The sequence below is a fragment of the Magnolia sinica genome, chromosome 1 (genome assembly GCF_029962835.1).
Source record: "Magnolia sinica isolate HGM2019 chromosome 1, MsV1, whole genome shotgun sequence".
Classification (NCBI taxonomy): Eukaryota; Viridiplantae; Streptophyta; class Magnoliopsida; order Magnoliales; family Magnoliaceae; genus Magnolia; species Magnolia sinica.
This window is the reverse complement of record NC_080573.1, coordinates 117,521,934-117,594,022: the sequence shown is the minus strand read 5'-3', so window position 1 is coordinate 117,594,022 and position 72,089 is coordinate 117,521,934. Positions and strand designations below refer to the sequence as shown.

The following is a 72,089-nucleotide window of genomic DNA, read 5'->3' as shown; positions in this document are numbered from 1 at the left end:
TAATGTAAAAACCGCTCGACAACCACAACGTAGACTAAATTTAAACATGAAGGAAGTGGTTAAGGCCGAGGTTCTTAAACTATTGGACGTGGGTATCATATACCCTATATCTGATAGTCAATGGGTGAGTCCAACTCAAGTGGTCCCTAAGAAGTCCAGAATCACCATCGTAGCCAATGTTAATAATGAACTCGTGCCAACTAGAGTCACTACTAGTTGGAGAATGTGCATTGACTACAGGAAGTTGAATACCGTCACGAGAAAAGACCACTTTCCTTTACCATTCATTGATCAGATCCTGGAAAGGTTAACTGGTCATTCCTATTACTGTTTCCTTGACGGGTATTCGGGCTACAACCAGATAGAGATAGCCCCTGAAGACCAGAAAAAGACCACATTTATATGCCCCTACGGCACCTTTACCTACCGAAGGATGCCATTCGGACTATGTAATGCCCTTGCCACCTTTCAGCGATGTATGCTGAGTATCTTTTCTGATATGGTGGGGCAATATCTGGAGGTCTTCATGGACGATTTCTCTGTTTACGGTCCATCTTTCAGTAAGTGCTTGGAAAGTCTTAAATGTGTGTTGAAAAGATGTGAAGAAAAGAACTTGGTACTTAATTGGGAGAAGTGTCATTTCATGGTTCATAAGGGAATTGTCCTTGGACATATTATCTCGTCCAAAGAAATCGAGGTAGATAAGGCAAAAATCAATCTTATCTCTAACCTACCTCCGCCCAAGAACATCAGAAATGTGCAATCCTTCTTAGGACACAAGATTTTATAGACGAGTCATAAAGGACTTTAGTCTCCTCTCTCGTCCCTTATGTAACCTTTTGCAAAAGGATGCACCATACGAGTAGACTGAGCAATGCCAGGAAGCTTTCACCAAGCTTAAGGGCATGTTAACCACTGCACCCATCATGCAACCACCCGATTGGAACCTTCCTTTTGAGCTTATGTGCGATGCTTCTGATTATGCTCTTAGGGCGGTTTTAGGCCAGAGAAAATATAAGAGGCCCTACGTCATTCATTACGTAAGTAGAACTTTAAATTCTACCCAAGTGAACTACTCGACTACTGAAAAGGAACTCCTAGCCGTAGTGTTTGCTTTGGATAAATTTAGGTCTTACTTGATTGGATCCAAAATCATTATCTACACAGATCATGCGACACTTAAGTATCTTCTTTCTAAGAATGATTCTAAGCCCTGCCTGATACGATGGATCCTTCTACTTCAAGAATTTGATTTGAAAATTAAAGATAAAAAGGGAGTAGAGAACGTAGTGGCCGATCATCTGTCTCGCCTTAATACCTCTGATTCCCTTGAGGCGACTCATATCAATGATATGTTCCCTGATGAACAACTGTTCAGAGTCTCCCATTCACCTTGGTTCGCTGATATTGCTAATTATCTTGCCACAGGTTCCATACCGACACATTGGACTGCGCAAGATAAGAAGAAATTTTTCACCAAGGTGCGCAACTTTTTCTGGGACGATCCATATTTGTTTAAATATGGCCTAGACCAGATCCTAAGGAGATGTGTGCCAAACGATGAGCATCAGATTGTCATCTCCTTCTGTCACTCATAGGCCTATGGTGGTCACTTTTCTGCTAAAAAGACCACGACCAAGATTTTACAGTGTGGCTTTTATTGGCCCACTATGTTCAGGGACACTCATGAGTTTTACAAGGCTTGTGAGCGTTGTCAGAAATTGGGAGCATTGTCCCGTCAAAATATGATGCCTTTGAATCTCATTCTTATCATAGAAGCATTTGACTGCTAGGGCATTGATTTCATGGGACCATTCCCCCAATCATTTGGAAATTTATATATTTTGCTCGCCGTAGATTATGTCACTAAATGGGTCGAAGCAATTCCGTGCCGAAATAATGACCATCGCACGGTCATTAAATTCTTAAAAGAGAACATCCTTTTGCGGTTCGGGACGCCTCGAGCCATCATTAGTGATGGGGGCTCACACTTTTGTAATAGACCATTCGAGAGCTTAATGAAGAAATACGGTATCTCTCATAAGGTGAGCACCCCATACCATCCACAGATAAGTGGACAAGCTGAGATTTCCAATAGGGAGATCAAACATATCCTGGAGAAAACGGTTAACCCCGATCGTAAGAATTGGTCAATCCGTTTGACCGATGCCTTATGGGCATACCGTACTGCCTTTAAAACCCCTATTGAAATGTCTCCCTTTAGACTTGTCTATGGGAAAGCTTGTCACTTGCTTGTAGAGCTGGAACATAAAGCGTACTGGGCGATCAAAAATCTTAATTTCAATCTGGACAACGCTGGCTCGCTACGCAAACTTCAATTGAATGAACTTAAGGAAATCCGGAATGATGCGTACGATAATTCGAGAATTTACAAGGATAAGATGAAAGTATTTCATGACCAACACATTTTGCGAAAATCATTCACACCTGGTCAGAAGGTCCTTTTGTACAATTCTCGATTACATCTCTTTCCGGGTAAGCTTCGATCTCGTTGGATCGACCCTTACATTGTTGTTACTGTTTTTCTTGATGGGGCCGTGGAAATAAGAGATCTCGACAACGGCTAGGAGTTTAAAGTCAATGGACATCGATTGAAACCATTTGTCGAGAAATTTGATTCAGAAGACATGTCCATGCCCCTAACTGCTCCTGTTTACCAGGATTGATCTCCTAGTCTGATGGAAGTATAGGTAGTTTTATCGCTTTCATAGGACTAGGGTAGTTGCTTTATTTGTCTGGCTGAAGACGGTATACTTAGCGCTCCTGGGAGGCAACTCAGCGCTTCATTTCATTTCATTTTTATCATTAGTTAGTTCAATATTTGTGGGTAACATTACTGCAAACCCTCACGAGACTACAACTCGTCCACTAGGGGCAACCTAGGGGTTTAAAGGCTTGTTGCATACGCTAAATGCAATCGAGAGTACCTACGAAAGTGGTATAGGTAGGATTTTATTTTTGTTATTTTTGTGTTGCCTTCTCTCTCGTGCTGACCGACGCCCATGTTGCGATCTTTTGGAAATTAAGCTTCTTGATTTTTTCGCCCAGGTACTATCTTTCCATCACTCTTATATTTTCGTTGTCCCATGTGCATTGTATGCTTATTTCTTTTACATTGAAGACAATGTAGATTTTAGGTTGGGGGTGGGAGATTAGGTTTACTAATCAGTGTTTCCTTGGTCTTGAGCAAAAATTGTGAAAATTTTTAATTTTTTTTTAATGAATTCCTTTTGAATTTCAAGATAAGTGATGTTGATAATTTATGACTCTTGGATTCAGTATCTTTTAGATTTCAAAATTAAGTTTGAATCGTTAATCCGGAATTAAAAGTTGTAAACCTTGATTGAGTCATGATTTCACAAAATGCATCTCGCTTACACATTAAGATTTCAGTTCGACATTGAAGGGATAACTTGGTGATCATTAAACATGAAAAGAACCAACTTGAGATATTGAAAGGATTGGGCGACTGGTCTTTACCATACGTTTGCTCCCTATATGTGTAGATTCGATTCTCCATGGTTGACATTTGGGGAAAGTTGGGTGACTAGTCTTCACCATGGGTCTGCTCCCTATAGGTGAGGATTCGTTTTCCCTCCTTGGCTTTACTTTAAAAAAAAAAAAAAAAAGTTGACATAGTGTGAAAATCATCAAAAGCTGGAAGAATGAATCAAGTTTCGGTTTAGGTGTTGGTTATCATGAATTCTTTTGTGGTTACCAATGATATCCTGAAATAGAAAAGTGAATTTTAATAGTGTTAAGCCGAGATTACACTATATACTCATGGAACTCAATGTTTAGAATTGTCTAATTAATGGATTAATATTTGAACTTAATTATGAAGTCATCATGTGCTTGAGTCTAGGAGAGAATTATACCCAACATTCATGAATCTTAGAATTCTCACATCTCGACTATTTGTTCACAAGTCACTCGGGTTTACAGGAATTGTCTTTTATTTCTGAAAGTAATTTTCGCATATTTTGCTCGAGACTAGCAAAATGCTGGTTGGGGGTTATGTTGTGGGTCAAATATTGCATATCAGACCCAGTTATTGCATGGATTTACAAGCATGATACCGTTTAATGGCCCGATTTAATCGTGTTTATAATGCAGAGTGTATTTATGAGCATGGACCGAAAAATGATACTAAAAGCAGGAATTTAATACTCAGACATCACCAAGGCATTGGACGGGAACAATATTGAGGTTTTACGCGCCAGAGATCGGAGAATTCCAGCCACTCATCCTAAATGGGCCTGAAAAGTATCCAAATGTCAAGATCACAGGGTTTCCACCATCTATTCAGCTCGAAACTTCATACATGTGATGGGGATCATAACTTAACCGTACATATTAAATTTCAGCCATTGAAGATCTCAGAAAGTGGGCCAACGGATAGATCCGCCCATTAAACTCCAATTTGGGGCCCACTTGATAGCTGGATATACTTCAATTTTTGTCTCAGCCCGCTAAACTGGGTGTCAAATCGAATGGACGAAGCGGATTTCTTGTGAACATCACGAAGGACCCCACATGGGGATCTGAGCGCGTCCATTGCATGTGCATGGGACGTGCACTGGATCGAGAACCAGTCAAAGAACGGATATACCCGATCCTTAGAGATAGTGTTCGCACGTTGTCTCACCAACGAATCACAGTGGGCCACATCCATCGCCCAAACAGACGATCTGAACCATCTATTTTCTCCACAGGGTGGCCAAGACCCTGTCCAATGTCTTCTTCTGTTCCCATGCACGCACACACATGTAACTCATGATCAGATGCAAGACGGACGACTAGAAGATCTGGTACCATGGGTCGCATCAAATTCGAGACAAATCAGCCTGTCCCGAACGGTTTTCCGAGGAGAATGCAATGGACGTGGTGGATTTCTCGTCTGACACGGATTTTGGACCTCACCAACCTCACAGCACGAGTCGCGCAGGCTCTGTCACGCAACAGAGCCTGCGGTCGAATGTTGTGGGCCACCCTCTGCATTGATCAGTCCGATCTGGACCATCCAGTGGACTTCAAAGGGGCCTGTAACCATCGCCTAGGTGGCAGAATTCCAGAAGGCATGGAGAAGACGATTTCCAACCATCCAAATGCCGGTCGGACGGCTGAAGAACAGAGTCAGTGGGCCGCAATATCGGAAGTAAAAATCCTCTCTTTCTGCACCGAGATTTCGTCCTACATTTAATGGACATCTTGGATTTACAAAATAACAACGAAGTAGGCCCCACCATCGAAACAGCGCAAGTGCCATCCGCAATCCCTGTTTTAGCGCCGGACACTGGGCGTTCCTTTTTTGGCCATTGCACGATCATGTCAATAATCGGATAGAAGATCTGATCCGTCCATCATGTAGCTCAGTCAACAACGTCCCAAGGGACGTTGATTTTACGGGCAGAATGCAAGGAAAATGGGAGTTGGGAGGCTCCGAATTTGACTGCGTAAGGTTTATTCACGCCACCGACTTTCCAGTTTGGCGGACTGCTGTGCGTAAAGAGAGCTTCCGCAGCCGACTCGTCTGCGGACTCCAGCCCTCCACCGGCCCTGGATGTATAAAGGAGAGGGACGGCTAGTTGTGGAGGGGAGGAAAAAAAGGAAAAAGAAGGAAGACGGGCGGCTTGGGTGCTTGGCTTGGACGTGAGAAGGAGAGTAATTTTGTTTTGTTTCTTTTCTTTTTATCTTTGTTTTTGTTTAAGGGTTAGCCGCATCATGGCGGGCTATACCTCTTAGCTGGGGCTAAGAAGGGAAGCTTGTGGCGTGATGAGACTGACTCTATGCCTTTGATTTATGCTAGACTGACTGATGTTGATTTTAGTTCAATTAAAAGGAATACTTCCAGTTTTTTTAATGGTTTGTTATGACTGAAATTACAATAGATCTGCGATGGCTTTGAGTATTTCTCCTTCCTTTTGATGTTTATGACGTCAGGAAGCCCTGTTGTTCACCATTGTCTCATGGGCATGGTTGGATGACGGTATCCTTCCTAACCTTCATGCATTGTTGAGTGGTTGGTAACTAGTTTAATTCTGATGTTTGCTTTGCCTCCTGGGCATGGTTTGATGATGGAATCCATTCTATTTCATATACCTTTCATCTCTTTAAAACTATATTAAAAGAAGTTTAGTTTAATTTTCATGGTAATGGCATAAGATCTCCCTGATCTCTACAGGTGGATCCTCTGAATCCCCAGTTTCCCTTCCTCTGAATTCCTTAAGTTTAGATTAATCTCTCACCATTATTCATCAATTTACGTTGGATTTAGATTTCATCTTAGGCTAGTCCTACCTCTACCTAGTTTCAGGTAACATACGGGTATCAGTCCCTTGGGATTCGACCTCGGTCTCACTGAGTTATTACTACATCACAACCCTATACTTGGGGAGTGAACAGTAATGTTTGACAGAATGATTATAACAAGTCCATTGAATTTTATTTTTTTCTGAAAATGAAGAAATTCTAAGTCTCGGATGCTACAAGCATAAGATTACATCCAAGTGACTAACCAATGATTTTTAACCATTGATCTACATGGACAATGTTTGGACAACATAGATCATCGTATTAAAGTAATTATAGTGATACAATTGATAATCTAATTATTTTGGGATATATATCACAATAAATTCATAGCCCAGTGACACATGTTACGCATGTAACTGGCAACTTCTGGAAGGATTGTACATGTAATCCAAGGTTTCACCTTCGATTTCAAACTCCTCTTTGAGGGGATTTGAAACCGCCATTACTATAGTACCAAACAAATAAGGAGTTGTTTAACACTATGGATTTGGGGGGATTTGAGGAAATTTTAAATTTCCAGTTGTTTGGCGCATGGATTTGGAACCCCTGGATTCAGAACTACCCCCAGGATTTGAAATCCTCCCAGTGTTTGGCACCTTGAAGTGTGAGGCAACTTTAATCCAAAAGTAGCTATGCATGGTATATTTATAGAGGTTTGAATTTAATTACTAAATCAACTTTAATATCTCTAATTAGTGAGATATGTAATTTTTGACACAATGGTTGTGATAATCCCAAATATATGGTTTGCTCGAAAATGATGAAATTCCAAGTCTCAGATGAGCCACAAGTACAAGATCATGTCTGAGTGACTAACCAACGATTTTTAATCATTAATTTACATGGACAATGTTTGGATGGTGCTGATCATCATTAGTGGGCCATGTGCCTAATAGAATGACAGTATGTGACACACATGTTACACCTGCAATTATTTAAATGATTTTAGGTGTAATCCAATCTCTCACCGTGGATTTCAAACCCCCTCGAAGAGGGGATTTGAAACCCCCAGTTACTTTATGTTGCCAAACAACCAGGAGATTTAAAACCTTCCTCAAATCCCCTCGAATCCATAGTGCCAAACGATCCCTTAGAATAATTGAGTTCTAGAGGATTTCAAATCCTCTCAAGTTACATCTAAAATCCTTTCAAGAGCAGCATGTGTAACACGTGTGTCACTAGGATATTATTCTATTGGGCACATGACCCACTAATGGTATCCCAAAATAATTAGATTATCAATTGCATCACTATAATAACTTTAATATGATGATCAATGCCATCCAAACATTTTTCATGTAAATCAATGGTTAAAAATTGTTGGTTAGTCACTCGGACATTATCTTAGGGGGCGTTTGGCGCATGAGTTTAAATGGGATTAGGTGGGAGTGGGTTTAAGATATCATTGATCATTGCAATGTCTTGTTTGGGACTCACATAAGTTATGAGTTGTGAAGCCCCTTCTTGGAATCAGCACTGGGGCAAGGGTTTCTTCAATCTTACTTTGGGTTTTGTGTGGCTAGTGGACGGTGCTATGTGGACCCCACCATGATGTATGTGTTTTAACCATGCCGTCCATCCATTTTGAAATATAATTTTAGGGCCTGATCTTAAAAATGAGGTGGATATAAATCTCAGGCGGACCACACCATGGGAAAATAGTACTAATTGAATTACACCATTAAAAACCTCCTAGGGCCAACTGTGCGGTCCATTGAGATTTGGATCAAACTCATTTTTAGGCTCATACCATTAAATTACATGGAAGAATGGGTGGACGGCATGGATGAAACACATACATCATGGTGGGGCCCACAGAGCACCGACCGGTAGTGGCAAGATGAGTAGCCAATTAGTTTCCCAAACAGGAAGTGGGATGGCCTCCAAGCCATGGGATTAGACTACAATCCCTGACACAGTTTAATTATTACATTTTGGTAATTCCGTCCCACCTAAACCCATCTAATCTCATGCTCCAAACACCTCCTCGTGCTTGTTGCACATCATTTTCGGGCAAAGCATATATTTTAGCGGGCTTATTACAACTATTGTGTCAAACATTGCGTAGGTTCACTAATTAGAGATATTAAAGTTAATAATTAAATTCAAACCCAGTAAATATACCATACATAGCTACTTTTGGACTAAGGGCCTGTTTGGACGGACGAATAGGGATCCCATGGGATTAGAAGAGATGGGATGGATTTTAAGGTAATGATGGTGGTGTCAGTGGATTGGTTTAATATCCATGGGTTCTCTATATCCTGGGACAAGTTCACCGAGTCTGTTTGGCATGCCCGGCATATCCCAGGATTTTACCTTCCAATCCCTTCCAATCCGTCCAACCAAACACGCCCCAGGCACGATTGAACGAGATTAAGAGGGATGGGATCAATTTTAAGGTAATGATGGTGATGTCATTGGATTGGTTTAAGACCCATGGCTTTGCTATATCCCAGGACAAGTTCATCGGGTCTGTTTGGCTCATTTGGCATATCCCGGGATTTTACCATCCCATCTCTCCTAATCCCTCTTAATCCGCCCGGCTAAGGGCTTGTTTGGCCGAGCGAATCCAATTGGATTAGGAGGGATGGGATGGGTTTTAAGGTAATTATGGTGGTGTTAATGGATTGGAAAAAGATCCATGGGATAGTTATATCCTGGGACAAGTTCACTGGGTCTGTTTGGCACACCCGGCATATCACGGGATTTTATCTTCCAATCCTTCCAACCAAGGAATGGGATCAATTTTAAGGTAATGATGGTGATGTCAGTGGATTGTTTTAAGATCCATGGGATTACTTATATCCCGGGACAAGTTCACCGAGTCTGTTTGGCTCGTCATGCATATCCCGGGATGTCTCGATCCCATCCCTCCTAATACCGTGGGATCGATCCGGCCAAACAGGCCCTAAAGTTAATTCCCAATCCAGACAACATGGGATTTCAAATATAGAGGGTTCCAAATTGATGCTCCTAAACATGCTTCTATTTGAAATCCCCTCGAATCTCTCTCAAAAGCCCCTCCCAAATTTAGGGTTTGAAATCCCCTCGTGTTCCCCTCCAACCCCCTCCCAAATCCACTAGACCGTATCCACCGAAACTCCATCCCAACTAACCAGGGTTGCAGTCCTTTAATTGAAACTGTCCAACTAGACTCGTGCGTGTGGCATGAGGAGAGGCTGTCTCTTTGTACACGTGCTAATGTGTTCGTGTGTATGAGATCCGATGGATTCATCATGTGGGACCCACCGTACAAATGTCATGTTTTCCGTTTAGTCCGGTCCATGGGACACCAGACGGACCCCACACGTATGATACAAATATGTGGTTAGGAGGATTTGATGATTTGAGACAAGCATTTAGGCCAGTGGATAAGGTGGGTCCACCTGATTTTCAGCCCATGGAATTTTAATGATGGTCTAACCTAATGAACCCTTCAGATCTATTATGTGGTAGGACGACATGAGAGAAGGGAGCCTCCTATCCATTCTACCCGCGCGAATACCGTCTTCTCTCGGTCAATTTTGATCCTGTCTATTAAAATCAACAAAATCAAAGCAAAAGCCACCCTCAACGAATTTAAATACTATCCCTTCTCCCTCCTTCAAACCTATCACCCTTCTCATATCCTCCTTTCAAAAAGCCCTGTTATTGGAAAAAAAAAAAGAAAAAAAACCATCTTCTTTTCCAATCCATAGTTATTTGCATTTCATCTCTCTTGCATTGAGATTTGGAAATCCTTTTTGAGTTTTGGTGGGTTTTTTTTTTAGAGGAAAAACTTATATTTCATTCTGTGTTTTTCAAGCTCTATACATTGTAAATTCAAGTTTCCTATACTCAGGCTTGAAGAATATTTCTGGGTTTTTGCTGGTTTTGTTCGAGAAAAAAAAAAACCCGTCTCTCTTTCTGTGTTTTTCGAGCTCTAGAAATCAGTAGTTGAGGCTCTGCGCATTAGCAATTCTTAGTTTGGTGGGTTTTTGTTGGGAATTTCAATGGACAATACGGCCCTTTATAGAGTGGGAAGTTTGCCGCGGAATGGCTCTTCGATGTGGAAGAATACCATTGTCGATAGTGTTTTCTCGCAGTCTTCTCGTGAGAAAGATGACGAAGAAGCTCTTGATGGGGTTTTCCTCCTTAGGTCAGAGGAGATGTGGTGCGGTTCAGATGCCACAAACAGTGGAATCACTGCACTGCTCGACCAGTCGAGAGCACTGCTAGACTAGTCGAGTGAACAGTGCTCGACTAGTCGAGGGTCACTCGACTCAAAGTTTAGCGAGCTCAGTGAACAATGCTCGACCAGTCGAGGGCCTAGCTCGACCAGTCGAGTGAACAGTCTTGACCAATTGAGGACTCTGCTCGACCAGTCGAGGTTACGTAAATTTGAGTTCGGATCTTACGCGGACTGCGAAAATCTGAGGCCCTTTCGCAAGGGGTGCGAAAGGGAGTTTCCTAAACTATAAATAGGAGTGCCTAGGGCCTTTCTAAAGAATGCAAGAAGGTTTTCTAAAGCTTTGTAAGGGTTTGCTAAAGGGTTTAGGGCTATCAAAGGTGTGAGAGAGAGAGAGAGAAAGAGAGAGGAAGCTTGTGGAAGGGAGGTTATGCTTGTAGAGGTGATTTACTGTGCACTCGATAACTCAGCGCTTCTACGTCGTCGTGATAGGTGAGATCTCTCCGTTTTCTTTTATTCTCTTACTGTTTAACCATTCTTGCATCAGTGAAGAAGGTTGTAACGTTTTACTTTATAGTGGATTGTTGATCTGGACGAGGTCTCATGGTTTTTACCTCTTTAAGAGTTTTCCATGTAAAAATCTCTTATGTGGTGTGGTTTATGCTTTAATTTATTTCATTGCTTTATTTCTCATAATTCTGGTTTGATTTGGGAGGCTAGATCCTAAGGTTTTGTGTAAGGCCCCCAACTAAGTGGTATCAGAGCCAAGTTCAATGAACGGAGTGGGATTGATTTTGAATTATGGAAGGTGGCTTATCAAGGATGACTAGTCTCAATGGTTATAAGTGGACCATATGGAAGGCTAAGATGGAGGACTTTTATTGCAAAGACTTGTATTCTCCAATTCAAGGCATATCAGCAAAGTCAAAGGATATGAAAGATGATGATTGGAAGAAATTGGACTGGCAGGTGGTGGGGTTTATTAGACAATGGTTAGACGATTCCTTATTCCACCATATGTTTACGGAGACCTTAGTCGCTAGCCTATGGCTAAAATTATAAGGGCTGTATGAGAGGAAGACAGCTGGTAATAAGATTTTCTTGATATGATGACTTGTGAATCTCAAGTTTAAAGATGGTAGTTCTGTAGCTGAGCACATGAATGAAGTCAGCAATATAGTGAACCAGCTCTCCGTTATGAAGATGGTCTCAGATGATGAATTACAGGTTTTGTTATTACTTAGCTCATTGCCTGATAGTTGGGAGACATTGGTGGTATCTCTAAGTAACTTTGCGCTAGATGGAAAGGTATCTATGGAACAGGTTACTAGCTGTCTCTTCAATGAGGAGATAAAGAGGAAGTCTCAGGAGTTTACTCAATAAGAGGCCCTTGTGACACATGAACGGGGGAGAGGAAAGAACAGAAAGAGCGGGAAGGCCTAAGATAAATCAAGAGGCAAGTCGAGTACTAGGAAGGAGTTGAATGCTGGAATTGTGGCAAGAAGAGCCATTATAAGCATGAATGTCGTAAGAATAACAACAAGAAGAAAAGAAAAGGAAAGGAGAAGGAAGATGAATCAGATTCTATTGCGGTCGCTTCAGATGGCGACGTTGTAATTATTCTTTCAGTAGATCTTGATGTTTGTCTCACGGCTACGAGTCAGGATATTGACTAGGTGATTGACTCAGGAGCTTCTTTTTATGCGACTCCACGTAATGACTTCTTCATAAGCCACAAGTTAAGTGACTATGAGACCGTGAAGATGAAAAATTCTGGCATATCGAAAATTATAGGGGTCGGTGATATTTGTGTGAAGACCGATGTGGGTTGCACATTAGTTCTCAGGGATATGAGGCATATCCCAAACCTTTGCCTCAACTTGATGTCGACGGGAAGGTTGGATGATGATGGCTATGAAAGTCAGTTTGCTGGTGAGTGCTGGAAGCTCATCAAGGGTTCATTGATTGCTACTAGAGGAAAGAAGTGTTGCACTCTTTACAAGGCAAGTGTCAGTGTGTGCGGGTGGGTTGAACGCAGCGGAAGATTCAACTATTGACATGTAGCACATGCGTCTAGGTTATATGAGTGAAAAGGGGCATCAGCTACTAGCGAGGAAGCGGCTCCTTCCGGACGTGACAGGTATACCTCTCAAAACTTGTATTGATTGTTTATCAGGAAAACAGCATAGAGTTTCATTTATTAAAACTGTTTCTCATGTTAATAAAGTGCATGCATTAGATTTGGTTTATTTTGATGTTTGTGGCCCTATAAGGATAAAAACCTTAGGAAGGACATTGTATTTTGTCACTTTTATAGATGATGCATCTAGGAAGGTTTGCGTTTATGCTTTGAAATCCAAAGACGAGGTATTTGGTGTGTTTAAATTGTTTCATGCTATGGTCGAGAGAGAGACAGGTAGATCATTGAAGTGCATCCGCACTGACAATGGTGGTGAATACATTATCAACTTTCATGAGTATTGTAAGTCCCTAGGATACGACATGAACAGAAGGTTCCCAAGACCCCCCAGCATAATGGTGTGGCTAAGGGAATGAATTACACCATTGTTGAAAGAATCAGATGTATGTTATCCCATGCGAAATTGCTCAAGACCTTCCAGGGAGAAGTAATGCACATGGCTGTGTATCTGATAAACAGGTCTCTATCAGCCCCTTTGAATGGAGAAGTGCTTAAGAAGGTGTGGACTGGACAAGATCTATCGTACAGTCGTCTTAGGGTGTTTGGATGCACGACATCCGTTCACATTCCAAAGGACAAGAAGTCTAAGCTCGATATGAAGATCAGACAGTGTGTGTTCTTGGGGTACAATGATGAAAAGTTTGGTTACAGATTGTGCAATCCGACAGAGAAGAAGCTCATCAGGAGCGGAGATGTAGTGTTCTTTGAAGATCAGTGTGTAGAAGACATTGGTAAGCCAGAGAAGAACCAGCCTAGTTCAGGTGAGCTAGAGGACATAGATCCGATTATTCATCCCGTGGTGCCTGATGATGGAGGAGTACAACAAGGTGTAGAGGACGAGGGAGTTCCTATAGAAGATGGACCGGGGGAGCAGCCCCCACTTAATACACCTGTTGAGCCATAGGTGAGGAGGTCATTTATGGACAAACAACCATCCAAGAGGTGCTCGCCGCATGAGTAGATTATGCTGACTGGGTAGAGAGCCAGAAGATTATTCTGAGGCCATAACCGACGAGCATAAGGGGGAGTGGTTGAAAGCTATGCAAGAGGAGATGAAATCTTTGCATAAGAATCACACCTATGACATGGTGAAACTGCCTAAGGGCAAGAAAGCTCTAAACAATAAGTGGGTGTTCAGAAAGAAGGTTGAGTAGAAGAATTTACAGATGAGGTTCAAGGCCAGACGTGTGGTGAAAGGGTTTGGTCAGAGGAAAGGCATAGACTTCGAGGAGATATTCTCACAAGTGGTTAAGATGACATTCATACGAGTGTTGCTTGGGTTGGTGGCTAGCATGGATCTGGAGATAGAGCAGTTAAATTTAAAAACTTCATTCCTTCATGGTGACCTAGAAGAAGAGATCTACATGCATCAACCAAAGGGGTTCGAAGTCAAGGGCAAAGAGCATATGGTGTGTAAGCCGAGGAAGAGCTTGTATGGGCTGAAACAAGCTCAACGGCAATGGTACAAGAAGTTCGACTCATTTATGTTGAAGCATGGGTATGACAGAATAGAGTCAGACTACTATGTGTTCATGTGTAAGTTTTCAGATGGTGATTTCTTAATTCTGCTGTTATACATTGATGACATGCTCATCATGAGAAAAGATGTTAAGAAGATCGACAGGTTGAAACAAGAGTTGGGTAAATCGTTTGCGATGAAAGACTTAGGCCTAACTAAACAAATCCTAGAAATCAAGATAACCCGTAACAGAAGTAGCAGGAAGCTTTGACTGTCATAAGAGCGGTATATTGAGAAAGTCTTAGAGCGGTTTAATATGAATGCAGCAAAGCCGGATAGTACTCCACTGGATGGTCTGTCACACCCCGAACTCGGAAACCGGGCTCACAAAATTCCCGATCGCCGAATCCAGCGCCGACAGCCTCCGTAGAACCCCGTTCTCGGATCCCGATACCCATTCACCAAGTTCCGATCCTGGGATACTACAAGGAGGGTTTCAAATCATCAGTCTGATTCATAATGAGCATAACAAAAGCATAACCCACAAACAATAACCACAAGAACACCACCACAAAATCCACTATGATCAAAAACTTTTTGTACAATACAACAGAAAGGGAAAATACAATGTAATAAAAGAAACAAAACTCCAGAAGCTCGGCTGCACGCTCCAACTACAGCGAGACTATGGCTGCGACTGCGTCCTGGCGTCACCTGCACGCATCAATCGTGCATAAGCTTATGGAAAGCTTAGAGGATGGTGTAAGTGTGTGCGCAATATAAACGTGCTCAAAATGCAAGGTCAGAGTGATGCGGAATCATGGTGATGAGCACATGAATGCAATCAGCCGTACCAAGGCTATGCGGTGCAAGATATGAATGCTAACGGCCATAACACAGCCATGCGATGCGAGATGCAACTCAAGCATGCCAATCCTCATCATGTATCAGTACAGTTCTTATTCTGGATAATCACCGGGGTTCAATACACTCCAAATGGCACTGTCGCTCTCCTAGCCGCACAGTCCAAGTGAGCGTAAGAAACCTCACTATCCGCCTGGCCAATAGTCTGCCAATACCTATCCGGCACATCGATAGCGGACCCATTCGCGAGCTGGTCAAACTCAGCCTAGTATTGCCCCCTACCCTTGGGCGAGTAAGGCCACACCCCTTTCCAACCGACCACGACACAGTGGGAGACGCGGCCTCCTGGTATTCGGCCCTCGTGCGCTCATATATCCACTCGGTCTCGACATTGGAGTCATCCCCTGGTACCATCGGGTTTAGGAATTTTCACCCAGGGACATCTATGGTGCCCGTATGCTAGAATCAAATATTTTCGGTCTCCAATCCTGCCATCTACGATGTATCTGTGGAGGCTATGGCCCTGATGTCGCTAGGGCATACAGTAACTACAATCACACAAATGCAAGTGCATGAATCATACTATCAGTCATGCAACAGCCCTGTATATACCATGCACTTATATGAGGCAACTCCGCCTATCAGGGAGCCCATAAACAGTCTATCCAAAGGTATATGCTATGATCGGTCATTCCTCACATCAGGCATACATATGGTGCGAATGATCATGAATCATGCATCTATACTAAACATGTAATAAGAGATGGGTTCTAGGTATAATGGAGATGGGCCTAGACGGCCTACTTACCACAAGTTTGGGCCTATCAGTGGGCCTTAGGGAGAGCTATAATGCGGACATTTAACCAACATTATTAATGTGGACGTCAAACCAACATCGCTCCAAAGGAATGGCCTTCCATGAATCACATATTGTATTGGGCTTTTTATACATCTGATTGGGCCTTGACCCAAGGACCCAAATACATCAAATGGGCTACATAACATGAGCCCCATCTCTATATCAAGGTGGGCCTCAATGGGCCTCATAATATGGATCTAATACAAATCAAGGTGGGCCTCAACAAGGACCACTAATGCATGAAGATGGGCCTTAAATTGTCTCCAAAACAGTTGGACAGTGGGATGAAACACATACATTATGATGGAGCCCACACTAATAGAGGGTGTGGTTTACAATACTTACATAAGTGGGGCCCACCAAAATGCTCATTTTCCACCCAGCCTAAAGCCCAATATAATGTTTATTTTCTACCCAACTGTTCATAAAATCACGTGGACCAAGTTAGGGCCCACTGTAATATTTATTTGTCACCCAACCGTTCAAAGGGTCTCATGGACCTGGGGTAGGGCCCACGGGAATGGGGTCCACTGTAATGTTTATTTTCATCTAACCTGTTGAACAGGTTACGTGGGCAGGGAGCCCACTGTAATGTTCATTTAACGTCCAACCTGTTGGTAAGGTCATTGGACCTTGGGAAACTGGGGCCCACGAAATGTGGTTCACAAATCCAGCCCATTCATTGTGTGCGTCCCACAATTTTAAGGGTCCAAATGAAGTTTCATTTGCATCCAAAACTCAGGTAGGCCCCACCAACGATTTTATATGTTTTAGGCATGTCTTCACATGATTTTAGATGGTATGGTCCGCCTGAGTTCCGTTTACGGCTGATTTTTGAGATGGATGGGTGGTACGTGGGGGCCCACCGAATGCATGGCTTTGATGTCCGAAACACATCACGTGGGGCCCACGGCTGGGGCCGTGACCCAAGCCAGTCCGCCCGTCCGCCCGTCCGTGACCAGCGCAGGCAGCGCCTGCGTAGCGCTGACAGCAGCAGCAGCTCTGCTGCTTTCTTTTTTTTTTTTTTTGAATATCCATTTTTCCACGGTTTTTCCCAGGCGGGGCCCGCTTCAGAAAGATCCACACCAGCCATCAGTCCCTGTGGCTCGGTACAAACCCGTAGAGTCCAATATTGGGCTGTTTCAAATGTACCGAAGCATCAGAGAGTAAATCAAAGGTAGGAAACTTGTTTCCTGTGGTATGGCCCGCTAAGGAAGGTGATCAACTTCATTTTTTCGGCTCAACGTCTAAAATGAGATGGGGAACAAAATGGACGGCTTGGATTTTACATATACATCAAGGTGGGGCCTGCACGAGTGGCCCACCACTTCCTCCGTATGCTAGCTCGTTGGTACAGCCCATGCCAGTTTACACATCACTGTTCGCAGACGTCCAGCGTCCAGGGACGCTGGACAGCATGCTTAGACACATTGCTGTGGTGGGTCCCACGTAGATGTGGCCCACCAACATATATGTATATAATATATATATTATATTATATATATAATACATATTATATTATATATATTATCTAAAATATAACATATATACATCTAGTTATATATATATAAATATATTGGGTCCATCCAAACAATGAATGGTGTGGATCATCAACTGCACTAGAGTGGGCCACACCGTCTGATGTAGATGGACGGAGTAGATGTAACACATATTGGTGGGATCCACACCATTACAAAGAAGAGAGAAAGAGAGAGATAGAGAGAGATATACGGTGAGATAAAGGAACCCAGCCACTATGGGCCCTCTTGAATAAATCACATACATCCAAATGGGTCCCACCAACAAGTGGGCCCTAAAACTTAAAATAATGGAAAATCACCCACCTTATCTTCCTTTTCCTTGCTCCCTTGGACTCCTTAGCTCCTTACCTTCACTTTTAATGGAGGTTGATGAAAGATGAATGGTTAAGATTGGAGATGAGAGGGTGGGCCACACTTGAAGTTGAGAGAGTGTGTTGGATGTGTGAAATTTCTCATGGGATTTGGAAAAATTGCTAGAGAATGAGAGGGAGAGATAGAAATAATGGATGGAGGGATGGGTGGAGTGATGGTTGTAAGAAAGGAGTGATGAGGGGTATGGTTTAGTTTGAAATTGGTGGAGAAGAGAGATGGTTGCGGTTGAAAATGAGAAAAAGAGGAATGGTGAGGTGGAAAGATGGTGGACTTTTGGAAAAAGAGGGAATGGGTGAAGTACTTGATGTATGAGATGCATTTATGGTTAATTGATGGGACTAATTGTGTAGAGATTCCCTCAAAATCCGCAACGCGTGGTGTTTCTTCGGAATAAACGCTGATCGGCATCTTCTTACCTGGGTATCGGTTCGGTGCGCAAGTCACGGCGTTGGAACCGCGGCGATGACGCGGTCGCTATGATACAACTTTCGGATCAAGCCGACGTCGGTGCGCGGGACCTGGCTTAGGATCGTGCGCAAATACCGAATACGGTGCGAAGGTTGCTGGAATTTGACCGGAAGGACCGCGGAAGTTAACGGAATGGTACGGATTAGGACACGGGTCTTACATGGTCACTTTAGATTGAGCAACAGGCAGTGTCCCAAAACAAAGGCAGAGGTGGAAGAGATATAGAAGATACCCTACGCGTCAGCTGTAAGAAGTTTGATGTATGCTATAGTGTGTACACGCCTAGACATAGCATATGTGGTTAGTATTGTCAGCCGGTATCTTGCTAATCCTGGTAAAGAACATAGAGCAGTGGTGAAATGGATATTGCGGTATCTAAGAGGCTCATCTAGGTTGAGCCTATGCTATGGTGATGGAAAACCTGTGTTAGAGGGCTATACAGATGCAGATATGGCAGGCGACATAGACTTCAGGAAGTCTACATCGGAGTTCATGTTCACGTTTGCAGGAAGAACGATTTCTTGGCAGAGCAAGCTACAAAAGGTCGTAGCATTGTTGACAACAAAGACCAAGTATATTGTAGTAACAGAGGCATGAAAAGAGATGCTTTGGATGAAGAGGTTCCTATAGAAACTTAGCCTGAAGTAGGACCACCACGTGGTCTATTGCGATAGTCAAAGTGCTATACACTTAGCAAGAATCCAAGTCAGCACTCCAAGTCAAAGCACATAGAGATTCAGTATCACTGGATCAGGGATACTTTGGAAAAGAAGCTGTTACAGTTTGAGAAGGTCCACACAGACGATAATGGGTCAGACATGATGATCAAGGCTTTGCTCAAGGGCAAGTTTGAGGTTTGTAGAAACCAGGCTAGCTTAAAGAAGGTGAATTCCTCCTGAGTCTGAAAGGGAGAGATTTGATGGGGTTTTCCTCCTCAGGTCAGAGGAGATATAGTGTGGTTAGGATGCCACAAATAGTGGAATCACCGCACTGCTCGACCGGTCGAGTGAACAATGCTCGACCAGTCGAGGGTCACTCGACTCAAAGTCCAGCGAGCTCAGTGAACATTGCTCGACCAGTCGAGGTTAAGTAGATTTGAGTCTGAATCTTGCGCGAACTGCGAAAATCTGAGGCCCTTTCGTAAGGGGTGCAAAAGGGAGTTTCCTAAACTATTGTCACGCCCCAAACCTGGAGATCGGACTCATAAGAATTTTGATTGCCGAATCCGGTGCCGACAGCCTCCGTAGTACCCCATTCTCGAATTCCAACGTTTATATGCCAGTTTTCGATCCTGGGATCCTATAAGGAGGATTTTCAACATGAATTTCTTTGAAGATAAGCATAACCACTAGTTTACCCAAATCACAAAGGCAACATCATCATCATATATCCATTAATATAAACTTCAAATACAATGCTGAAATGAAAATACATATATTAAATAAAATCAAAGCTCCAGAAGACAGTTGCACGCTCCAAGCTCAATGCTGCTGTAACCTAATGCCACTTACACACATCTATCGTGCATAAGCTTATAGAAAGCTTAATGGATGGTGAAAGTGTATGCATAAGGTAAGTGCTAAGTAAGCAATATCAGAGTAATTAGAGTAAGCAGAAATACTGACAAGCCCATATATCATACAATATCAGAATAATGCGAAAACATGCTGATAGGTCCATAAATACCATCAGCCTTACCCAAGTTATGTAATATAAAAATATAATAAACCAATATCATATACTGAGGAAGCAATGTAGATCAGCTATGCAATGTGGAGACAGTAAGTCAAATACCATGTGCTGAGGATGCAATGCAATATGCGATGCAAATGCAATGATCAATATGAAGTCAGGATGATGGTATGTAGAATCGTAGGCTACGGGGTCCACCACAAGGGACTTTTATCTAAACCAGTCTCATACATAAATTTGGATAGTCAGACTCAATGTGGTAAACTCTTGATCTCAGGTTAGTCTAGCGCCCCAACCGAAATCTTGGCCATTACAAAGGTATACGTAACAAATAATTGCGCACTACCAACCCGAGTGGATAGTGAATGAATGAGTATGAAACTCCTGCTCAATAAGTCCACATATCAGTACGGTTCCTCTCTAGGATCACGCCGGGGTCTATTACACTTACGCCAGCTTGCCGCCCTTATCCGAGCACACAATTGGATAAGTGGAAGAGACCTCACTATCCGCCTGCCAATATCGGGCATGGCTCGTTGATAGCGGACCCATTCCTCAAGTTGGTCAAACTCAACCTAGACATTGCCCCCTTACTCAGGCGGGTAAGGTCACACCCCCTCCCAATCGACCACGACAAAGTGAGAGACGTGGCTTACAAGTATACAGCCCTCATGCGCTCATATATATCCACTCGGTCTCGATGTTGGGGCGTTTCCTGGCCACGAAGGTTTAAGAATTTTCACCTAGAGACATCTATGACACCCATATGCTAAAATCAAACATTTTTGCTGTCCCATTTTATCACGCCCCAAACCCAGAAATCGGATTCGCAAGAATCCCGATCACCGAATCCGGTGCCGACAGCCTCCGTAGTACCCCATTCTCGGGTCCTAGCGTCCATACGCCAGATTCCGATCCTGGGATCCTACAAGGAGGATTTTTTTTAGATACAATGTACGTTTAATTTGTAATAAGCATAACCACAAGATTACCCAATTGACAAAGGCAACATCATCATCACATATCCACTAATATAATCATTTGAGTACAATGCTGAAAGGGAAGATACATATATCGAAATCAAAGCTCTAGAATATAACTGCACGCTCCAAGCTCAACGCTGCTGCAATCTAATATCACCTGCACGCATCTATCGTGCATAAGCTTATAGAAAGCTTAGGGGGTGGTGTAAGTGTGTGCACAAGGTAAGTGCCAAGTATTCAATACAATGCCATTATCATACAAACTGGAAGTATTGGTAATCCATAAATCGTACAATATCGGAATAAGCAAAGATACTAGCAAGATCATGAATTATCTGAGTAAGCATAAACACTCACAAGAGCAGGAATTATCAGAGTAAACAGAAATACTCACAAGATAACAGAGTAAGCAGAAATACGAGCAAGTCCATGAGCCAATCAATATCAGAATACGCAATATTTAACAGCTACGCAAACGAGGAGTCATAAAGAGCCAAATATCAAATGCCGAGAATGCAATGGGGTATATAATTCCTTATGTCTTCACAAATACGTCAGCCATATCTAGACCATATAAATGCAGAAGCACAGTAACCCAAGATGTCGTATGCTGCGAATGTAATGCAATATGCGGTGAGAATGGAATGACCATGCTGGAGTGTGAAGTCGGGATGATAGTACGTAGTATCGCAGGCTATGGGATCCATCACAAGGAACTTCTATCCAAACTAGTCCCATACCTAATTTGGATAGTCAGACTCAATGTGGTAAACTCCTGATCTCAGGTTAGTCACGCGCCCCAACCAAAATCCTGGCCATTGCGAAGGCACATGTAACAAATAGTTGCGTACCACCAACCCAAGTGGATAGTGAATGAATGAATGCATGAATGAGTATGCAACTCCTGCTCCCTAAATCCACATATCAGTACAGTTCATCTCTGGGATCATCACCGAGGTTTAATACACTCCAAATGGCACTGCCGCTCTCCTAGCCCCACAGTCCAAGTGAGCGTAAGAAACCTCACTATCCGCCTGGCCAATAGTCTGCCAATACCTATCCGGCACGTCGATAGCGGACCCATTCACGAGCTGGTCAAACTCAGCCTAATATTGCCCCTTACCCTCGGGCGGGTAAGGCCACACCCCCTCCCAATCGACCACGACACAGTGGGAGACGCGGCCTCCTGGTATTCGGCACTCGGGTACTCATGTATCCACTTGGTCTTGACATTGGGGCGTCTCTTGGCCTCAGAGGTTTAGGAATTTTCACCCAGGGACATCTATGGCCCCCGTATGCTAGAACCAAATATTTTCGGTGTCCCATCTGGCCATCCACAATATGCCTGTGGAGACTACGGCCCTGATATCGCTAGGGCACACAATGCAAGATGCATGAGTCATACAATACAGTTATGCATCAATCCTGCGCATACCGTGCACTCATGTGAGATAACCTTCGCCTATCAAGGAGTCTCATAACAATCGGTCCAACGACATATGCAATGGTCAACCACATCTCATAACAAACATGCAGATGATGCGTATGGGCATGTATCATGATGCTATGCTGTCACATACTCATAACCGGTATCCACAACCGGCATTGACAATCGACCTCGACAATGTGGACATTTAACCAACATTGCCCCCAAGGAATGGCCCACATAGAGCCAAACATATAATGGGTCCACGGTCTCACACAAAGGCCCGATATACAACACAGTGGGCCTTACTTAAGGGACATATATACACAACAGGCGAGCCCTGCTCATGGGCCTCACATACATCACATCGAGCTACATACAAGGGCCTCGAATGTATCACAATGGGCCACGCCCACGGAGCTCGAATACACTACAATGGGCCTTGCCCATGAGCCTCAAATACATCACAATGGGCCTCAACTACGGGTCGCATATACACCATATAGGCCTCGATAATCAGCCTCGACAATTGAAATCGGTCAATAATCGGAATCAGCAAATTAGTTACCTCAATCGGAATCAGCAATCGGTCATGATAAACGGCCTGGATTGCTAATCGGCAATCAGTCATGATAAACGGCCTCGATCGCTAATCAGCAATCGGTCAAGATAAACGGCCTCGATCGCTAATCGACAATTAGTTATGATAAACGGCCTCGATCGCTAATCGGCAATCGGTTAAGATAAACGGCCTGGATTGCTAATCAGCAATCGGTCAAGATAAACGGCCTCGATCGCTAATCGGCAATCAATCATGATAAACAGCCTCGATCGCTAATCGGCAATCGGTTAAGATAAACGGCCTGGATTGCTAATCGGCAATCGGTCAAGATAAATGGCCTCAATTGCTAATCGGCAATCGGTCATGATAAACGGCCTCGATGAGAATGGGTCGAACAAGTCCTAAGGGAAGGTCAAAACGTGGACATTAAACCATCATTGCCCATAAATGTGGCCTTTTAACCAACATTGCTCCCAAGGAGTGACCCACATAAGGTCAAATGTACAGTGGGCCCACGGCCTCATACAAGGGTTTAATGTACATCATAATGGGCCGAATACACGGGTCTAATATATATCACCATGGGCCACAACCCATGGTCCTCAAATACATCATAATGGGCTACAACCCATGGGCCTCAATATACATCAAGTGGACCGCATTAATGGGTCTCACATTCACGATAGGTGGGCCCTGCACATAGGCCTCAAATACATAGCATGCGAGCCCTACACATGGGTCTCATATACATCAAATGGGCCACGAACCTGGTGCCTCAAATACATCAAGTGGACCACACATCAAGGGCCTAATACATATCACAATGGCCTTGCCCATAGGCCACGAATACATCATAATGGGCATCAAATCTGTGCCGCATATACATCACTACGGCCTCATAACTGGGCCTAAAATATATCCAGGTGGGCCCTATGGATGGGCCATAAATACATTAAGGTAGGGCCCACCATAGCGTTTATTTTCCATTCAATTTATTCATACAATCACAAAGTCCTGAATCAAGAAGAAAAACAATATCATATTGATCTAGAATTTCTGTGACCCAAAAAGGATTTCAATGGTGGACATTCAATCTCCTACTGCTTATGCAGTATGGTCCTCTTGATAGATGAACGGTGTGGATCACAAATGCATCACGGTGTGCCCCACATAGCCCGTCAGATGGACGACATGGCAAAATAGCACATACATCATGGTGTCCCAGAGAGTAGACTGGCGTCAACCAGCAGCTACGTGACTGCACTGTCCAGATGGACAGTTAGGATATAACACATATCATGGTGGGCCACAGATGAACAGTAGGATGAAACTCATATATCACAGTGGCCCCACATGGATGGGCAGTGAGATATAACACACTCCTCATGATCCAGACCCACAGAACTTGCTGACGTGTACTGCAGCTACCAGTTGCGTGGGTCCCACAAAGCTTGCTAATGTGATGCAACCGCTGAAGTTGCCAGCCCACCATCCTAAAAGATGGACGACTGGGATGAAATACACACAATCAAGGTGGGTCCCATCGCTGGCAAAATAGACGAACGGTGGGGGTATAAGACACTTACATCAAGGTGAGGCCACATAATCTGCTAACGTCTGTACACCAGCCATATAGTTGGTGTGGTGGTAGACCATCCAATCCACCCAGCAGGTGGGTCCCACATGGGGCCTGCCACACACACACACACACACACACACACACACACATATATATATATATATAATATTATCATGTATTATAATATAATAATATATATATATATATCATCAAACCGTCCAGGCTCTGGACGTCTTTGATGGGTGGAGGCCGTGGATATAAAATGCATTCATCAGGTGGGTCCCACCCCCACACGTGTGGGGTCCACTTCCATGACATGTGGTCAGAGTGTATAAAACACATATACATTTGGTAGGGCCCACCGTCCAGATCTGCTGGACGGTGCAGATACAGCAGGTGGGACCCACATGGGTGAAACAATTGCAGCAGGTGGGACCCACGTCCATGTGCTGCAACATGGATGGACAGCTAAAGAAACACATACATTTCAGTGGCCCCCACCGTCTAGACCACTTGACGGTGTGGATTAAATACATCTGCAGGTTCTAATCCAGATGGACGGTGGACAAAACCCATACATCATGAAAGTGGGTCCCACATGCATCTCACGGACAGACGCCGTGGATTGAAGACAAATACATCACTGCTGGGTCCACACGTGGACAGCAGGGATAACACAAATATATTTACGGTGGAAATTTCCACCGTCCTCTCAGAGATGGACAGAGTGCATTTAAGATACATACATCCTGTGGTGTCCACGTGGACAGCACTCCACAGGAGGACTTCCACCTGTCCATAGATGGACGGTGGAGATATAAAACATATACATCTATATATATTATATTATATTATATTATTTATATTACAAAAGTTAACTTCCAGCCGTAGATGTTACTGATGGACGGCCTGGATTTAAACATACCTCATGGTGGGTGTCACGAAACTGCTGACGTGGAGCAGCAGTTGCTGCATGCTGCGTGGGACTCACCACCTGGATGCACGGTGCGAATACAACACATCACGGTGGCCCCCACACAGCACCGTCCAGAAATGGACGGTGTAGATACATATACGTCACAGTGGCCCATAGGTCTGCTGACATCAATCAGCAGTTACAGCTGCTGGGACCCACCGCCTGGATGGATGGTGTGGATGAAATACATTCAACATAGTGGGTCCCACTATACTGATGGTGTAGGTAAGGCCCATAAATCACGGTAGGTTTCCACTGTGCAGAAAATTGGACAGTGTGGATATAAAATATATACATCACGTGGGATCCACACGTACGACAGATGCATCAAGGTGGGATCCACACAGGTGGCCCAAAGGCTTAGGACCAAGCTGATATTTGTATCTTCCTTCATGCAGTCCAGCAGCCTCAGCTGCTGGACGATATGAATACAGTATTGACATCGATGTGGGACCATGTACATGTGGTCCACCAGCCACGCACATCGAGGTGGCCCCACGTATGGATGGCATGGATCTAATACATACATCATGACGGGGTTGCATCAGGGTAGGCCACACATATCAAAAGAGAGAAAGAGAGGGAAAAAAATAGAGAAAAATGGAGAGATCGGAGGAAGTAAGAGGGACCCCGCCACTATGGGCCCCTTTAGCTTACAACCACATACATCAAGATAGGTCCCACCATATGTGGGCCCTCAAATCATAAAGACAATGATAGAAAATTACCTACCTTAGGATCTCCTTCTTCATTCTTCCACCAACGCGTTGTAGAGCTTCAAGGGAACAAGATTCAACGGTTGAGATCAATTTTAGAGGTTGGGATTGGGTGATAGGAAGGTGGGCCACACTGCTCTCTCCCATGGAAGCCATGGACGTGAGTTGCTCCCATGGAGCTTGGGAGAAATGAGAGAGATGTGAAAGAGAGAAATGATGTAAGGGAGTGATGGGAGAGAGGGATGGTGAGGTGATGGGAATTAATGAGTTTGACTTATGGGGAAAAGGAAAGGTAAGGTGGTAGGGTAGGGTGATGTCACCCCTAGGGTGACATCATAGTAATTATGTTTGTAGGAAAGTACAACAACAGGGATAGGTGGGTCCGGCGATCAAGCAATTAATGGCCGCGATAATGCACGGGCCGGATCTCATAATCTGAACGTCGCATTGACGCACGAGACGCATCGTTGGAACCGCGACGATGGTGCGGTTGCAATGATATAGGTCTCGGCTTGAGTCGGCTCGGATTTACAGGGTATGACCCAAGAGCGTGCGCAAATGCTACCTGCGGGTCGTTGAAATTTGACTGGGAGGACCGCGAAAATTTACAGAACAGTACGGGCGAGAATACGAGTCTTACACATTTAGCCATCCACGATATACTTATGGAGGCCACGACCCTGATGTTGCTAAGACGTACAGTACTTACAACATACAATGCAAGATGTATGAGTCATACAATTCAGTCATGTATCAATCCTACACATACCGTGCGCTCATGTGAGTTAATCTCCACCTATCAGGGAGTCTCATAGCAACCTACCCAATGACATATGCAATGGTCAATCACATCTCATAACAAACATACAGATGATACGTATGAGCATGTATCATGATGCTATGCTGTCACATACTCATAATCGGTATCAATAACCGGCATCAATAATCGACCTCGAAAATGTGGACATTTAACCAACATTGCCCCCAAGGAATGACCCACATAGAGCCTAACACATAGTGGACCCATGACCTCGCACAAGAGCCTAATATATAACAACATGTACCTCATTTAAGAGCTTAATACACATCATGATGGACCTCTCACATGGGCCTAATATCCATCACAATGGGCTTTAAACATGGGCTGAATACACATCATAACGGGCCTTAAATACGGGCTCATATACATCACATTAGGCCTTGACACTCGGCCTCGATAATTAGAATCGACAATCGACCACAACAATCGAAATCGACAAATAATCGGAATCGGTAATCGATCATGATAATCAGCCTCGACAATCGGCATCAATGAGAATGGGCCTAACAAGGCCCAAGGGAAGGTCACAATGTGGACATTCAACCATCATCACCTATCAATGTGGACATTTAACCAACATTGCTCCCAAGGAATGGCCCATATAAACATCATTACATACATCATGGCAAAATCACACATCACATCGGGCCTTGAATACACAATAGGTGGGCCCTACACCTGGGCCTCAAATACATCACACGGGCCTCATCACACGAGCCTCAAATACACAATAGGTGGGCCCTGTACCTGGGCCTCAAATACATCACATGGGCCTCAAATACACAACAAGTGGGCCCTACACCTGGGCCTCAAATACATCATATGGGCCTCTCATATACATCATGTCGGGCCTCGCTAAAGGTTACGAACACATCACGGTGGGCCTCCTTACGTGTGCCATATATATACATCAATGTGGGCCTCACCAAATGGGCCTGATACACATCACAATGGGCTGCTCAAATGGGCCTAATACACATGACAGGTGGGCCACACCAATGGGCCTCAATATACAATATAATGGGTCACAAATACATCACAATAGGCCACGTCATATGGGCTATAAATAGACCACGATGGGCCACAACCCATGGGCCTCAATACTTCACAATTAGGCCATAACCCCTGGGCCTCAAATACACAACATGTGGGCCCTATACATGGGCCTCAAATACATAACGGGTGGGCCCCATTACATGGGCCTCAAATATATCACATGGGCCTCGAACACGGGCCGCATAAACATCACAATGGGCCTTACACAAGGGCCTTATATACATCAAGTGGGCCACATAGCACGGGCCTCATAGTCATCACAATGGGCAGTAGATCTATGCCACCTATACATCATCTATAAGCCTCATCGTATGGGCCGCAATTGCATTAAGGTGGGTATATCCGAGTGGGCCCCAAATATACATCACAGGTGGCCTTGCACATGCAGCAAGTACATAGCCGATGTGAGGGTACTCCAGCCCACATATGCATCAAGGCAAGTCCCACCGTCCAAGGACTGGATGGTGGAGGTACATACATCACGTGGGGTCCACGTACATGATAGATATATCAAGGTGGAACCCACACGGATGGATGGTTTTTACAAACATCAAGGTGGGCCCCACCCCTAACACATGTGTAGGGTGGTCCCACACGAGCCATGAGCTCTTCAAATGGTAGAATGGTATGGATATACACACATCTCAAGGTAGGCCTCACCCGTCTGGCATATGGACAGAGTGAATATAGAATAGATACATCAAGGTGGGTCCTGCAAAGGAACGGCCTGCATGAAACACATACATCACAGTGGTGTGCACGCTCTAGATGGGACCCACCAAACCTGCTGACATCCAAGGGGCAGCAGCTACTGCTGCGTGGGACCCACATCAGATGGACAGTTGGGTAACAAATGCATCAAGGGTGGGTCCCACCTGATCTGGACGGCTAGAGAAGATAAAATACTTCATCACGGTAGGCCCCACAGAGTTTGTTGACGTCAACCATCAGCAAAATGGCTGGGTCGCTGGCCCACCGTCCCGATGATGGACGGTTTGGATCAAACCTCATGGGATGGTGGGCCACGTGAATGGGATCCACGGATGGATGAAGGCCATACAGTAAAGGTGAGTCCCACGTGAGGCCACCATGATATACAAGAATATTAAAATATTATATATATATATATATATATATATATATATATATATATATATAAAATATACATACATGTATCAACTCTAGGCCTGCTGGATGGGCTAGACGTGATATAGAATCAAGGTGGGGTCCACGTGCTGGATGCACATGTCTTCAAGGTGGGCCCCACATTCAATGGGCCACATGTGCTGCTGTTATGCAGCATGGAAGAAATACATATGTCATGGTGGCTACTTAAAGCTCCTGTCCGTCCCAGCAAGATGGATGGATGGAAAACATCCATCATGGAGGTCCACATGCTGCACTCAGCATGTCACTAAGGTGGGTCCCACATCCCCTTCAAAACGGATAGACGATGAGGCGTACCCCACATTCGGTGGGTCTTACAGATGATGTGTATAAAACACATACATCACAGCAGCCCTCAGGCATGCTGAAGCAATACAGCAGCTATACAGCTGGTTGAGGTATGCCAGCCAATCTGCTTCCAGGAAAGTGGGTCCCACGTGTGGGGCCCACCAGCTCGAGATGGAGTTGATATTTGTGTTATCTGCGTCCAGGGACGCTGGATGTCTAGGGACGGACGGCCCTGGGTGGGGCGTGCCTTCAAGGTGGGTCCAGCATGATGGCCCACAGAGGATTGGATCAAACTAATATTTATGCTATCCCCTTCACCCAGGCTAGTTGGATCACGTAGGTCACATACCCCACCATCCTTATCACCATACAAATAAGAAAAGAGAGAGAGAGAGAGAGAGAGAGAGAGAGAGAGAGAGAGAGAGAGAGAGAGAGAGAGAGAGAGAGAGAGAGAGAGAGACGGTGTAGATGGAGGGACCCCGCCACTATGGGCCCCTCACTACAATGCATACATCAAGATGGGTCCCACTACAAGTGGGCCCTCAAGTCATAAAATCACCCACAAACAATGAAGATTCACCCATCTATCCTTTTTCTTCCTCCTTAGCCTTCCGATGCTCTAAAAGTGCTTCTTCAATGGTAGAGATGATGATCCAAGGGTGGAGATGGGAGCTAAGGAGGTAGGGAGTGGGCCACACATGGCTCTTCTCATGGAGAGCTTAGACGTTTCCTCCCTTGGAAGTTGCTTGGGAGAGTGAGAAAATGAGAGAGGGAGGAGTGGTGATGGGATGAAAATGGATGGGTTCTCTTGACTTTGGTAAGAAAAGAATGGGCTAAGCATAGGTTGCTTTGACTTTGGGTGAGAGAGGAATGGGTGTGGGATGAATGTGTACTAGTACATTGATTGATTGATGTAAAATGTTGTAGAGATTCTCTTGGAATTCGCAACGCGTGGCATTTTTCTCAAACTGAACACGGGCCCACATCTCTTGTCACGCCCCAAACTCGGAAACCGGGCTCACAAAATTCCCGATCGCCGAATCTGGCGCCGACAGCCTCCGTAGAACCCCATTCTCGGCTCCCAGTGCCCATTCGCCAGGTTCCGATTCTGGGATGCTACAAGGAGGATTTTCAACATCAGTTTAATTCGTAATAAGCATAACCAAAGGCATAACCCACAAACAACAACCAAAAACTCCATTACATTTCCACTATAATAAAAAACTTTACAAGTACAATGAGCATAAAGGGAAATACAAGGATGATGACCAAAAGCTCCAAAAAAGAGATAAGCTACGCGCCCAAGCCTCAGCGCTGCTGCGATCTTACGTCACCTGCATGCAACGGTCGTGCATAAGCTTATGGAAAGCTTAGAGGGTGGTGAAAGTGTATGCTCAAGGTGGTAATGCAGTTATGCAGTATCAGAGTAATGCGGAACATGCTGATGAATGCCAAGAATACCATTAGCCGTACCAAGGCCATGCGGTGCAAAGGATGATGTCGGCCATACCAAGGCCATGTAATGCGAAATGCAACTCAAGCATGCAAATCCTCATCTAAGTCCACATATCAATACAGCTTAAAACCTAGAATATCACCGGGGTCTAGTACACTCCAAGCCAGATTGCCGCCCCATCGCGCGCAATAAGGTGAGTGGAAAAGACCTCACTATCCGCCTGCCAATATCGGGCTCGGCTCGTCAATAGCGGACCCATTCCTCGAGCTGGTCAGACTCAGCCTAGCATTGCCCCCTACTCTCGGGCGGGTAAAGCCGCACCCCCTTCCAACCGACCACGACACAGTGGAAAGCGCAACCGTCTGGTAATCGGCACTCAGCGCTCATGCACCCACTCGGTCTAAATGTTGGAGCAACCTCTTGGTACCATAAGGGTTTAGGGACTTTCACCCAGGGATATCTATCGCACCCCATGTAAAACAGTATTTCCGGTATCCAATCCTGCCAACCACGATACGTCTGTGGAGGCTACGGCCCTGATATCGTTAGGGCGTACAGTAACCATATCACACAATGCGAATGCCTGAATCACACTATCCAGTCATGCGGCAATCCTGCGCATATCGTGCGCTCATGTAGGGCAACACCCCCTGTACGGGAGCCCCTAAACAATCTGGCCGAAGGCATATGCTATGATCAGTCATTTCTCATATCAAACATACGTATGATGTATATGATCATGAATCATGGAACTAAACATGTTATATAGGATGGATGATGATCATAACAAGGATGGGCCTAGACGGTCTACACATTAGACTTACGAGCCTAATAATGGGCCCTAGGGAAAGTCATAATGCGGACATTTAACCACACTATACTTGCAATGTGGACGTCAAACCACCATTGCTCCCAAGGCATAACCCTGACGTAAACATCATCACATAAATCATGTTGGGACTGCACATTGCAATGAACCTTAGGTATATCTCATTGGGCCTTCAATACATCAAATGGGCCATATCATAAGGGCCTCATGTTCATCAAGTGGGCCACGTCAATGGGCCGCACCAATGGGCCTTATGTGCATTGCAATGGGCCATGACCCGTGGGCCTTAGAATGCATCAAATGGTCTTAATCTCATGGGCCTTATGTGTATCAAATGGGTCTCGCCAATTGGGCCCCATATGTACATCAAATGGGCCTAAACCCATAGGCCCCAAAACATTTTTAATGGGCCATGACCCATGGGCCCCTAATACATCTATGGGCCTCGACCCATGGGCCTTACATCTATATCAAGGTGGGCCTCAATCACAGGCCACAAGCAAGCTGAGGTGGGCCTCCCACCAATACTATATTAAATATGATATAATATAATATATATATATATATATATATATATATATACATAATACATATGATATTATATATAATATAATATTATATATATATATATATATAAATATGCACACACGCACACACCACACACGCACGCACACACACACACACGCATGCACACACACACGCATGCACCCACCCACACACGCACGCACACACATCACAGTGGGCTCCACATATCACAGTGGGCTCCACGTCCACCGTCCAGGCGGACGGTGAAACACATACATCATGTGGGCTCCATGTGGGGCCCACCACAATGTTTCTATGCCATCCAACCCGTTGATAAGGCCAAGTGGGCCTAGATGAAGGGTGAAAACAATTTTCACCCTGATCCAAAACTTCTGTGGACCCCAAAAGGATTTCAAAGGTAGAAGTCCAATCCCACTGTTTCCTATGGTGTGGGCCACCTGAGTCTTGGATCAGGCTGATTTTTGGGGTGGGCCCACGTCAGGTACTGGCCCACCCTATGAACGGATTAGATGGTGTATAAACATCAAGGTGGGGCCCACAGCTACAGCCGTGGGTGGCTGCCCAAATGCCGTCCGCCAGGACGCTGGGCGCAGGCAGCGCCTGCTACTGTCCCTGACACAGCAGCAACGCTGCTGTGTTACATTTTTTTTAATTATTTTTGTATTTCTAAGGATTTTAGAGGTGGGGTCCACATCTTACAGATCCACTCCGTCAAATAGCTCCCCATGCCTCACGACAGGCAAAACAAGCCCAATATTGGGCATATTTCAGCATACAAACAATCAAGGAAGATTTCAATGGTGAATACCACCATTTACTATGGTATGGCCCGCCCGAAGGTCTGATTGATCCCATTTTTCGGGTCAACGCCTAAAAGGGACTTGGGAAAGGAATGGATGGTGTGGATTTAATACATACATCAAGGTGGGGCCTACATGAGTGGACCACCCAAGCTTGAACCAAGCTAGTATGTGTCTTCCCATTAAAACGTCCAGCGTCTAGGGACGCTGGACGGTCTGCCATACAAGGTGGGCCTGCTCAGGTGGGCCACCACTGATGGATTGTGTGGGTACTACACATATAAGGTGGGTCCCCACTTATAAATAATTTAGGTAAAATACTTACTTCATGGTGGGGTCCATTCAAGTGGGCCACACAACTTCATTATCAACTCAACAAAATAAAATAAAATAAAATAAATAAAAGGGAGAGAGATAGAGAGTGAGACCGTGTGATGGAGGGACCCCGGCACTATAGGCCCTCGCACTAAATTATACATCAAGTGGGTCCCATTACAAGTGGGTCCATGAAATCGAAATCCAACGGTTGAGATCCCTTCTCCACTTAAAATAAACGGTCTAGATGACCCTAAGCATGTAAGGAAATAAACATCATGATGGGTCCATGGAGAATGGCCCCATCATGGAATGATCATGATGATCCAAGTGGGCCATCGGCCACATCTTAGGGTCCAAAGTGAGATCCAAACCATTGATCGGTTGGCCTCACTTGGCCCATCTTAAAAACATCAAAATCTACCCTATTAAAACACCCACCACTTGATCTTCTTGCTCCCTTGGCTTCCTTAGCTCCTTGTGCTTCTCTTTGATGGAGGAAGATGAGAAATGGATGGTTGAGATGAGAGATGAAGGGGTAGGAAAGGTGGGCCTCACAAATGCAATTTTCTCACCATGGGAGGACTCATACGTATGGATTTTTTTTGCTTAAGGGAGAGTTGAAATGAGAGAGAGACTTGTAAGGGAGAGAGAGAGAAGGAGTGATGGGTGATGGAGTGATGAATGGGAGAGAGGGATGGGAGTGTAAGAACTTTTTGACTTTTTTGGCAAAAGTTGTAAGAGGAGTTATGGGTTGTAAGAAACTTTTTGACTTTTGGGGCTTGCTTGGGAAAGGGTGAAAGTTGATGTGTACTTGACATGATGGGATTGATTGATTGATGTGACACCTTGTAGAGATTCTCTCGGGATTCGCACGCGCGGCGTTTCCTCGCACCGAACGCTGGCCCACAACTCCCGACCAGGGTATCACATCAGCGCGCGAGTCGCGGCATCGGAATCGCGGCGACGATGCGGTCGCTAAGGTATAAGTCCTGGGTTGAGTCGACTCAGGTTGACGGCATGAGAATCCAGGTCATGCGCAAATACCGATTAAGGGTCGAAGGTTACCGAAATTCGACCGGGAAGACCGCGGAAGCCTGTGGAACGGTACGGTCTAGGATACGGGGCTTCCATCTCTTGGCCCAGGCATTGCCTCAGCACGTGAGACGCGGGGTCGGAACCATGGCGACGGTACGGTTGTAAGAGTACAAGTTTCGAGTTAAGCCGACTCTGATATACGGGACACGACTCATGATCACGCGCAAATGTCGATACAAGTTATAGGTTGCCGGAATTCGACCGAGTGGACCGCGGAAGCCTATGGAATGGTACGGGCTAGGATACGGGTCTTACAACTATAAATATGGGTGCCTAGGGCCTTTCTAGGTAATGCAAGAGGGTTTCCTAAAGCTTTGCAAGGGTTTGCTAAAGGATTTAGGGCTATCAAAGGTGAGAGAGAGAGAGAGAGAGAAACATAGAGAGGAAGCTTGTAGAAGGGAAGTTATGCTCGTAGAGGTGATCTACTGTGCACTCAATATCTCAATGCTTCTACATCCTCGTGATCAATGGATCTCTCCATTGTCTTTTATTCTCTTACTATTTATCCACTCTTGCGTGAGTGAAGAAGGTTGTAACGTTCTACTTCTTAGTGGATTGTTGATCTGGACGAGGTCCCATGGTTTTTACCTCTTTGAGGGTTTTCCACGTAAAAAAATCTTGTGTGGTATGGTTTATGCTTTGATTTATTTCATTGCTTTATTATCCCATAATTATGGTCTAATTTGGGAGGCTAGATCCTAAGGTTTTGTGCAAGGCCCCCAACAGCTCTGAAGTGGGCCGCTCTCAAGAAGCTTCTGTAGTACGATCGAATTAGGAAAGGGATACTGAGTGGAGTCGCTGGTGAGGAGCACAAGAAAGTCAACATTCAGCATCTCAGGTTTCAAGACAAGAAGACCATGTTGGAGAGATTGGTTAGAGTGGCTGAGGAGGACAATGAGAAGTTCCTATTGAAGCTGAAGAACCGAATTGATAGGCACTACAGGAAAGTGTAGCTTAGCCAACTGATGGGGCTACCGTTTGCTGGCGGTCCATTCCAAGCATTCCATGTCAAGGAATTCGCCGATGCATTCCAATCATTCCATGTCAGTCGCAAAATAGGGGAAGAATTCAGCACCCCGTTTGACAAGAGCAAGAGTCATCCTGCTGCTTTGACGACGTCTGAATATGGTATCAGCAAGAAGGAATTGGTGAAAGCATGTGTCACAAGGGAATTGTTGCTTATGAAGAGGAACTCATTCATCTACTTCTTCAAAATGATGCAAGTGAGTAATGGTGTTACATTCCTAGTACCGTTCTCGAATTCTATTCCCTTAAAGTCCTATACCTTATTCTGTTTCTGTTCTGATTCCGGTTGTTAGTCATCGCATTCATCGCTATGACGGTCTTCTTCCGTACCAAGATGCACCAAAATTCATTAACCGATGGATCTATATTTATGGGTGCTCTCTTTTTCGCACTCGTAACCCTCATGTTTAATGGGTTCTCAGAGCTCGCCATGACAATCGCAAAGCTTCCTATGATCTACAAGCAAAGAGACCTCCGCTTCTATCCTTCGTGGGCATACTTTCTGCCTACATGGATCCTCAAGATTCCCATTTCGTTTGCAGAGGTCGCTATTTGGATTGCCCTCACTTATTATGTCATCGGCTTCGACCCAAATGCCGGGAGGTGAGATAGAATGAAATTTGAGATCCTCTGCGAGCTTATTTCAAGGCCATGGTTGCATTCATGGTTTAGTCAGCAATAGTAACGGTAGATTGTTCCTGTTTGCAGGATGTTTAAACAGTATCTGCTACTCCTATTGATTAGCCAGATGGCGTCTGGATTGTTTCGGTTAATTGCTGCACTAGGTCGGAACATGATCGTTGCAAACACATTTGGGTCATTTGCACTTCTTGCAATCTTGACACTCGGAGGATTCATTGTATCACGAAGTATAGACTACAATTTCAAATTCAAAATTACAAAAATCTCAGCCTTTGTTGATGAACTTTGGACTCAACTCTTTCTGTTATTTTGCTGCAGAGGATGTGAAGAAATGGTGGATCTGGGGTTACTGGTCCTCGCCTTTGATGTATGCGCAGAATGCAATTGCGACGAATGAATTTCTTGGGCATAGTCGGAAGCATGTAAGAATCTCGTTGTCAAACTGGAGAAAAAAGCATTACTTTGTTTTGGAGAATTATCTCAGCTTTAATTCTGGATTTGCGATGGACGTTGTTTCTGGTTTGACAGAAATGTTAGGGGTCCAAATCTTAGAGTCTCGTGGAATCTTTCCTGAATCAAAATGGTATGGATTGGTGCCGGCGCATTGTTTGGTTACATTCTCCTATTCAATGGCCTTTTCACAGCTGCTCTCACTTATCTCGACCGTGGGTATCTTCATCTCTTACAAGCATTAATTCTCAATGCTTTTGCAGTTTGGAGTTTTGTAGTTCTAATCATCAGATTAAATGGCTGCAGCATATAAGGGCGGTCAAGCAGTTCTATCTGAAGATGCCTTGAAGGAGAAGCACGCAAACAGAACCGGAGAAGTCGAAGAGGTGGAGCTGTCAACCAGGAGAACAAGCTCTTCCGCATGTATTGGTAATAAGATCAGTCGATTAACCATTGTTTTTTATTTATCCCCCCTTGTGGAGCCCATCTAAATCAGTTGGAAAAATTGCAATGACAGGCAATGAAATTAGAATGACTGAAGCCACCGATTGTGCTAGTAAGAGCAATAAGAAGGGCATGGTTCTTCCTTTTGCTCCCCTTTCCATCACCTTTGATAATGTTAGATACTCCGTGGACATGCCACAGGTAAACCCCAAATTTTCAAATAAATGATAGATTCATGTGAGGAAGTCAGAATCTTCCTTCATCTCAGACAATCTATAGTGAAACTGAGAGAGAATGTAAAATCTGTAGGAAATGAAACCTCAAGGTTTTCCAGAAGATCGATTGGAGCTTTTGAAGGGAGTAAGTGGAGCTTTCAGGTCAGCAGAGCTTACAGCACTGACGGGTGTCAGTGGTGCTGGTAAGACTACTCTGACGGACGTGTTGGCTGGAAGGAAGACAGCCAGATACATGGAAGGAAACATCACCATATCTGGCCACCCCAAGAAGCAAGAAACATTAGCTCGGATATCGGGATACTGTGAACAGAACGACATCCACTCTCCTCATGTTACAGTCTACGAATCTCTCATCTACTCTGCGTGTCTTCGGTTACCCACTGAAGTAGATTCCGCAACAAGAAAGTCGGTGGCAGATTTCTCATTCTGTTTTATGGGTTCCTTGATATATGGTTGGGCGTCGGCTGACTGATAAAATCCGATGAGTGCAGATGTTCATCGAGGAGGTCATGGAGCTTGTAGAGCTAACATCGTTGAGGGAATTGCTGGTCAGGATACCCGGCGTGGATGGGCTGTCGACCGAGCAGCGAAAGAGGCTGACTATTGCCATTTGAGCTTGTCGCCAACCCATCTATAATATTCATGGACAATTCAACGTCTGGACTTGATGCCAGGGCAGCAGCTATTGTGATGAGAACCGTGAGGAACACCGTGGACACTGGCAGAACTGTGGTGTGCACAATCCACCAGCCCAGTATCGACATATTCGAAGCTTTCGATGAGGTAAAAGAAAGTTAAAACAAAACAACTTGCAATTTGCTTTGTTAGTTCAATCCATCAATTCATCTGGCATATCTTGATTTCTTTTATCCCCAATTTGCAGCTGTTCCTTATGAAGAAAGGAGGAGAAGAAATATACGTAGGCCCACTGGGCAATCACTCTAGCCATCTTATCAACTACTTTGAGGTGATGCCCGATGAACGATGAACGTAGAGTAAATGCAATCAGTTATTTTCTTTCTTTTTTCTTTTTCTCTGTTTTTTTTTTTTTTTTTTTTAAAAAAAATTTTTTTTTTAAATTTTTTTCAAATATTATTATTATTATTATTATTTTATGGATATGGGTACTGATCCAATCGAGTTTTTTTTTATGAAGGGAATCAATGGAGTCCATAAGATAAAGGACGGTTACAATCCAGCGACGTGGATGTTGGAGGTGTCTAGCATAGCACAGGAGGGGATTTGGGGGGTGAATTTTTCTGAAATATACAAGAATTCAGATCTTTTCAGGTCAGTTTTTCTTTAAAATGCTTCCATAAGCAGCATCTGAATCGACAATGTACTAGTTCTTACCTGATCTACGCTGATCGTTGCAGGAGAAACAAAGCTGTATTTGCAGAAATGAGCTCACCTCCCCCTGGTTCCAATGATCACTACTTCCCATCTCAGTATTCACAGCCCTTCATCACACAATGCATTGCCTGCCTATGGAAACAGCAAATGTCGTACTTGTGGAATCCGCCGTACACCGCTGTCCGGCTTCTCTTCACGACTGTCATCGCCTTGATGTTTGGAACGATATTCTGGGATCTTGGGTCCAAAACGTAAGCTATTAGCTTCAACCATCATTGATTCAATGTCTCAAAGTAAACACTTAAATATCAATTCTGCGTCTGGATTTAGAGCTGATTCAGTTGCATTGCTGTAATGTTCAAAATTTGCAGGACTTAATTCTCAACTGGACCTGTTCAATGCCATGGGTTCCATGTATGCTGCAGTTCTCTTCATCGGAGTGCAAAATGCCTCATCAGTGCAGCCAGTTGTGGCTGTCGAACGTACTATTTTCTATAGAGAGAGGGCTGCCGGGATGTATTCTGCTCTACCATATGCCTTTGCGCAGGTAAGCACATCCATCCCAGTCTCTCAAAACTCTGTTCTACCATGTTTGACCTTAGCCTCACTGAATTTTAATGCATTTCTCAGGTGGTGGTCGAGATTCCATACATGTTGGTTCAGACTCTTGTATATGGGATCATTGTCTACGCCATGATCCAATTCGAATGGACGGCTGCCAAGTTCTTCTGGTATCTCTTCTTCATGTTCTTCACATTGCTCTACTTCACCTTCTACGGAATGATGGCCGTCGGCCTCACTCCCAACCATGACATTGCTGCAATCGTTTCATCTGCATTCTATGCCCTGTGGAACCTGTTTGCAGGCTTCATCATTCCCCGGCCTGTAAGTTTTTATCCAATCCACTCCATTCATATCAACGCATCATAAATAAATAAAATCTGGACTAACTCTTTCCTCTTGATCACAGAGAATTCCCATATGGTGGAGATGGTACTACTGGGCATGCCCGGTTGCTTGGACCTTGTACGGATTGGTCGCTTCCCAGTTTGGTGACATATCCAAACGCATGGACAATGGCATGATAGTGTCAGAGTGCGTGAGGGAGTACTTCGGATTCAAGCATGACTTCCTGGGAGTGATTGCCGCCGGGGTCATGGGATTCACAGTGCTCTTTGCATTCATCTTCGCCTTTTCCATTAAGGTGTTGAATTTCCAAAGAAGATGAGAAGGTTTTTTTTTGTCACGAGCCAAAATCAAATGGGGTTTGATTAGTTCAGCTCCCTGCAGTTCATGAAGCTTTTGGGCTATTCTATCAAAAGTAGGGGGCGGAAGTTTGAATATCATATGCTAGTATTAATTTGTTTGTTGATTATTGAAATTTGTTGTAGTTAACCCTTTTTTAGTACTTTCTTATGTACCATATTTAGTTTCATAAGTGTGTTCGAGGCTGTTGTTGCATCAGCATACAGAAAAAGTTGGACTAGATTTATACAAATCTCCATCTGTAATTTTGTTCATGTGTATGTGTTACATTCGATGCATTCCACATTTAAGTTGCAGACAATTTCCTAATAGTCATGTGCTACCCCCAAACCAGAAGCCTATTTCTGTTAATGGGGGAGAAAGTGGGCCAGGCTGATCAAGGCCCATGAGATGATCCTGGACATGGGTTTCTAAGCCCGTAATTAATTGGGTCGAGCCTTGGTTTCAGTATGCTGAAAGCCTAACATGATCCCCTGGACCGGCCCGAATGGTCTAAGACACTCGATCGTCAAGCGGATGGGCTTAACTAAGGTCTAGATTGTTAGCAAGAGGGCTCTGAGTTGGACAGCATGGTTATTTAACTTATGGCCAGCCTTGCCCGGCCTGTTTACACCTCTTCTAAGGGAGGTTCCTATTTTGAACAGGAAATCCCTTCTCAATGGGCTCTGCTGATGGGATTGCACCATGTCCACAAGTACAGAATCGTGTTTATAGAAACAAACAATGGAATTTGAATGGTGTGAATTTGTGATATCTTGTCTGGCTCAAAAAGGATGTAGAAATGACCCAAATCTGATTTTGCAGTGAATACATTTGTGGACTCAAATTCAATGCTGTGAGCATTACTCCGTTGCTCTTGGATTGCATGAAGTGTGTGAGGCTTTTTGTCGAAGGAGTTTGGATGAAGCCCTTTAGCTTCATATGGAGAGTGTTATTTGAAATCTATTAATGGTTCAAATTCTCTCATGCAATTACTATAGACAATACCTCTTGCCATCAAATGAATTATCTTTCTCAATTAATTTTTCTTGAGAACCCTTTGAATCCGATGCTAGATAATGTGAATTAGGTTTTGAGTTTTTCTGATTATTTTATTTTATTTATTTATTTTTTAAATTTTATGCACTTTTGACTTGGATCTCATTTAATCCCTTCTGATGGTCCTTTTTCAGTAGAGCTTCCTCTAACCATCATGGTATCACTAGAAGATCCCGTCTATATTTTACTCGTCATTGGCTGTAACTTCAGGAGTTTATTCTCTTTGCTTTTCAGGAGCTAAATTGTTTGATGATACTCTAGTTCTAGTCACAAATTGTTTAATATTGCATACTTTTCAGGTCAATGGCAATTCAATGTTTATGACTGGTAACTTCAAGGAATTTATGGCAAAAAGCCAAGTAAATGGCTCAAATCTTGGGATTGCATTTATCACTTTATCAAATGTGTTTATATAAAACCAATAATGCAATGTCTCTCAATGTTCAGGAGGATTATCATGCTAGCATTCACAATGCAACATCAATAGAAGCAACTTATAGGTTTATAATCTTTACCATTTTTCTTTTGTTTCAATTGTGTTATGTTTCATTTGGGTGTTTGTATAAATATTGAGAATAAAAGTATGTCTTAGATTTGTATTTTAATTGATGGGATATAATTATGATGATCATTTGTTTAGTTTTCAGGGTAGATGATATTCTTTACATTACCTTATTTCATCAATAGTTGACCCAATTTTGGCTATTTACTAAATATTTAGTTCACTTTTCTATTCAGGCCAACTGAGCATCCAAACACACACAAAATGATAGCCCAATTTCATATTCAGCCCAATCTTTTGAATTTTGTAAATGGGATTCTTACTGAACAATTGTGTGAATTTTTTTGGATAACTATTACGTGTAACAGATTTATTTATTTATTTATTTATTTTTAAAAAACAAAAAACAAAAAATAAAAATAAAAATCCTATGCTGTTTTTTTATTTGTAGAAATGTTGAATAGATTTAAGGTTCAGCGAAGGACCGTATCCATCACCAAAATTTATAATTACAAATAATTTAGGTAGGTTTTTCCATAGTTCAACGATGGATTTTTAATTTTGGTGATGGATCTTATCCGTCACAAATGTCCGTTGTAGATTAGTGATGGATAAGATTTGTCGTGTAATTTTTACAACGCAGCAAACTTGACAACCATGCAATGGATCACGAGTGCTTGTGGAGATATCAGGCTCTTCCTCATCTCAGGAACGTGTCTCACCTTAGTTAAGGTACGTTTCATGCCATCAAACATCTTGATGCGCATCAATCCAACACATTACATGCATTATCATTGCCCATAGATAGCTGGCCACCATCACAGTTTTTGTAACTGATGAACCAACTTCGATGAGGAGTCATGTGATATGATACCTCGGTATCCAAACTTCACTCATCCTTACGATCATCGTATATGTATCCCACCATGGATACTGACAACACATCATAATCACTCATCCCTTCATCAGATGTTGCAATGTTGGCCTCCCTAGAAGAAGCCTCTAAATTCTCTTTTCTGGCCTTAAGATTTTTATGATCCTTTTTCATGTGCCCAGACATCCCATAGTTCCAACAAGTCAACTTACATTTGCCCTTGCCCTTGGATTTTGACATCGATCGAGAAGATCTATTATCCCGCTTAGAATTTCGCCCCCTTCTAACCAGAGCATCAGTAGAGGCACCCACATCACCGCTTTTCTTTCTCATCACCTTTCCATGAAGGGTTAAGATAATGGTATCGACGTAAATGGTCCATTTACTAGTGCACGACGAGTCTTTGAACAAATCTTACGAAGTCGGGAGAGAGTTCAACAGGATGCATGTCTGATCCTCATCTTTCGTCATTTCCTCCACATCCAGCAATTTATAAATTATCTTATTAAAGTTACTAATGTGGTCTTTAACATCAACTCCCACTGTCGTCTTCAGATTGAAAAACTGAAGCTTTAAGTACAGGTGATTCTCAAGAGATTTTTTTTTTACGTAGATATCCTCTAATTTCGCCCATGTACTTGCTACAGTTTTCTCTCTCACGACATTACATATTACGTCATCCGTTAAGTACAATTGGATAAAGGTTCTCTCTTTCTTATCCATATTATTTCATTCTTCATCTGTTATAATTTCTAGTCGCTTTTCAATGAGTGCATTATCCAATCCTTACTGAACTAGGAAATTGGTCATCTTGACTTTTCATAGTTTAAAATTATTTTTCCCAGAATATTTCTCAAAATCGAACTTAGGATTAGAAGTCATTAATACTATGTTTTCATATTCAAACGGTGCCTCAATGTTAAGCTCTGATACCACTTGTTGGGTAACAACAGAAGCACACAGAGATGAATCAAGCAAAGTATTCCAATTGCACAACCAAATCCAAGTACAAATACTCCGAATTTAACGTGGAAAAATCCTTACGGGAAAAAACAACAGCACAAAGTGACAAGAATGCACTATGAAAGCAGAAAGTTATAAGAGAGAGATTACCCGATTCGAACAAGCCTCAAATCTCCTTTACAAGCCAAGTTATGATGGGAACGAATTAGAAAGATCTCTTGATACCTCCACATCCTGATTACACCCATATATAGCCTCTATGAGAATAACAATTTAAATAAAAAAACAAATCATGTACTTACGCAATTCTGTATGCGCGCTCAATGGCACCTTTGATGGGAGTTCAATGACATCTAGAAAACACCAAAACATTCTAGCAACAAAACTTGAATTTTTTGGATTTTTTTCGATGGCATCATCGACCTATCGATGGCATCGAGTAGGCCACTATAAAGTGTCTAGCAACTAACATGAGATTTCTGAATTTTCTCGATGGCATTGAGCAGCAGTCAATGACATCGAACAATTGTCAATAGCATCGACAGACACTGTTCCTGAAAGATTTGATACATCAACAACAGTATGCAACACTTGATGGGCAAATGGGAATGTATTTTGACCAAGTATACATCAACTGAGGGGCAGACCAGATGAACAGTTCATATGTGTTATTACACATGTGGGAGGACAACTTTAATCCATCTCAAGTGATGATGAGGACTTTCCACGAGATTGACTTTTGAACTCGCTTTGGAAGAAATTCGAATGCGATGTCATGCAAAATGAAACATGGCGTGATTTTTGGTAGCTATTACGGTATCTCCAGAATTTTCTCCCCTGACGCAACTAACCTACAACACATGTTTTATGCAATAATAAAAAAACGAAGGGCTTGTTTGGCCCGTGGGATTAAATGGTATTGAATTGTATTAGATGTGATCAACATCATTATTACACAATGATTGCAAGTCGGGAAATATCATGGTATTGGGGCCATCCAATTCCATGTTGAGATAAAATTCTTGCTATGGGAAAAACACTAGATTAATTAGCAAAATTCTGTTTGGTGGACCATGGAATTGTAATCAACAAACTAAATTTATGGCGGATGTCCATCACTTGTATATGTATATAAATAGAATATCACATGTAAAGAATGTATACGAATGAACCACTTGCATAAAAAAATATATATCAATGTGGGCCCACATGTGTGGTGAATTTCAAAATTCACCAGAAATTCTGCATGGGACCAAATGCAATCCATCCCACCTAATCTCAACTCATCCCTCACTCTCCAAATGCCCAAGTGCAATTCCATCCAACCTAATCCCATCTAAGCCCACATGCATGGTATCTTGGAAATCTCTTTAGCCACATAAACGTAAAATATACTCTTGTGCATTAGGTGAGAAGTACAAAACATTCAAAACATCAACCTAATAAAAAAACTCAGCTGGGACACATCAATGGGAATAATGTAAAATTGCCGGTAAAACCCATAAGTTTAGGTGGCGTGGCCCGCTTTAATTTTGAAATAGGATTTTTTTTTTTTCTTTATTTTGGTGAGTAATACTTGATTAAGAGGTTTGATGAAAGATATACATAATAATAACCTCGCACATGAACTTATGATTACCATCCATCCCATTGTTCCTACGGGGTGGCTACACCAACATGTGTTAGAGATGTAACTGATTTTTACTTCAACATAATGGGCCCAGCGAAGTTAGAATTTAGAATCTGGATCCTTTGCTTGCCACAAGCAGGAAAATTAATCCTGCTTGTTGCAATCTAATTGGGCCACATCATCACACATTGCATTTAATGCAGTTGTGACAATGTCAATGATGATGTGGACCAATCATGATGCAGGAAAGCAGGATTTGCCCAAGCAGAGGGCGGATTAGGTGAGACCCAAGATCGACGGAGGTAGGTGGGATCCCTGACCGTGGGCCCACTTTGATGTATGTGATCATCCTTATCCTCCAACCGTATTGAAAGCTCATTTTAAGAAATGATTCAAAAACATAAAGCAGTTCCATATCCCTAATGGACCATAGTACAGGCAATAGTGGTGATTGACCATAAAAAACTGCTTGTGGGCCACAAAGATGATATTTGCGTGGTCTCCTCATCTAGGTGTCTTGACCTTATCAAGAGGCAAATGTACATTCTCGTGGATCCATTAAGTTTTTAATGGTGGGGATTCAATCACGATTGTTTCTGTGGTGTGGTCCACCGAAGATTTGAGTCAGCTTCATTTTTAAGATCGTACACTAAAATGAGCTTTCAAAATAGTTGGACACTGTATTTAAGGCAAATACATCACTCTGGGCCCTACAATTTAGGGTCTCACCCACCTCCATGGATCCGGATACATCACTCCTAGCCCTACAATTCAGGGTCTCACCCACCTCCATGGATCTGGGGTCTCACCTAATCTGCTCCCATATTTAATGCCCTACACTAAGCACGTGTTGCAGGGAAGGTTGAGCATGTGATCCGTACTGATGTATGTGTTTTATCTACCTTGTTTTCCTTATATTCACCCCATCTGTTCCTTTTGACAGCTCATTTTAGGTATGATCTAAAAATGAAAGCAGATACAAATATTGTTAAAGTCACTTTGATATACATTGATATGCTATGGTATTAAAGTAGGTGTTATATTCAAATTACATTGGTATATATAAATTGATATGCCATCCTCTAACAAATCCCATGGGGTATATACATTGATATGCCATCTTTTAAAAGCTTGAGCTTTTAGAGCAAGTGACATGCCACTGAGATGTTTATTTTCCATCCAACTTGTTTATAAGGTCACGAGGAATTGAATGAAAAGGTTACACAAATATCAACTTATCTAAAACTTTTATAGCCTTGTTTAGTTTTTAACGGTGATTATTCAATCATCATTGGTTCATGTGGTGTAGCCCTCAGAAGTTTTGGGCTCATGTCCTGCAATGATCTGGCTAAACTGATGGAAGCCATGGATAAGGACCTGTTTGGGAGTGTGAATTTAGAACCCCCTAAATTTGGATCCCCTGGATTTGAAACCCCCTAAATTTGAAATCATCTTATTGTGTTTGGCACCCTGAATTAAGAATCCACTGCAATCCGAAAGTAACTATGCAAAGTATTTTTACCGAGATTTGAATTTAATTACTAAATCAACTTTAATATTTTTAATTAGTGTACACATGTAATGTTTGACACAATGGTTATAATAAGCTTGTTGAAATATATATACTTTTTCTTTTTTTTTATTATTATAAAAATGATGAAATTTCAAGCCTCAAATGGGCCACAAGCACAAGATCACATCCCAGTGGCTAACCAATGCTTTTTAACGATTGATCTACATGGACAATATTTGGATAACATGGATTATCATATTAAAGTAATTATAGTGATACAATTGATAATCTCATTGTTTTGGAATATCACAATAAATTAATAGCCTAGTGACACACATGTTATACGGGCAACTTGCAACTCCTGAAAAGATTTTAAATGTGATCCAAGATTTCACCTATAATTTCAAACCTTTCTTTGAGGGGATTTGAAACCCGTGCCGAACATACAAACATACCATGGGATCCCCTCAAATCCACCTCAAACCCCCTCCCAAATCCATGGTGACAAACGACCCTTAAGCGGAATACATGATGGTGGGCTCCATGGTTAGGGACCCTATCCACTGAAACTGCATCCCAACTAACTAGGGTTGCAGTCCTTTAATTAATTATTTATTTATTTATTTTATAAAAGCCACATTTTTTTTTTCAAAACGTGGAACTTCCTTGATATGGAAAAAGTAATTACATTCAGGCATCACCCAGGAGAAAAGGACCCAGGAAACGCCTATCATAAGCTAACCCAAAAGAACCAACCAAGAAGAATAGACTCCCTAGTAGTGTTTGAGCGCCCCGAGGCCCACCTTATCTAGGAGAAGGAGACCTCTAATATGACGGGGGAGGTCCGTAACAATATCAAAAAACAGAGGAGCTTGGTTCGCGCTGCCCAAACGAGCTAAGACATCCGCAAGAGCATTACCTTCCATGAAAATATGCGAGAAGATAATCTGACTACCCGACTTCAGCGATTCAATCCGCTTAATCCAGTTCTTCCATTTCTAACCAAATTAACCTAATCAGTTAACATGCTAATCACTAGCTGCGAGTCTGACTCTACCACCACATTAGAGAACCCCTTGGAGATGCATCCAAAAACCCCGTCCAAAACCGCACGAAGTTTTGCATAGGTATTCGATCCCACCTCATAGCCAGCCGCAAAGGCAAATAAAAAATTACCATTATCACCTCTACAAATGCCTCCGCCTCCTGAGATACCAGGGTTTCCCTTGGAAGACCCTTCAACGTTGATCTAAACCCACCCAGTTACATATTTGGCCCCTTTTAGCACCACTGGAGGCTTTGCCGCAGGCGACCCACCCGAATGGTGAGGGGAGAGAAGAAAAACAGTATCCACCGAGAGAGAGAGAGAGAGAGAGAGAGAGAGAGAGAGAGAGAGAGAGAGAAAGTGGCTATAGAAATGGCGGAGATCCACCACGATATATGAGCAGATATGGCTGTTAGGGATAGCGGCTTATCGTTGAAACGAGCAGAGTTTCTGGCCTTTCAGATCACCCACAACAGCACACATGGGGCTGTCCTGTGCACTAGAAACGAGATGGAGGAGACCGGACGGGCTCCCCACCATTGTGCCAACCTTGCTTCAAGCGAGTAGGCCGACATCACATTGATGCTGAAGCAGGAACCAAGGAGATTCCAGGAGCACACCGCTAGCTCGCTCTCCAGCAAGAGATGTGGAATAGTCTCAACTTCATACCTCTGCACAGGGTTGGCTTTACAACATACACATTTCGACGCCGGGGGAATACCCCGAGATTGGACCTCACTGTCCACCGGGATAGCAATGTTCAATGCTCTCTAAAGAAAATTAGAGATCCAAGGGGGCATTTTCAGATGCTAGACGCACCTGGCCCAACTCAGACGGGGCACACTTAACTTGCAAATGCTCCAGGCCGAGCTGATTGAGAAAGCTCCTAATGGGGAATGAGGCCAGAAAGGGGAATCTGACCCATGAGAGAGACAGAAACCCTAATGGAAAATATTATCAAGACTTCTTATGGGATCAAAGACTTGCAGTCCTTTAATTGAAACTGTCTAGCTAGGCTTACACGTGTGGCATGAGGAGAAGTTGTCTCTTCATACAGGTGCCAATGTGCTCGCATGTATGTGATCCGATGGATTCATCATGTGGGACCCAATATACAAATGCCATGTTTTCAGTTCAACCCAGTCCATGGTGTTGGGTTGTTATTCTGTGTTTTCAGTTCAGCCTGGTCCATGGTGTTGGGTTGTTATTCTGTCTTTAGCTGTATGTGTGCCGGTGTGCCAAATTGAAATTGTGGCTTAATTCAAACCAAACAACTATGACCCCAAGCGCTAAGATAGGCAAACATGTAATGCTTGATTGAGATATGATGAGATCAACCACTTATTTAGCTAAGATCGGTCACCTATTCAGCCACTCGTTCAATGTGTAAATAGGATTAGGTGATATTAAAATGGTGGGGTTCGTCCTCTGATGATGGGTTGCATCTTTACTTTTCATACGAAATGACTTTTTCAATACAAATAAAGTGAATTGAGGAAGAGATTCTTACGGTTGATTGCGAGAGACAGCTGCAAAACGCCTTTCGGAGTGAAGAACTGAATCCAGCGTTTGAGCATATACTCAAATTACAGCTAAGTTTATTGGCTACTTGATTAGCACTACGAATTACACTACGGAATATAAATGGCAAGCTGGAAGTAAAGGATTACACTAAGAAATGTAATTTACTTGATAGAAAAAGTAAATGATAATTGATTGATAATTGAAAGCTAATGTTTGGGTTTGATTGGTTTGGTATGAGAAGATCTTTCTTGCTGACTTCATCTACTATTTATAGCTTTAAACAGGTCATCTGTATCCTTCTCACTTTTTGGCGGTTGTCATAATCGTTCACCACTACTCGACTTCATCTATTTCTTCTCTTTCCATCTTTCCTACAACTGCTCCTTTATGATTGCTTCTTCATCGGTCGCTTAGACAGTGACGTGGCACTGTATGATACATTCCGATTGTTGTTTGCTAAGAAATCTTTTTAAATCTCCAAATACACCATGTATATTTTGTATAAATCATACGTAATCAGCTCCAATTGGCTCTTAAGAGGAATGATGATAATGGGGATGAACATTGCCCCACACATCACTTCACCTTTGGAAAAAGGTGAAAGGGATGTGCAAACCCTTATTAATGCGATATTTATTACTTACATGTGGTAGCGAGTCAATAACTGTCTTTGGCCGATTCAACATAACACGTCAGCGATGGTTGCACTTTATCGAAGTAAGAGTCAAACCTCGTGTTGACATGTACTCTTACATTGTTTCCCGCACAATCGCAATGATGCCCTAATAAATGCTCCTCTCTCGGCCGATATAAGAGCCGTTTCAAATTCTTTTCATTCTACGCCTTCATTCCTTATTTTTTAAGCATTTAAATTTCAACTATCTCTCAAGCAATGGTTGCTTCCTCATCTTCTACTCCATCGTTCCAACAAAACGATCTTGTTACAGTGATGGATGCTCTTGCTATTAAGTGCATCGATAAGACAATCTTTCAATCGCCCATCAACAATTACTATTGTTTGGGTTCAGCATTCACTCCATCAGCAAAAGTTGAAGAAGTTAGCATGATGGATCTTTTGTTTCCCTTCTGTCCCGGTGAAACTCTGTTGATCCAATTTGATTTTGTCCCTGATTCCACCAATGCTTTAAAGAATCATCGATCATGGCTGAAGCCCATTGCGTAATGGGATGTTTGGTTTATCTATGTCTCATCTCAACATGAGGCATCATGGAGAGCATTGACCATTTATGAGTGTATCAAGCTCTCCGTCTATGATTACCCATTAGATCCATCCATCTTTATCACAGCTTCAACATTCTGGAGCTCGTCGACCAATACATTTTTCTTTAACTATGGTCCCATGAGTCCAACCATTTTTGATATTATGACTTTAACCCAACTTATCCCCTTTGGTAAAGCCATTTATCCAAGTTTCGCGCAAAAAGGTGGCAAGCACTTCTCGAACAAGGCTGGCAAAGCTCTCACTTCATGCAGGCATACCATGATAACAATGGACCGGTTGATTATGAGGAACACACTGCTTTCCTATTGCTTTGGATTTGTTGCCACTTACTCTGCGTGAATGCCCTGTAGATTACCATTAAATGTCTCTCTAGCCAAGGCCCTCGCCCAAAGTTGAAAGCTCACCTTAATGCCTTATGTACTTGGTCACCTGTATAAAGGAATCTACAAAGTCACCACCAAAGGTCTATTTCTTGGAGGACTGTTGTGACTTCTTCATATGTTGATCTATGAGTACTTTCATCCTTCTCTTTTACACCACTTCATCCATTCTGAAGCTACCTATACTTCCTATGGCAAGCGCATCATCCACTCTCCTAAAGAAACTCAATCATTTTTAGTCTATATGAACACATTATTTTTCTCTTCAGGTAGAAGTAGGCGGAATCGTTCGTTCACTCCATTCCACGATGAAGAGTATGGTCCCGATTGGTTTACTGGCTAATATGCGCAGGGGAACAATCATGAAGCATCCCAGACGCACTAGCTTGGGAAAGCTACCTCATCAGCTGAGACCTTCCATATGGAGGTTCAATCGATTTTGATAAGAATGCCAAGGCCGGGATCGAACAATATTGCCTGAATTTTCTTACCCGGCAATTCGATTTAGTTCAGTATATTCCCTATCCATTTACCCAGAAAACATGTAACCAACCCCCTTTCAGTCTACCAATTGTTGATAAAGTCAAGCTTTATTGATCTCTTCATTCTTCTTTTCAAGAAGCCAGACTGGCTCTTAATTTTCCCTGTTATCCAAACCAACCACCGACAATGGATACTTTTTTTCGTCTGGTAGGAGAACCATTATCAACGGTTGCTGAATAAATCTCCTGAAGAGGTTACAACTCAACTTTCCGAAAAGCTTGAGCCTAAAGGAAAGAAGAGGGCAACACCCTCATCAACCAGTACACCAAGCTGAAAAACAAGTAAGCCAGAGACGAGATCAGTCGTTACATCTTCCCCTCAAACTTCGCCAACTGAAGTAGTTGCTGCTCCTCCCAAGTGCCAAAAAGTTGTGGTGAGGATTTCTACTGCTCTGGCACCTTCACTAGTCTGTATATCTCCATCTGCACTGAAGAGAATTCTTGACTTGGGAGCTTCGCTCAGTCTGTACGCCCCGTATCCTAGACCGTACCATTCCATAGGCTTCCGCGGTCTTCCCGGTGGAATTTCGACAACCTTCGACCCTTAATCGGTGTTTGCGCGCGACCCTGATTCTCATGCCGTCAACCCGAGTCGACTCAACCCAGGACTTGTACCTTAGCGACCGCGTCATCGCCACGGTTCCGATGCCGCGACTCGCGCGCCGTGGCGATACCCTGGTTGGGAGATGTGGGCCAGCGTACGGTGCGAGGAAAATACCGTACATGCGAATTTCGAGAGAATCTCTACAAGATGTCATAGCAATCATTCAACCCATCAATCCCATCATGTCAAGTACACATCACCTTTCACCCATTCCCAAGCAAGCCCCAAAAGTCAAAAAGATCTTACAAACCCATGCTTTTCTTACAACTTTTGCCCAAAAAGTCAAAAAGCCTCTTACACTCCCATCCCACTCTCCCATCCATCACTCCATCACCCATCACTCCCTCTCTCTCTCCCTTTACAAGTCTCTCTCCCTCATTCATTCTCAAACCTACTCTCCCAAGTAAGAGAAACACCATACGTATGAACCTCTCCCCGTATCTCCCAAGCTTCAAGTGTGGCCCACCTTTCCATCCCTAGATCTCCCATCCTAGCCATCCATTTCTCATCTTCCTCCATCAAAGAGAAGCACAAGGAGCTAAGGAAGCTAAGGGAGCAAGAAGATCAAGTGGTGGGTGCTTTGATAGGGTAGTTTTTGATGTTTTTAAGATGGGCCAAGTGAGGCCAACCGATCAATGGTTTGGATCTCACTTTGGACCCTAAGATGTGGCCGATGGCCCACTTGGATCATCATGATCATTCCATGATGGGGCTATTCTCCATGGACCCCATCATGATGTTTATTTTCCTTGCATACTTAGGGTCATCTAGACCGTCTATTTTAGTGGAGAAGGGATCTCCACCATTGGATTTCGATTTCATGGACCCACATGTAATGGGACCCACTTGATGTATGATTTAGTGCAAGGGAGGGCCCATAGTGCCGGGGTCCCTCCATCACGCGGGTCCCACTCTCTATCCCTCTCTCTCCCTCTCTTTTTCTTTTTTTATGTGTGCTGATAATGAAGTCGTGTGGCCCACTTGAATGGACCCCACCACAAGGTATGTATTCCATCCAAACCATCTACAAGTGGGGCCCACTTTATGTGTATTGTACCCACACCATGCCCCACTTAGTGGCCCACCTAAGCAGGGCCCACCTCCAATGAATATGTTAAGTCGAGCGTCCAGGGATGCTGGATGTTGGCTGGAAAGAAAAACACAAATATTGGCTTGGTTCTAAGCCAATGGAGGAGGCGCACTCATTTTGGCCCCACCTTGATGTATGTCTTCAATCCACGCCATCCATTCCCCTCTCAATCTCATTTTAGGCGTTGAACCAAAAAATGGTGTCAACCCGAGGTCCTGGCGGGCCATACCGTAGCAAATGGTGGTCTTCACCATTAAAACCTTCCCTATTGCTTTTATACGGCGAAATATGCCCAATATTAGGCTTGTTTTGCTTGTTGGGAGCCATAGAGGGCCATTGGACGGAGTGGATTGTCTAGATGTGGACCCCACCTGTGAAAACCTCAAATAAACTAAAAATCAAAAAAATAAAATAAAATTCAACACAGCAGCATCGGCTGCTGTGTCAGAGAGGCAACAGCGCTGCCTGCGCACCAGCGCCCGGGCGGACGGGCTGGCGGACAGCACCAACGGCTGTAGCCGTGGGCCCCACCTTGATGTTTATTTGACATCCAATCCGTCTATATGGTGGGCCCTAAGGTCAGTGGACCACCCTCCAAATTTGAGGTCCATCCAAGACTCGGGTGGCCCACATAAGAGGAAACAGTGTGAATTGGACTCTACCCTTAAAACCCTTTCTGGGCCCACAGAAGTTTTGGATCAGGGTGAAATTTGTTTTCACCCTTCATCTAGGCCTACGTGACCTTATCAACGGGTTGGATGGACTGTAAACATTATGGTGGGCCCCACATGGAGCCCACAGTGATGTAAGTGTTTTATTGCCACCGTCTGCCTGGACGGTGGAGCCCACTGTGATGTTTGTATTAACCCCACTGTCCTGGACGGTGGGTGTGATCTGTGCATGTGTGTGTGGGTGTGTACGTGTGTGTTTATATGTTTATACATATATATATATATAATATTATAATTTATATAATGTTATATGTACTATATATATATATATTATATACTATATTATATATATTTTACTGGTGGTGGGAGGCCCACCTCAGTTTACTTGGGGCCCATAGTTGAGGCCCACTTTGATTTATATGTAAGGCCCATGGGTCGAGGCCCATTTGATGCATTAGGGGCCCATGGGTTAAGGCCCATTAAGATGTATTAGGACCTATGGGTTGAGGCCCATTTGATGTACATATGGGGCCCAATCGGCGAGGCCCACTTGATACACATAAGGCCCATAAGATTAGGCCCATTTGATGCATTCTAAGGCCCACGGGTTATGGCCCATTGCAATGCACATAAGGCCCATTGGTGCAGCCCATTGATGTGGCCCATTTGATGAATATGAGGCCCATATGATACGGCCCATTGGATGTATTGAAGGCCCAATGGGATATACCTAAGGTCCATTGCAATGTGCAATCCCAACATGATTTATGTAATGATGTTTACAACGGGCTATACCTTGGGAGCAATGGCGGTTTGACGTCCCCATTGCAAGTATAGTGTTGGTTAAATGTCTGCATTATGACTTTCCCTAGGGCCTATACGTGTAATGTGTAGGCTGTCTAGGCCAATCTTCGTTATGAACATCATCCATCCCATATAACATGTTTAGTTCCATGATTTATGATCATATGCATCATACGTATGCTTGATATGAGAAATGACTGATCATAGCATATGCCTTTGGGCAGATTGTTTAGGGGCTCCCGTACAGGGGGTGTTGCCCTACATGAGCACACGATATGCGTAGGATTGCTGTATGATTGGATAGTGTGATTCATGCATTCGCATTGTGTGATATGGTTACTGTACGCCCTAGCGACATCAGGGCCGTAGCCTCCACAGACGTATCGTGGTTGGCAGGATTGGATACCGAAAATATTGTTCTACATGGGGTGCGATAAATATCCCTGGGTGAAAGTCCCTAAACCCTTATGGTACCAAGAGGTTGCTCCAACGTCTAGACCGAGTGGGTGCATGAGCGTTGAGTGCCGATTACCAGACGGTTGCGCTTTCCACTGTGTCGTGGTCGGTTGGAAGGGGGTGCGGCCTTACCCGCCCGAGAGTAGGGGGCAAAGCTAGGCTGAGTCTGACCAGCTCGAGGAATGGGTCCGCTATTGACGAGCCGAGCTCGATATTGGCAGGAGGATAGTGAGGTCTTTTCCACTCACCTTATTGCGCGCGATGGGGCGACAATCTGGCTTGGAGTGTACTAGACCCCGGTGATATTCCAGATTTTGAGCTGTATCGATATGTGAACTTAGATGAGGATTTGTATGCTTGAGTTGCATTTCGCATTGCATGGCCTTGGTATGGCTGACACCATTCTTTGCACCGCATGGCCTTGTACGGCTAATGGAATTCTTGGCATTCATCAGCATGTTCTGCATTACTCTGATACTGCATAACTGCATTACCACCTTGAGCATACACTTTCACCACCCTCTAGGCTTTCTATAAGCTTATGCACGACCATTGCGTGCAGGTGACGTTGGATCGCAGCAGCGCTGAGGCTTGGGCGCGTGGCAGATCATTTTGGAGTTTTGTTCATCTTCATTGTATTTCCCTTATGCTCATTGTACTTATAAAGTTTTTAATTATAGTGGAAATGTGATGGAGTTTTTGGTTGTTGTTTGTGGGTTATGCCTTTGGTTATACTTCTTACGAATCAAACTGATGTTGAAAATCCTCCTTGTAGCATCCCAGGATCGGAACCTGGCGAATGGGCGCTGAGAGCCGAGAATGAGGTTCTACGGAGGCTGTCAGTGCCGGATTCGGCGATCGAAAATTTTGTGAGCCCGGTTTCCGAGTTTGAGGCGTGACACAGTCCACCCCCAAAGCCTCCTGTCTTGGTTCTTAAACATGTTGACCCACCTCCTTAGTCAACAACTGTGGATCGACCGTTGTCGACTTCATCATAATTGCGATGGACACTAGGTACTTCGTCAGCCGAGGCCATTTCTTCCTTTAAAAAATATTTCAAAACTAAGTACTAGTCAGGTCTCTCCATCGCCGATTACTCAAAAGAATTCGAGGAAGGCTTGAAACGTCACCAAAGCTCATTATAACAAATGCTAGAATAAATGGTGGTAGGATATGGAGAGATTAAACAAACCTAATATTCCCTTAGATGAAAAATATCTTACACCTAATCATCACAATCCACCAACATTTCCTATTTCGAGGCGAGTGTTGGCGATGTTTAGAAAATATCATTGGGTCGTGGACACACGATCCATCACTTACGCCATCTGTTCTAATTTAGGTGGAAATTACTTATATATAATTATCTTAAATTTTTTCGATTTTCATGATGATTAACCGTGTCATTTCCTTGTAGTTACCCAGGAGCTATCGGCCACTAATAAACAGATCATTGTGGCACAACAATTACAACAACATCCACCAATGATTGATATTCCTAAGATCACTGATGTGTAGACTGTTGATTCTAAGAACACAGTTAGCACAGAGGTCCTCCCATCTCAAAATTCTCTTGAGATCACGAATCTTCTTTTAGAATCTGAATACATGATCGGCATACCTCTGACTCCACCTACTGCGGTCGATCAGTAAGAAGAAGAAAAAGTGCAACTTCTTCACCATTCTGGCAAGAAACCATCTTCCCCAGCTAACAATTCCTTCCTTTGACGAACAAATTACTCTAATAGTTAAAGAATCTTCGGCTCATGATGGAATAGTCATCGTGGCCAAGGAAGTTGTGGCGATGGATGTCCCGGAGCCCGACTCACATCTGTCACCCACTCTTATATTGACAATGACGGGTGATGCTCCGACTCTTGCTACTTTTGATGAAGAAGAGCTTCAGGTCAATGACATCCTCTCTTCCCTTGAGCGAGTTCTGGCTAAAGACTATTGTGGCCGAGTCACCCTCTCTCTCAACTAGTATGTAAAGCCTCAAAGAAGAATTTCAGATTCTCCTGGAAATAGTGTTGTCCAAGACCTTGACAGTCGAGATAATCAACAAACTCAACCAGCTTGTTGAGTCATACATTGCCTTCTGTTGCTTAGGTCCCAGTCTCATGACTAAATCATCAACCCTTCGTGAGTTTTTGGGATTCGCTAAAGAAAAACATATGATATGCACTGTCGTCGGCTGTATTGAAGCAGAACAAGCCATAACATTGTTTCAATTGGCTTCTACTAGGGATGTTGCCAACCAACTCTTGACCAGCGCTTTGCCAAATTAAAATCGTCTACGGATGAGTTGGAGGATATGGGGGCAAAAATAGTAGCTCTAGAGACAGAACTAATAACCCTAAAGAAAGGTTATGTTGAAAAACACACTAAGCTCGGCCATCATAAGAAATTAATCATGGACTTAGCAGTGGCCGCTAAGGTTCAAACAACAACAATCAGTCAGCTCCATAAGGTTACTGTCACACATGAAGCTATTTTGCATGTGCTAAATTTTAAATTTTGAAATCAATGCAAATCCTCAACTTGCCATTATTTTTTTATTACTGGAATAACATTCAACATCCATTCAGTGTATTTGTTAGGCTAAATAAAACCAGTCTTCAAAAGTTATTTTATTTCTTCCTTTATCTTATGGGTTACTTCGGCTGCATTCACCGAGGCAACTGCTTGTGCAGCTGATACCCTTATTTTATCATCAACCTATATTCAACTAGGCCCCAATCGAGTCCCGGCATATCGTGACAATCTCATGCAAAATAGTCAAAAATTTCATTGAGTAGACTCATCAATTGTTCTTTCTCGTGAGTCTTCAATAAGTTGCTGATGAATGTTGGCTTTAGATCTTACTCGGTCCCTAAGTTTACTTCGACCAATGGATCTTGAAATTGGGGCCGAGAATCTTTTATCTTATTGAGAGCCTCTTCGAGCTCAATGTCGTCTTCTTTGGTCGAGTCTTCCATATCGGCCAGATTTATAAGGCATCCATCGTTTATTTCTTTCAGATTTTTTTCGAGCCTTCTTATTTTGGTCGTGAGGTTAGCCTAGCATCGCTCATTTCTTGGTGTGCTAAACATGAAATTTCTTCAATCATGCAGCGTGAGACCGGACGATAAGGAATATTGTTCCTCAGTAGGGTGTCACTTGCTCGCACTACTTCGGTGATATCCTACACAATACTTGTTGGATTATTCTTCATGGATATTCCAGTTGGTCGGCCGAACTTTTTTCTCCCAGTGAACTGAATCGGTCCCACCTCTTCCCCATAATAATAAGCCTCATTGGTATTTGAGGTGGCGAAGAAGGGTTTATTATCAGCCAAGACCAGTTCGACTTTATCTTGGTTCCAAAAAATCACGAATTGATATAAGGAGGATGAGATACATGCAAACGAATGAATCCAATCTCTACCTAGCAAAGTATTATAGCTTAATGAAGTATCAACCATGAAAAATGGCACCAATATTGTCTTAGTTCCAACAGTCAGATCAACAGGTAAGACACCGTGAGTATTTGTGACATGACTGGCGAAATTATTGACGATCACCTCTGATGGAATCAAGTCGGCCGCTGTCTTTTCCAATTTAAACATCATCCTTAATGGAAAAAGGTTAACGACGGCCCTGTTGTCTACCAAAATTCTAGTAACAGGTCACCCTTCAAGGTGAGCTAATATGTATAATGGCTTGAGATGTTGTATCATGCCATAGTTAGGTTTATCTATGAACACCCTTTCAGACATAGCCCCACCATTACCGTGATGGTGTTTCATCCACCTTGGGATCATTTCTAGCATCTTCAAACGAGAAAGAAGTATGTTGCATTATGACTGGGGGGGTATATTCTTCTGTATCGCCCACCATCCTATTTGGCTGGGCTAGTCTGACTTGAAAACTGGAAGGTAACATGAAAACCATGTTGCAATGGAACATGACTAATGGCAATTTCCCAAACACAATTCCATCATTTGGACATTGCCCCCTTAGTGTTTCAGGGCCTACTTCCATTTTGAGATCTTCTGTTTGATCAGCGCTTTATCAGTCACAAGGCTGACTGATGCGTTTACTGGTGAGACAATTGCCGGTGTTTCAACATTCAATGTTAGTTCATTAGCCAACCATTCATCCGCTAGGAAGCAATCGTCGTTGAGGTAATCTAATAGGTTACCGCAACTATCTTCCTCCTTAGGACTTGCCAACTGATTAGGACAGCCAAGAATATCAAAATCCTAATTTTGTAACACGGGAGACAGTGATGCCCCTATTGTGTTTACAACCACTTGTCCTTCAGACACAGGGATCCTCCAGAAAGTCCAAGGTGAAGCCACTCTGACCAAGGTGGTCTTGCGGCTTCTTTTGATTTCCTCCTTATCATAACCCGATGCCTTTGTCATCGATGCTTTTGAGTCCAGATTAGTGTTTTTGGTGTCACTGGAAATTTTGGATGTGTAACCTGCTTCCATATTCCTTCTCGAGTTGCGGCAGTTTTGACCATCATTTGGCTCGGTAGTTCAACTTGTTGGCGGTAATCAGGAGCCATCCATTGTGGTCGATTCCAGTCGTTTCCTCTGACTAGCCTAGGGGCCACATAATGACCTCTCCTTCTCGATTCGAGAGGGTACCCCAACTTAGGAACAGTTCTTCGAGCATATCGGTCACATAGTTGCGAGCCTTCACTAGCTCGTTGAATGGCATTCGACCAATTATCATTCAAATTAGAGGGCCAACGCTAGCCTCGTACTTGTCATCATGATACATCTTGATTACTTAGGCCAAAATCGACCTTCAACCATGACTGATTCCTCAAATTAGTTGTGACCACGTTGACCTCAAGGTTAGAAAGGAACGGGTCTGTATCGATCAATATGGCTTTCTCACACTTCTCAAGAAACTTCAAAAATCCATAATTGATGTGATCTTGGATGAGGTTCCTGAATAAAACCCATTTATAAAGTCAAATGAGACCGAGTTATGTGCCATTTTTAATATTCGGTCTTTTGCAATTCGTCAACCGAGAGTATTTTATGGTTCATAGGAATTTTAATAAAATTTTCAACCAACAGAATTTCAAATATTTCCTCAGTTTTTGTAATGTCAAATGTGTAAATCTTTTGAGCTTTCTATATGGTTGATGCGGTCGATTCCGCTTTGACCAATGCAGAACAGACTAGTGGCTTTTTAGCCACCACTTCGACAATTGTGACCTCGTAATTCTGGTCATCGTAATGTGTCCCCATTGACGAGTTCTTTTACCTGGTCTCTTCTTGCAGGAGTTCCTCATAGTGAGAGATACTCTTAGTTAGGTCGTATAAATCGATGAAATCCGTGCCTCTAAACTTGTTTCAAAGTTTGTATTCAAACCCATCTTGTACAAGTTGCATAAATCCAACTTCAGTCATGACAACCTTGCAGCAACTCTTTGCTCTCTTAACTTGTGTGATATAACTCTCACATGTTTCCCCGTGCAACTGCTGAAAGTGGGCGAGATCAGCCATAGTTATCTCCATATATTTAGAGAATAACTGAGCATGGAACTTTTCTTCCATTTCTTGCCAAGTATGCACCGAGTTAAGCAGTAAGTTTGAATACCATGTGAAGGTCGTTGCTGTCAGTGAATGACCAAATAACTGCAAGTTGTGATAATCATTATTGGTCAATTCTCCACATTACATTATAAATCGGCCAACGTATTCGATAGTTAACGAACCAAGTTCACCTGAAAATAAGACAAAATCCAGTCAATAGTTCCTTGGCAATGGGAATTGTCGACCTATCTATTCGAGGTATGGTTTATGATACATCGGGATAGTGTTGTGGTCAAGTACTTGTCCAACAACTCCTTGGACGATTTGTACATTTTGAGCACGATCCATCCACTGAGGTTCTAAGACTAGCGGTGGGTTAAGGCCAAATTGGTTCAAATTATCCTAAAATCTGGGGAATTGTTGGAGATTAAACCCTCTTAGCAATCTTTGATTATGATTCTCAGGTATAAAGTTCTTAGCCTCTCGCTTCGGTCACCTAATTTCCATAGGAGGTGTAACATTTCTCATATCCCGAATTACAACCAGTGGTGGATTCTGTTTTGAATGCGGCATGGATGGTAGTTGTTGAGACTTAAATATTGCATAATTTTCCCCATTTGCATCTTGGTTTTATGAACATGAATCAGCTTAATGTTCTATTTTACTCATGTATGTGTTGCAAGGTGAATTTAAGAGCTTGGATTAAAAAAGGGTGCTAAAAAGCCTGGATTTGATGCTTAAAAATCACCAAGGCAAGGGATGGATCTTAGGAGATCAAGATTGAAGAATTCACATGCTAAAGATCTAAGAAAACCAAGTAAGGAATAAAAAAAATCAAAGATTTGAAGTGAAGAATCCTAAAATCATCCTAAAAAGTGTATTCTGAAACTCTTAAGTCTATTTTGAAAAATGCGCAGTAGGAAATCTATTTTAAACAAACTGTACAGCGATAAGTCTATTTTGGAAAAATATGTATATTTGAGGCAGTTTCTACGATTTTTCAACTTTGTAAGAAATTGGAGTTCCCTACTTATAAATAAGGCTTCCTAGGGCATTCATAAACATTATTTAAGGCATCCCAAAGCAAAATTTAGGGTTTTTAATTTTATTAAAGTTTTATAAGTTATTTTTTTTATTTTAGATCTTTTCTATTTGCATTTTTTTCTTTCTTGTTGCTTTTTATTTCAGCAATTTAATTATGTTTTTCTAAGTTCCTTCTAGCCCAAGCTAGAAGAGAAGCACATGAGTTTAATAATTCTTTAAGATTATGATGATTGATTGTTTTAATGATAAGAAGAATGGTATATGCATATTATCTATTATTTAGGTTTTGTTTTTTTATCCTTTTGTGAGATTCATATGTTTCCATCATATGAGATCCACATTGATGAATAGGCTTATCCTAGATCAATCAGATTTCCTAGATAGGAGAGGTTCTCAACCTGTTATATTTCTTTGATAATCATTATCCTATAGATATTGAATACTTAAAATCACTGACGCTTGAGAATATATGTCAATGGTGCAAATCTATGATTTTCTAATATTTTATATCACTTATTAAAATATTTAAACTGTTTTATTTTCCGATTAGGCTGACCATAGTGCTCAGATCCTAATTGTGTTATCCAAGTCATCGTGATGTTGGAACATTAACCTATGTGTGGAACTTTGAAGCTTGGGTGTTATTTTATTCAGTTGAATTACATCCATTCAAAAATCCCAAAATCAAATCATCAGTTTAGTTTTTATTACTTAGTTTGTTTTGCATTTGATTTTTTTTCTTCTTACAATTCATCTCCCTGTGGGATCGACCTTGTATTCATGGGATACTACTTACGAACCTCTACACTTGGAGGCAAGCAACCAAGTTTTTGGCGCCGTTGCCGGGAAGAGATTGAGATAGATCAGATCTGTGCAAGATAGCTAAGGTAAGTTCTCTTCTAAACCCTCCAAATTTTCTATAGATTTTTTTCTTTTCTTTTCTTTTCTTTTCTTTGAAAATAAATTCAGTTGGGTCTTTCAAGCACTAACTATGACATAAGGTTGTCCTACTTAGGATTTTATCACCCAAGTGCTATGGTTGTCCTACAGTTGCTGTTTGATCACAAAGATCATCCGCTGAATCTATTTTTCAGATTGTCATAGTTTAATTTCTACATTAGTTTTACTTTTGTTGATTGAATTTTTTTTGGTGGACTGAACCCTCATGGTCGTCCCTGCCGCCTAGGTTGTTGGTTAATTTTTTATTTTTATTTGAAGTATCATACTTGCTATTTGAATTAGTAGTATTTGTTGTGTGGTGTGGATGGTTTATGTCCCATTGGAGTAGGGATCAAAGTAATCGACTCTCCTCCTAAGGTGGACTAGTTTCAGGCCTTGATCATTCACTTAGAAGAGGCACTCAACATCACTTGGATTCCATGGCAAACCAGTTGATAATCCAAATCCAAATCTGCCAGATCTAACTATAAATCAAAATAGAGAAAATCAACCTAATCCTCCTCTTGAGGATGAAAATAAAGTTCATAGGAATGTGTTAAACCAACCACGGACTTTACGTGAATATTTACACCCTGAGAGATCAACTTTACAATCTTACATAGTGTTCCTTGCTCACACAGGGAACATTGATTTTAAACCAAGTGTGATTTAATTAATTCAATTAATTCCTAAATTTCATGGCTTCGATTCTGAAAGCCCCTACTTGCACCTCAAGGACTTTGAGGAAGTAATTGCAACGTTACAAGTAAACAATGGCAATAGGAATATACTTAAGTTTAGGTTTTTCTCATTTTCTCTAAAGGATCGGGCCAAAGCATGGCTCAACTCTCTAAGACCTAATACCATCACTTCAAGGCAAGCCTTAAGTAGAGAGTTTTTGAAAAAGTCCTTTCCCGAGCACAAAACAAATGCATTAAAATAAGAAATCATGTCATTCTCCCAAAAGGGGAATGAACTATTTTTTCAAGCTTGGGAGCGCTTCAAAGACATTCTAATTACTTGTCCACATCATGGTTATGAAGCATGGTACGTGATTGATGCTTTCCGAAAGGGGCTCACCATGGATGTAAGACCCATGTCCTATCTCGTACCGTTCCGTAGGCTTCCGCGGTCTTTCCTATCTAATTTCGGTGACCTGCGATCTTTTATTGGCAGTTGCGCGCGACCCTGATTCGTATTTTGTATTCCAGAGTCAGCTCGACCCGAGACTTGTACCAGTGCGACCGCGCCGTCGCCTCGGTTCCAACGCCGCGACTCATGCACTGACCCGATACCCAGGCTAGAAGATGTCGACCTGCGTGCAATTCGAGGAAAATACCGCGCGTTGCGAACTTCGAGAGAATCTCTACCAAATGTCAAATCAATCCCATCAATCAATCAAAGTACATAATTCATCAAATCAAGTACCCTATCCCATCCCCAAGTACACAACACCATCCCCAAAGTCAACTTTCCCATCCCATCTCTTACACACCCCCATCACTCATCCCATCACTCTCTCTCTCTTTCAATCCCTCTCTCATCTCTCTCTTCCATTCTCTCTCTCTCTCATTTTTCCTCCCAAGCAACTCACGTCCAATGCTCCATGAGAAGAGCCATGTGTGGCCCACTCCCTATCATCCTATCTCCCATCTCCACCCTTGGATTATCATCTCCACCGTTGAAGGAGCACTTTTGGAACATTAGAAGGCTAGGGAGGAAGAAGAATGAGAGGTGGGTGCTCCTCTCTCTCTCTCTTTCATTATTTTGGTGTGATAATGTGGCCGTGTGGCTCATCCGGATGTACCCCACCTTGATGTATGTGATGTCTAAGCCGTCCATCAAATGGACCCCACCGCCGTCCAAGCCATGTGGGCCCCACTTAACGGTAATTGGAAAACATAAATCTAAGGTTGACCCAAATCAAGTGGGCCATGTCCACGTGGACCCCACACATGAGACCCACCTTGAACAGTATGTGTACACGGTGGGACGCTGGATGTCCTTCACGAGTGTGAACAGACGGTGAAATGCACTCTCTGCCAAAAAAAAGGGGGAGAGCTTTTGAGGTAAGCTACTCATGTAGGCCCTACCTTGATGTAAAAATCGAATCCACACCATCCATTTTATTTCCAAGCCCATTTTAGGCGTTGAGCCAAAGAATGAATCCAATCCGATTTTCTGGCAGGCCCCGGCATGAGAAACAACATTTTTGACCTTTAAGATTCATTAGGACCCACCTTGATGTCTCTACCCGCCAAAAACATACTGTATAGTGGACTCGTTTGATCCATCTTAGGCCATAGAATCCAATGGATGGAGTGGATTCTCAAGACATGGGCCCCACATATAAAAAGCAACCTTGAGAAAAAAAAAATAAAAAAATAAAGAGGCACGCTGCTGCTGTCAGCAGCGTGCACAGGTGTTGCTGGCGGACTGACGGGCTGGTCTCACGGCCTTAGCTGTGGGCCCCACTGTGATGCGTTTCGAACATCAACGCCATGCATTTGATGGGTCCCCTCGGACTAGGTGGCCTCCCCAACAATCAGCCGTATACGGAACTCAGGTTGGCCACACCATATAAAATCATGTAAAGATATGCCTAAAACATATAAAATCACTTGGTGGGGCCTACCTGAAATTTGGATGCGGCTGAAACTTGGTTTAGACCTCTAATTTTGTGGGACACATACAATGGACGGAGTAGATCTGGTTAATGTGGGTCCCACCTAGGATAAATAAATATATATATATGTTGCATGCATTTAGTATCTTGATGACCAGAGGAGTCTGGACGTCCAACGTTAAATAGGGAGGCACCCCTTGGCCCAGTTGTGGATCCTACCATGATGTATATTCTACATCCATGCCATTCATCTAATAGGTCCCCTTTAATGATGCGTTGGTTCCAAAAATCAGCCATAAACAGTTCTCGGATGGCCCGCACCATCACCATTCATGTGGTGGTATGCCAAACCACATGGAATCAAATGCTGGGGTCCACATGCAGCATGTATCCACCTGAAACTCGGTTTGGACCCTTAAATTGGTGGGACACACACAATGAATGGGTTGGATTTGTGAACTACATCACGATGGACCCCAGGACCATGTAACTGTACTAAAAGTTGGTTGACAAATAAACATTGCAGTGGCTCTGTCCACGTGTCCTTTCAACAGGGTGGATGGAAAATGAATGTTACAGTGGGCCCTTGCTCATGTGACCTTATGAATAGTCGGATGGCACATAAACATTACAGTGGGCCCGAGTTGGGTAGAAAATAAACATTTCAATGGGCCAGATTGGGTGGAAAATAAACATTACTGCAGCCCCAGGTCTGAGTGACCCTATCAATGGGTTGGATGGAAAATAAACATTATGGTAGGCCCCACATGGGACCCACTTTTATAAAGTGGATTGGCTGGAGTACCGTGTACAGCAGCTCTGCAGCTGCTGTATTAACGCCTGCAAGTTCAGTGGGTCTGAACATGAGGCAAGTGCTATATCCATTCTGTCTAGCCGTGGACCCCAGTTGCTGTTGTATGAGATCCAACTGTCCATCAACACCTGTAGCTGCTATAAGACCTCAGTTCTGCGGGCCCTAATCACAAGGTATATGTGTGGTGGGTCCCACACGTGTGGACCCACCTGGCACATATATTTCATCCTGATCATCTGTTAAATGACGTCCAGGGCTGGATGTTTGCATGAATGGTAATATATATATATATATATATATATATATATATATATATGTATGTATATATGTATAAATAAATATGTGTGGTGTATATATTAATATAAACATTATATCTGGTGGTGCACATCACGTGGTCCTAGCTGATGTATATGTATAATATATATAATATTATATCTGGTGATCACACCACGTGGCCCCACCTAATGTATATGTTTCACCAATCCCATCCACCACTCGGACCCTTGGACGGTGGGATTCCCATGATGCATGTGTTGTACATACATGTTGTCCAGCATGTGGAGCTCACGTGTGATGTATTTGTTTTATCCTAGCCTTCCATCATTTGGATGATGGGACACCACCATGAGATATTTGTTTAATCCATATTGTCTAGAGTGTTTGGACGGTGCTAGACCATGTTTGGGCGATGCTATGGACCACACCATGTTGTATGTATTCCACCCACACCGTCCACCTATTTTGACGGTGCTGTACTGCCTTACCGTGATGTGTTTGTTTCATCCACACCATCCAAATAGTGCTGGACAGTGCTGAACAATGTTTGGATGGTGCTGATCTACCTGGAGACGGTTTGGATAGTGCTGATCATCATTAGTGGGCCATTTGCCCATAGAATGATGTGTACAGTGATACACATGATGCACTTGCTACTATTGAGATGATTTCAGATGAAATCCAAGCTCCCACTTGTGAGGCCACTTTGATATACTTGTGGCCCACTTGTGAGGCCCATCTTGATATATTTGTAGCCCACCTATGAGGCCCTTTAGTGTGGCCCATATGATGTATGTGAGGCCCATTAGTGCGGCCCATTGATGCGGTTCACTTGTTGTACATGAGGCCCATTGGTGCGGCCCAATGTATCGACCCACCGTGATGTGTGTAGGCCCGCGTGCTGCATGTGTAAAGCCCACCTGTGATGACTATTTGAGGCCCACTTGTTGGATATTTGGGCCCACCTTATGTTTGACTCTATGTGGACCACTCCTTGGGAGCAATGTTGGTTAAATGTCCACATTGCTTGGCAGTGATGGTTAGATGTCCATATTGTGACCCTTCCTTAGGCCTTATCAGGTCCATTCTCATCATTCTCTTAGTGGGTTAACCCAAATAGGTGGCCCCATTTACCACGGACGGATGGCTTCATGCTACCAGATTTGATATAACCATGGCCGAGGGCTGATCTTTATATTATGGATGATCAGATGTTCATCTATGGACCCGGTCTTGTCTATGTGACCGGTCCTCGGTGTTGATTATCGATGCTGATTGTCGGTGCCGATTATCGATGTAGATTATCGGTGTCGATTTGTCGAGGCCGATTGTATTGCCGGTTCCGATTGTCGAGGCCGAGTATCGAGGCCGATTCTGAGTATCGAATTCGATTGCCAAGGCCGATTGTTGAGACCTATATGATGTATATGTGACCCGTAGTTGAGGCCCATTGTGATATGTATTAAGCCTATGATGCATAGTCCATTTGATGTATTCAAGACCCATGTGTAGGGCCCACATGTCCTGTATTTGAGGCCCATGGGCAAGGCCATTGTGATGTATTCATGGCCCATGGGCAAGGCCCATTGTGATGTATTCATGGCCCATGGGCAAGGCCCATTGTGATGTATTCATGGCCTATGGGCAAGGCCCATTGTGATATGTATTAGGCCCATGAGCAGGGTCCACCTGTTGTGTATATGTGGCCCTTGAGTAAGACCCATTGTGTTGTATATTAGGCCCTTGTGTAAGGCCGTGGACCCATTATATGTTTGACTCTATGTGGCCATTACTTGGGGGCAATGTTGGTTAAATATCCACATTATCGAGGCCGATTGTTGATGCCGGTTATTGATACCGATTATGAGTATGTAACAGCATAGCACCATAATACATGCCCATACGCATCATCTGCATGTTTGTTATGAGATGTGATTGACCATTGCATATGCCATAGGGCAGGTTATTCATGGGGCTTCCTGATAGGCAGAGTTGCCCCACATGAGAGCACGACATGTGCAGGATTGATGCATGATTGGACTATGTGACTCATGCATCTCGCATTTGTGTGACATGACCACCGTATGCCCTAGCGACATCAGGGCCATAGCCTCCACAGGTATTTCGTGGATGGCCAGATGGGACACCGAAAATCTGTTCTACATGGGGTGCTATAGATATCCCTGGGTGAAAGTCCCTAAACCCTCTTGGTTCCAGAGGTTGCTCCAACGTCTAGACCCAGTGGATGCATGAGCGCATGAGGGCTGTATACTATTAGGCCGCATCTCTCACTGTGTCGTGGTCGGTTGGAAGGGGGTACGGCCTTACCTGCCCGAGAGGAGGGGGCATTGCTAGGCTGAGTCTGACCAGCTCGAGGAATGGGTCCGCTATCGATGAGCCGAGCCCGATATTGGCAGGCAGATAGTGAGGTCTCTTCCACTCACCTTGTTGCGCGCGATGGGGCGGCAATCTGGTTTGGAGTGTAATAAACCCCGGTGATTTTTCAGAGAAGAACCATATTGATATATGGACTTATTAGGCAGAAATTGCATATTCATTCATTTATTCATTCACTATCCACTCGGGTTGGTGGTGCGTAACTATTTATTACATGTACCTTCGCACGGCCAGGATTTCGGTTGGGCGCGCGACTAACCTGAGACCAGGAGTTTACCACATTGAGTCTGACTATCCAAATTTAGGTATGAGACTGGTTTGAATAGAAGTCACTTGTGATGGACTCCGTAGCCTACGATACTACGTACTATCATCCTGACCTCACAATCCAGCTTGGTCATTTCATTGCATCCGCATGCATATGGCATTTTGGGCTATGTTTTTTTATACTTATATGACCTAGACAGATTTAGCAGGATTTACATATTAAATTGTATCCTCGACATCTGATGTTTAACTATTTATGACTCCTCATTTGCATAGCTGTTTTATATTGCGTATTCTGATGTTGATTGACTCATGAACTTGTCCATATTTTCGCTTACTTTGTTATCATATGATTCCTACTCTTGTCAGTATTTCTGCTTATTCTGATATTGTACGGTTTATGGATTACCAGAATTTTCAGTATTGTATGATGATGTCATTGTATTGAATACTTGGCACTAACCTTGTGCACACACTTACACCACCCTCTAAGCTTTCATAAGCTTATGCATGATAGATACGTGCAGGTGATGTTAAGTTGCAGCAGTGTTGAGCTTGGAGCGGGCAGCGGTCTTCTGGAGCTTGATTTTCAATTGATGTATTTTTTTTCCCTTTAGCATTGTACTCGAACGATTTTATCAGTGGATATGTGATGATGATGTTGTCTTTGTGAATTGGGTAATCTTGTGGTTATGCTTATTATGAGTTAAATGTATATATATAAAAAATCCTCCTTGTAGGATCCCACGATCGGAATCTGGTGCATGGACACTAGGAGCCGACAATGGGGTACTACGGAGGCTGTCGGCACCAGATTCAGCGATCGGGATTCCTGTAAATCCGATTTCCGAGTTTGGGGCGTGACAATGGATACCTGTCAGTTTATAGAGATGATGTGTGGTGGAACCTTTCTTGACAATGATCATAATGAGGCTTGGGATTTTCTAGATATATTAGCAGAGAATACGCAGACATGGGATGTCTCTGCTAAATCAGACCAAACTAGACACACTCCTAGAGAGAAAGCGGGGATGTATGTCCTAAGAGAGGAAGACGACCTTAATACAAAATTCACTACATTGGCTAGAAAGGTCGAAGCCTTGGAAATTAGGAAGGTTGATATGGTTAAAGCAAACACTTCCTTAGGTAATTTTTGTAATATTTGTGGTGGTATAACCATGACACAAAGGATTGTCCAATAATCTCAATTGTACAAAATATCACGCATGAGCATGATCAAGCAGATGCTATAAATAACTACCAAAGGCCAATTATGCAACCAATGGGAAACACGTATAATCCAAATTGGTGTAACCATCCTAATCTTAGTTGGAGGAATGGACCATAAATTAATGCACCCAATGCACCTCAAATGCCTCCACAAAACAACTTCTTTAGGGCACTTAACAATGCATCATATGTGCCCCCACCAAAGCGATCATCTATGGATGATGCATTGACTGCATTCATGAACTCTCAAGCTCAAATGAATCAGTCTCTAATCCAATCAAATCAGGAATTAAAGACACCTATAGCTAAGATTGAGACTCTACTAAATGCTAGGAAAAAAGGCACCCTTCTTAACATGTGTCAAACCCTATAAAAACACATTTCATTGGAGACTCAAATCCAAGTGAGCTACATCATGAACAAGTTAAGGCCATCATTACCTTGAGAAGTGGAAAAGAGGTCGAGAACAAGATAATAAAATGGGTAGAAATACCAGAGGATGAGTCACAGTCTCAAGAAAATGATGAACCGACTATGGTTCAAGAGCCGCAACAGTAAAAGGATAAAGAGGCTAAGTCATATGAGCCTCCAGTACCATTTCCATCTAGACTTCGAAATCCGACTGTCCCCATGAAATATCAAGAGGTGTTGGATGTGCTGCAAAAGCTTACTATCAATATTCCTCTGCTTGATACCATTAGACAAATTCCATCATATGCTAAATATCTCAAGGACTTGTGTACTGTAAAGAGGAAATTAAATGTGCGCAAAAAGGCCTTCCTTATTAAAAAAGTGAGCGTTATCATTCAACAAAGGGTTGTACCCAAATACAAATACCCAGGAAGTCCCACTATTCCTTCTATTATTGGGATTTTTCAAATTGAGCATGCTTTGCTAGATTTGGTGCTAGTGTCAACTTAGTACCTTATTCAGTTTACAAACAAATGGGGTTAGGGGAGCTTAAACCAACCACGATTACACTCCAATTCGCTGACCGCTCTATTAAGGTACTAAGGAAAATTTTAGAGGACATGCTAATCCAAGTGGAGAAATTCTACTTCTTCGTGAATTTTATTGTACTAGACACTGAACCATGTGTAAATGCTAGCACTCAAGTTCCCATCATTTTAGGCCGCCCATTCCTAGCAACTTCAAATGCAATCATAAATTGCAGGAATAGAATGATGAACTTGTCTTTTAGTAACATAACTCTAGACCTAAATATTTTCAATCTATGTAAGTAGCCCATTGATAATAATGAAATCCATGAGCTAAATTTCATGGACTGCTTAATAGAAGAAGAGGAATTGGAACCTAGTCTAACTACGGAATTGATTCAAGTCTTTGGGGACTTGAAAAATTCTGATTTAGAAAAAGTGTTCACTGAAATTTGTGATGATAATGAGAGCACTACCACCCAAGACATTGGTATGTACCAATGGAGACCGTGCACTAAAATCCTATCTATCAAGAACTCGCGACCTCTGCCATTACCAACCAATATTCCAAAGCTTGATTTAAAACCACTACCAAATGAGCTTAAGTATGTATACTTAGGTGAAAATAAAACTTTTCCTGTGGTGATCTCTTCATTTTTAGGGAAGGATCAAGAGATTAAATTGTTGAAAGTTCTAAGGGGCCACAAAGGAGCCTTGAGCTGGACCATTTCTGATATCAAGGATATAAGCCCTTCCATATGCACCCATCGGATCCACCTCAATGAGGATACTAAACCAATTAGACAACCTCAAAGGCGTCTCAATCCAAATATGATGGAAGTTGTAAAAAATGAGGTGATCAAATTATTGGATGTGGAAATCATCTACCCAATATCCGATAGTGTTTGGGTGAGTCCAACTCAAGTAGTCTCAAAGAATCTGGAATAACTATTGTGCAGAATTCTAATAATGAACTCATACCAACACGTGTCACCACTGGTTGGCGTGTTTGCATTGGCTATAGAAAATTGAACCAGGTTACAAAGAAGGAACATTTCCCTATACCATTCATTGATTAAGTTTTAGAGAGGGTAGCAGCTCACTCCTTCTATAGTTTTCTTAATGGATATTTTGGATATAACCA

General features: G+C 43.0%; 1 non-coding gene and 1 pseudogene across 1 annotated transcript; one reads left to right on the top strand and one right to left on the bottom strand.

The window, feature by feature from the left end:
• Nucleotides 1-35,898: 35,898 nt before the first annotated feature.
• Nucleotides 35,899-39,985, top strand: LOC131255434 (ABC transporter G family member 39-like; annotated as a pseudogene).
• A 23,342-nt stretch (nt 39,986-63,327) lies between these two features.
• Nucleotides 63,328-63,435, bottom strand: LOC131223520 (small nucleolar RNA R71). The gene has a single exon (XR_009160516.1). It is a non-coding gene; the product is annotated as a small nucleolar RNA R71 (small nucleolar RNA).
• Nucleotides 63,436-72,089: the final 8,654 nt, after the last annotated feature.